At 42.3% G+C, this 72,089-nt stretch overlaps 1 protein-coding gene across 5 annotated transcripts; it reads right to left on the reverse strand.

Annotated features, from left to right (window-relative positions):
- Positions 1-16,546: 16,546 nt before the first annotated feature.
- nudt12 (nudix (nucleoside diphosphate linked moiety X)-type motif 12) lies at positions 16,547-42,236 on the reverse strand. 5 transcript variants are annotated; one of them, XM_063069147.1, is made up of 8 exons: positions 42,049-42,165; positions 40,584-40,665; positions 32,975-33,196; positions 30,774-31,366; positions 26,600-26,767; positions 24,233-24,346; positions 18,508-18,707; positions 16,547-17,843 (listed from the first exon to the last, which is right to left on the reverse strand). In XM_063069147.1, the coding sequence occupies exons 3-8, from the start codon at positions 33,178-33,180 to the stop codon at positions 17,736-17,738; spliced, it is 1,389 nt and encodes a 462-aa protein (XP_062925217.1). In that variant the 5' UTR covers positions 33,181-33,196; positions 40,584-40,665; positions 42,049-42,165; the 3' UTR covers positions 16,547-17,735. The 5 variants fall into 5 exon arrangements, with proteins under 5 accessions (XP_062925217.1, XP_062925219.1, XP_062925216.1 ...); XM_063069149.1 differs by lacking the exon at positions 40,584-40,665 and having other exon boundaries at positions 42,114-42,236; XM_063069146.1 differs by lacking the exon at positions 40,584-40,665 and having other exon boundaries at positions 42,049-42,141.
- Between the last annotated feature and the right edge of the window lie 29,853 nt (positions 42,237-72,089).

The following is a 72,089-nucleotide window of genomic DNA, read 5'->3' on the forward strand; positions in this document are numbered from 1 at the left end:
CTAAAGATGCCAAAAACCTGAAACAAAAATGAAAAGAGCAGGAAACACTCAGCAGGTCAGGCAGCATCTGCGGAAAGAGAAATGGAGTTAAAGTTCCTGGCTGCAGATCTTTTGTCAGAACCAGGAAAGGTAAAAGGGGCACAACTTTTTCAAAGTTCTGGAAGAGAAGTTGCAATAAATTTGACAACAAATGAAAATCAAAAATCAAATTGCAGATATTAAAAATCTGAAATAAAAACAGATAATGCTGGAAATACTTAGGGCAGGCTAAGTGTTTCCCATCCTCCCCTGTTTGAGGAAGGGTCTGTGCCCTGAAACACAAAGGCTTTTTACTTTGTACAGATCCTGACTGATTTGATGGGAATTTTCAATATTTCTGCTTTTGTTTCTTCTTTCAGCAGTTCTGGCCATAAGTAAATCAGTAACAATATGCACTTAAACCTATTGTTTAGCATGGTAGCATAGTGGTTACTGCAGTTGCTTAACAGAGCCAGGGATTACTAATTGGGCTACGATTCCCACTGCCGTCTGTAAGGAGTTTGTACGTTCTCTCCAGGATCATACACATTTCATCTGGGTGCTCCATTTTCCTCCCACATTCAAAAAAGAAGAAGGTTCAGTGACCTGCGGGCATGCTTTGTTGCACTTGGAGTCAGGCCTCTGCTGTTGCTATGTTGGCACTGGAAGTGTGCAGACACTTGCTGGCTGCCCCCAGCACATCACAGATACTTTTCACTATACGTTTCAAAGTATGTGTGATAAATAATCTTATAATCTATTCCCTTTTTTTCTGGTGTTGCCACTAGCAACAGCAGAAGCCTGACTGGAGGTTAGCACTCTAAAATGCTTACTGAAAAGCAAAATATTATTTCACTCAAACTGCAGGTTATGGTTCAGCATATATTCAGCCTAATACATAAAACATATCTTATAAATATCTCATGATATCAAAGGGATAAGGAATCTTCATTCATATGGTGCCTTTCACTACCTAACACGCAACATTTTCCAGACGTTGTATTTCTTTTAACTGTTCTCATTCAGGAATGAAGGAAAGCAGTATGACTGTCACATTTTTCACATTATAAGACTAACTGCACCTCATCAATGGCTGTAAATACATTGATGCTCTGTCAATGGTTCCAAAAGTGGATGATATTGCCCCCCCCCCGGGGGTGTTAGAAATTTCTGAGCAGGATTTAAAGATAAAGAGGGCAGTGGGGGCTGCACTCAGTCGCAAGGGGTGGGGGCAGCTGAGGGATTACAGGTTTAATTTAAGAAATTCATTACGTATGTTAAGCATTTGATCCTCAGTGCCTCATAATTGATTACAATGATCATGTAACCATCTCATTTCTTGCTAACCCACCATTCTCTTAGATTTTGCTTGAAACACATTATAGTTATATTAAAGCATTATGACACTTCTGTATTTGGCATATCATGAGAAATCTGGACTGACGAAATTGTGTTATTTCCAGGCCGAGCCAGCACATTATTCCTATTCTCTACTGTAGTACAGTGTTAGCTGGTATGATTCCCATACTCTAATCATGCAGTAACACAATTCCTCTGAATTAGGGTATGGCGTTCAATGGTTCATGATATGCCCTTCCAAATATTTTTGACTACATTTCTCCAGCTCATGACCCAACCAACATATCACTGCTCCACTTTATGTAACTTTAGGCAGAGTCAGGTTTTGCCTGAGCTATGATGTCATCATAACTTTTGCAGCACTTGAGGTTGGACTTAAAACAACAGATTGGCTGTGGTCGTTAATCCATAATGAAAATGGCAGAAGCAGACCAAACAGAAAAATAGTGTAGACAGAATAGTGCGGAGTATCTGAAATATGGATTTATACCAGCACGAAGCAGCAAATGTATCTGTTGTATGAAAAGTTGTTTTTCAAAACAAGCAATGAAACTGTCCTGGCTCCTTGAACATTTGAAGAGAGTACACCTGGATAAAGCAAACAACAGATTGGTTTATTTTTAGTCACTTTGCTGAAACTTTCAAAAATGCAAAACACTTCAAAACATGTTTGCCAACATTTCACAACAAAACAATGATGGTTTGCACACTTCATACATTTCATTGCTCATTGCTAATTCTAGACAGCCCCAATACAATTGGAGAAGAACTGATTCTGCCAGCAGTAAAGGAGGTTCAGAGCACAGTTTTGGATAATTCACCAGACAAAATAATTAAAGCAACTCCTCTCAGCGGCAACTCTGTTCAAACAGATGAAATGTCCGCGAATGTGGAAGACACATTGTGCAACAAACTTAGGACAACAGAATTTGCTCTGCAGTTGGATGAGTCAACTTTGCCAGGCAATGAATCTTTGCATCTTGATTACGTTCGCTTCAGAGAAGATAAAAGCATGCCTCAAGAGTTGTTATTTGCAAGGAGACGAGAAACAGCAATGAAGAAGTGTCAATATTTCAAAGGGAAGGACACTCTACTCACCAACATTCTTGTTTGTGCAACAGGTGGGGCACCATCAATGACAGGACACCACTGTGGGGTTATTATTTTCTTGAAAAAATCTGTACCTAAAATAGTTACCATTCACTGTTTAATTCACAGACAACATCTTGTTGCAAAAAAGAACCTAAGTGATTGGCTTCACAAATCACTGAATACTGTTATCATAGTGGAAAATAAAATCAATTCTCATGCTTTCAATTCTTGACTACTTTGAGAGGTTTGTATTGAGAATGATGAAGAGTTTCAATGCTTGCTGTTGCACACAGTAGTCAGATGTCATGGTCCGGATCGGGGTCTCTTTAAATTTACTTTGTTTATGTTATGATCTGGACCGTTGACTCGCTGTTTCCCTTTGGTTCCCTGTTTTCCTGTGTCCCTCGGCTTTGGTGATTAGAGGCAAATTTCTCTCGGCTGAACTGGTAGTTTATCGTCTCCGGCTTTCAGCTGTTCGGTGCGAGAGCGTTTGCAAAGTCACCAAGGTACGGCGTGCCAATGTCATCTGGCCGGAGCAAGCCTAGTCTCCGCCCGAAGTGAGTGCCGGTGATTCGCCTTTCCTCACCGGAGCAACCCTGTCAAGTTATCTCACCAAAGTGAGCCTGCAAAGTTTCCTCACCGAGGTTGATCCGTCAGTTAACCTGCCGGAGGGAATCAAGAACCGCAGTCTACTGTCCCGGGCCGAGTTGAGAGTTTGCTGCTACCCGGAGGCTCCAAGTCAAGTCCTGGCTCCGGGGGCATTCAAGTTCCGAGTCAAGTCCTGGCCCTGGCGACATCCAAGTTCCGAGTCGAGTCCTGGCCCTGCCGGCATGCAAGTTCCAAGTCGAGTCCTGGCCCTGGTGGTCTGTGATTCCTGTCCTACCCCCCTGTCTGAATCTCTTCTCTGCCCCTCTCGCCTCTAGCCCTGGTCTGCAGCCCTCGCCTGCACCTCAGTCTAGTTCTATTACTGGAGCTAGATAGGTACTGTCTGGTGTTCTTTCGTGTTGGTCTTGTCTTGTCTCGCCTCCGTGGGGTAAGTCAGACCGTCTTGCCGTTGCCCCGCAGGGGGGTCATGAGTCCCGGTCCTATATCCTGTACCCAAGGAGGGGTCCCAACTCTGTGTTCTGTGTATGTGTCCATGGTTCCATGTACCTGCTCCCCGAGACCGAGGCTCTGTTTTTCCATGTTCCTCCTTTCCCTAGCCCATGTCATGTCCACGCCTGGTTCTGGGGTCCGAGCCCGAGGCAAGACCCAGGTACTGGATCCCTGGCCAGTCCCTGGCTCGGAGTCCATACCGTAGCCTCTAGTTTTGGGATCTGTTTCCTAGTCTTAGCCCTAGCCCAGACCCTGAGTCCGAGCCTAGTCGTAGTCCTGATTCCTTGTCCAGTTCGCTATTCCTGCTCCTGCCTTGCTCTCCTGGTACCGAACAATAAACTAAATTTAATTAACCTCACAAGTTGTGTCTTGCATTTGGGTCCACCCTTGCTCCCAGTACCCCCCCACTCTGACATCAGATGGCTCTCAAAAGGAAACTGCCTGACATGTTTTTTTCACTTTTTGAAACTGTGATAAAATTATTTGAATGCTTCATTGAGTAATCAACTCAAGTATATTAGGGAAGATATTGCTTACTTGTCAGAATTATTCACAAAGTTTAACAAAATCAATCTTCAGTTGCAAGGAAATGATGTGAATCTTTTTTTTTAATTTTATTTTTATTTGGATAAGGAGTTCACAATTATCATGTACTTTTTTCACACATATAACCTTTTCCATTTTTTTATATGTATAAAACTACAATTATTTATACATTCTTAAGTACACATTGAGGTGATATAAAAGCAAAATAAACATTTAAATAGATAATTATGTACTGTGGTAAATCTAACCTATTAGGCTAAGTAATGAAATTAGTTGTTAAGAAAAATGGTAATAATAGTTTCCATACAACCCCTCTGGACCATTTCCACTGGTCCAAAATGTTGCATACAAGCCTATATACCAACCATTGTAGGTGGTTATATCCCAATTTGTTCGTGCTTGTTCCTGCCCGCAGACATAATTATCCAATCCCTATGTACTTATTTACTTAATTTTTTCATTTTTTTTTATCCCTTTACTTGTGTTAATTCTATATTTTCCAAAAAAAAACAAACATTTAGACTAGGGGTGTTTACGTTAGCAATATTACTGTGTTGATGAGAAGAGCAATATAAATCATTAGGAGAGTCATCTAAAGTCTGCTCGCATTGGGGTTATATATTCAATCCATTTATTCCAGATTCGATAAAATGTTTCTTTTTGAGTTCTCAGGGAGTAGGTCAACTTTTCCATTTTAAATATTTCCAAGATAATTTCGTACCAATCTTCTAATGTAGGTGGTATTGGATTTAGCCATTTTCTAGTGATTGATTTCTTACTTGCCGCTAAGAGGGCCTGCAGCAACTTTATATCTTCCTTCTGTTCAAGGAACAATACATGCCCCAAATAGAGCGTCTCAAAGTTCAGAGGTATCTGGGACCTAAGTACCTTAACTAATGTTCTATGAATACCTTCCCAAAATAGACTTAATTTAGGGCAATCCCAGAAAATATGAAAATGATTTGCCTCCTTAGAGCCGCACCTTCTCCAACACATCACATTTGTATCTTTATATTTTTCCTGATATGGGGTCTTGAAGTATCTTATAATGTTTTTCCAACAATGTTCTCTCCAAGTCAAAGAATTAGTCGAGGACCATTGAAAGCTGCAGATTTTCCCCCAAGCCTCCTCTGAAAGTACCAACCCCGCTTCTTTCTCCCACTTCTCTTTAATATATAGTGTGGAAATGATGTGAATCTTATCAAAATCAAATTAGTCATCTCCACATTTCTGTCCCTATTAACCCTATTCAAGTTTAAGATTGGCCATGATAACCTTTTCCAATTTCCAAGCCTCTGTAAGGTGGAAGAGAAAGAAATTTACTGTGCCCACCTGGGTGAATCACATAAAGACATGTTAGAGAGATTTCAGGATCTTCTCTTGATCCAAGTTCAAGATTGGGTGATAAATCTATCCCTGAACATTTATAATGAGAACATAACAGGAAGGATGAAAAAAAAACTGATCTCCCTGCAAGCAACACACACAAAATGCTGGTGAATGCAGCAGGCCAGGCAGCATCTATAGGAAGAAGTACAGTCGACGTTTCGGGCCGAGACCCTTTGTCAGGACTTCACCGGTCCTGACGAAGGGTCTTGGTCTGAAATGTCAACTGTACTTCTTCCTATAGATGGCCTGCTGCGTTCCACCAGCATTTTGTGTGTGTTGCTTGAACTTCCAGCATCTGCAGATTTTCTCGTGTTTGTGATCTCCCTACAAAATTACTTTGAGCTAAAGATGAGGCTCAAAAACTCATCTCAAGACTTTAGGCAGCAGAAAGAAGTCACTGAATGCTACCCTGCACTATGGAAATCGGTCAAGATGTTCTTTGTTGCCTTTACAGCATCATATATAGTGGAGCGCAGTTTCAGTGCAATCACCCAACTTCTTCCAAAGCAACAAAGCAGACTGCAAATTACTGAACGTGAGGATCTGAGACTCCTGACTGACATTCAGTCTGATGTTGAGGAACCGATATCACCACAGCAAGCCCACCCATCTCATTGAAAGGTGAGAAAGCAAGGAAGGAGTGAATAAGTTGGACTATTAATGTATGCTCTAAAATTGCTGATGAAAATTGTTTTTACTGTAATTAAAGAAATAATTTTATTTGTAGCTTTAAATAGATTGGAATAATTTTTTTTGCAAATGTACAGGGTCTTTTTTGTATGTTAAATTTAAAATGGCTTCTTTGTTATGTTAATCTTTTAAATTGCTGCGTGTGTGGATTAAAATGGCTTCCTTGTTATGCTAAGTGCTGAGAAAGTCTCTAGCTAGACATTAGCTTGGGTTTATACAGACAGCAGGGTGCTATTAGCCAATGGGTGTTCATGTATCATTTTTTTCGGATGATAATGCTGTCTCATATGACTGGGAACGGGGGTGTTTGACGGGGAGTCGGAGGAGAGACGGGGAGGACGGCAGACGTGCGGAAAGGCTCCGGTCAATCACTCTGGGTGGTCCCGAGCCGTGAGTCGACAGGATCCAGGTGGTCGTCAGGAATCGATTGAGCTCCAACGGTTGTGCACGAAGAACTTGGACTTTGATAAGTCTGACGCCTTTTTTTCCCATTACTTCCTTTCCTGTATCGAACTGATATTAATGTAGTAGACTTAGTAATATCTATAAAGTGTACTTGGTAAAACGTACTGTGTGTGCTGGCTGATGATTGATGTTTGGGATTGATTTGGGTGACAGTGGTACAGCAACCGACCCAGCGGGAAGCGTTCAGACCGGTGCCGGGCGGGATTTTCCCTAGACATATACCAGCCAATATAACTGAGCGTTACCCAAATATTTGTCACTGCCTTAAATTTGCACTTTCTATTTTCTTTCCAGTTTATAACCTTCTTAAATAATTCTGACAAAAAAGCAATGTCATACTTAATATTCTGGAATTGATTACTGAATGAAGCACTTGAATTTTCAAAGAATTTTAACAAAGTTTCTAAAAGCGTATAGTATCTCAGGTGTTTTCCTTTTATCTGACTTCTGTGGTCCACAGCAAGCATTCAAACTGCTCATCATCCTGAATACAAAGCTCTCAAAGTAGCTGAGAATTGAGAGCATGATTCTGTGCATTATAAATCAAATATCTAGTGCTTATGCGCCGGTCGTGCATGCAGCCTGGTACAGTCGTTCCGATCTATTCTTTTACTTTCTTCTTCTTACTTTTTAATTTACGTTATTTTTTGTATTTTTTTTCTCACGGCAACACGTCGAAGCTGCACCCTCTCTAACATGCTGGTAGAGAGAGTTTTATTTGGGTTTTCTTTAGTGCTGGAAATGGTTACATCCCGACATGCGGACAGAAGCAAGGTCGCATTGTGTATTCCACGGACCAGCAAATTCCGGTTGGCTTAGCTAACAGAGCGGCGGACACCCCTGCTGAAATCCAGAGGAAAACACACAGAGGGGAATCATAAAGCCGAGGAAAGAGGACCGGGTCGAGACAACAGAGACTTTTGGAGCAGAGGAGTTTGGTGGGTAATACCGTTCCGCCTGACCGGAAGTGCACTGAGTGCGGTAAGCGGCGTGAAGGAGTGGGGTGCTTACTGATCTGGCTAACAATGGATGGTGCAATCCGGGGTATATTACGATCTAGGAAAGTGTTTGCAGACTGGATATTGAACTTTTTACTGTTGGACTTCGGCCACATTCCACCGTGATACAACACTTGGCGGCACAGGAGGTCGTTCCTGCCTGTGGCCATCGAACGTACAGTTCCTCCCGTGGAGGGTCAGACACCCTGAGCCAATAGACTGGTCCTGGACTTATTTTCCACCTGGCATAGTTTTGCATTTTGTTGTTTGATTGTTGGGGTTTTTTGTATTGCTATATTTACGCTCTACTCTTGGTTGGTGCGGCTGTAATGAAACCAAATTTCCCTCGGGATTAATAAAGTATATCTATCTATCTATTTAAATTTCTTTGTAGTTTTCATGTAATGGCCGGAAAGAGAGAGGGGGGCACCGAAGATGTGGACTGGGGGGGGGGGGTCAAGAGAGTGGTAACCCAGAAAATCTTGGGGACCACTGCTCCGAAGGCTCAAAGACAGTCTCTATGTCTTACTCTTTTCTATAAGGATGCATGTTGTCATTCTAATATATATATCAGAAATAGGTATTAGTACTATTTATATAATTATATCAAAATATTATCCAGATCTTTCACTGACCAATTGACACCTATTTGTTTCCTTTCCTCTACAGTTACTTCACTATGTCAGTCTATTAAGAATGAACAAGTCAATCAGCTGAATCCATTACAGAAATTGCACATTCATCAACTGCGATTGGATCTGAGGCAAATCAGACTGAAAGCCAGTCAACAGCTGCAGGCCATTTAAGGATCCACGGAATGCACACATTATTAAGAGCTCCATTCTATCAATCTGTCTGCATGCAGGATAGAAGTTAAGTACAGCTTTTGGATGATATTCTTCTATGTTAGATGCTTAAATAATGAATCTACAGGTTGCATGTAATGACAGCATTTCAGAAATTTAGGCATGGAGTCCATGATATTCTCCCATTATTAATTCTATGTTTGGAGAACCATGCCCTGCAAATGTGTGTATCATTGCAGAGTAGTCTGAGGGTGAGCTTAGCAGTGCAAGCCTTTCCCGCTGCAAATGCAAAGTGAGATTAGCTCTGTAATTTGAATGTAATGATGCAAATACAGAAGCACACTCAAGCCTACTTTACACAGACTGCAGAGCACCTCTGTAACGGTGAAGCTCCTCAACTAGCATCTGGACAATTGAGTAGAATTTTAACCCTTCCTAATGCAATTTAGTACAAGTATATAGATTTCTAAATTGTTCCGCAGCTGAGTAAAGCTGTAAATCAGCAGAAAAACACCGGAGAAGTATCTACATATACTATTTCTTTCAGTGCTTGATAGACGTACCCCTGGTTTGCCCTGGTTTATTCACTATTCAATATACTCCCATCAGCTGATCATTGAAAAATAAATTAAGGTATATTTTGCCACTTCTTGTGTCAGTTTTTTGCAAGTTATTCTTTTTTGTCAAGCTGCTGACATTTTCAATCTGTTTTTACTTTAAAATGATAATAAATTGTTTTAGTTTGCTCCATTTTACAAGTTTGCTTTCTGCTGTTCTCATAGTTCTCACACTAAAATAATGTTTGGGACCATGCTCCAGACTCCATCATTGCAATGGTACAATTGGAAGGGAGACAGGTATAGTTACCATCTAATGCAGTCAGCATTTCAAAGTTTGGGGACCTGGTATGAGCTGTATGCAGGCAAACTACAGTATGTACACTGCTGTCAGTCACATTTCCAAATGATAGTAGATATAAAATACAGATCATTCTACTACAATGTGTGTTTCCATAACACAAATTAGTTAGAATGTGATGGCATAGATTAGAGAACACTATTGCTTTATGCAGGCCGCATTGGTTATAGCGTGACTATGATCAGGAAAACCCACTTAAATCTATGCTTTGAAGGGAATTACAGCTTTTTCTGTTATTGTTAGAGGGGATGACAAGATGGCCTCCAGGGATGAGGTTCAGCACCTGGCTGCGTGGTGTGCCGACAACAATCAGGCCCTTAACACCTAGAAGACCAAGGAGATCATTGTGGACTTCAGGCATGCCAGGAGTCACACTCACGTCCCCATCTACATCAACAGAGCAGTAGTGGAGCGTGTATCAAGCTTCAAATTCTTTGGTGTCCACGTTTCCGAGGATCTCACCTGGTCCCTGAACTCCTCCATCCTGATCAAAAAGGCACAACAGCACCTTTATTTCCTGCAGAGCATGAAGAAAACTCACCTCTGTCCCAGAATACTGACAGACTTTTACCGTTGTACCATTGAGAGCATACTCACCAACTGCATCTCAGTGTGGTATGACAATTGTCCCATATCGGATCGCAAAGCACTCCAGCGTGTGGTGAAAACTGCCCAGCGGATTATCGGCACCCAATTGCCCACCATTGAGATCATCTACCATAAATGCTGCCTGGGCAGGGCGAAAAGCATTATCAGGGATGCATCTCACCCTAACCATGAACTCTTCACTCTCCTCCCATCCGGTAGGCGCTACAGGAGCCTCCGCTCCCGCACCAGCAGGCACAGGAAGAGCTTCTTCCCTGAGGCTGTGACCCTGCTGAACCGCTCATCACAGCGCTCAGCAGTATTGCATCCGTATTGTACTGTCTCAGTACTTTTATATTTGTGTGCTGTAGCACTTTTTTTATTCGCAGTTATTTTGTAAATAATACTATTCTTTGCATTTCTGGTCAGATGCTAAATGCATTTCATTGACTTTGTATCTGTACTCGGCAAAATGACAATAAAGTTCAATCTAATCTAATCTAATCTAACCTAATAATGTGACTTACTATAACACAAAGTTTCCAAGAGTATTAGGGAAAGCAGCACAGTAACGTGTCCTACAGCCCAAAATGTCAATGCCACCAAAGAGTCTTCCTGAGTTAGTCCTACTGCCTGCATTTGGCCCATATACCTGTAAACATTTCTTATCCATATACCTGTCCAAATATCTTTCAAATGTTATAATTGTACACATCTCTACCGTTTCCGCTGGCAGCTTGTTTCATAGACCCACATGTCTCTCAGTGCAGAGTGGCTCTGACTATCATGACAATATTTAGGGTAACTGCATCAGTCTGCACATGGTCTATATCCCTCCATCTCCTGTTCATTTTCCTATCTCATTCTACTCTCTTTGTCACTACACATGGGTTTACAGGCAGGGCTGCCAGTGTATCCATCTCTCTTAAGATTGTAACTATTGATTATAGCAGAAGATTAAATATTAATTTTATTTGTCACATGTACGTTGAAGTACAGTGAAATGCATCATTTTGTGTAAAGTCAAATCATAGAAACATAGACGAAACATATAAAACCTACAGCACAATACAGGCCCTTTGGCCCACAAAGCTGTGCCGAACATGGCCTTACCTTAGAACTACCTAGGCTTACCCATAGCCCTCTATGTTTCTAAGCTCCATGTGTCCATCCAGGAGTCTCTTAGAAGACCCTATTGTTTCTGCCTCCACCACTGCCGCTGACAGCCCATTCCACGCACTCACCACTCTCTGCGTAAAAAACATACTCCTGACATCTCCTTTGTACCTACTTCCAAGCAACTTAAAACTATGCACTCGCGTGCTAGCCATTTCAGCCCTGGGAAAAAGCCTCTGACTATCCACAAGATCAATGCCTCTCAATATCTTGTACACCTCTATCAAGTCACCTCTCATCCTCCATTGCTCCAAGGAGAAAAGGCTGAGTTCACTCAACCTATTCTCATAAGGCATGCTCCCCAATCCAGGTAACATCCTTGTAAATCTCTTCTGCACCCTTTCTATGGCTTCCACATCCTTCCTGTAGTGAGGTGACCAGAACTGAGCACAGTACTCCAAGTGGGGTCTGACCAGCTGCAACATTACCTCTCGGCTGCTAAATTCAATTTCACCATTGATGAAGGCCAATGTACCGTATGCCTTCTTAACCACAGAGTCAACTTGCGCAGCAGCTTTGAGTGTCCTATGGACTTGGACCCCAAGATCCCGCTGATCCTCCACACTACCAAGAGTCTTACCATTAATACTATATTCTGCCATCATATTTGACCTACCAAAATGAACAACCTCACACTTAGCTGAGTTGAACTCCATCTGCCACTTCTCAGACCAGTTTTGCATCCTATCAATGTCCTGGTGTAACCTCTGACAACCCTCCACACTATCCATAATACCCCCAACCTTTGTGTCATCAGCAAATTTACTAGCCCATCCCTCCACTTCCTCGTCCAGGTCATTTATAAAAATCACAAGGAGTAGGGGTCCCAGAACAGATCCCTGAGGCACACCATTGGTTACCGGCCTCCATGCAGAATGTCACCCGCCTACAACCACTCTTTGCCTTCTGTGGGCAAGCCAGTTCTGGATCCACAAAGCAATGTTCCCTTGCCTCCCATTCCTCCTTACTTTCTCAATAAGCCTTGCATGGAGTACCTTATCAAATGCCTTGCTGAAATCCATATACACTACATCTACTGCTCTACTTCATCAATGTGTTCAGCCACATCCTCAAAAAATTCAGTCAGGCTCATAAGGCATGACCTGCCTTTGACAAAGCCACGCTGACTATTCCTAATCATATTATGCCTTTCCAAAAGTTCCTAAATTCTGCCTCTCAGGATCTTCTCCATCAACTTACCAACCACTGAAGTAAGCCTCACTGGTCTATAATTTCTTGGGCTACCCCTACTCCCCTTCTTGAACAAGCAAACAACCCTCCAATCCTCCGGAACCTCTCCCGTCCTCATTAATGATGCAAAGATCATTGCCAGAGGCTCAGCAATCTCCTCCCTCGCTTCCCACATTAGCCTGGGGTACATCCCGTCCAGTCCTGGTGACTTACCCAACTTGATGCTTTCCAAAAGCTCCGGCACATCCTCTTTCTTAATGCTGAAGCAAAGTTTATTGAGGGGGGAGGAGAAGATGGCGATGCAACGCAGTGTGCACAGATCTCCGGGGAAATTATATCATATTTGTAAGTAGGATGCTGTGCACAGTTCTGATTTGATGGAGACAGACGTGAGAAGCAGAGGAACACTGGAGAAACTTCTGAAATGCCCGGTTCGCTGCCGCTGCTACTGTGCGATCGAGAATCTCCAGAGGGGAAGGCCCCAAAATCCCCGGCTTTGCCTGCTGCTGGCGGCCGAGGCTGAGGTTGAAGCATTCGGCAGAGATGGTGCTCGGTACTCGGTGTCGGAGGGCTGATCAGAGCTTGAAGTTTTCGGACGACTCAGAGTCTGACTGTGGTCGGGCGTGGCAGGGAAAGTTTTCTTCCTTCTCCCGTCTGCGTGAGATGTGGGACTTTCAAGAGACTTTGAATTTTTTTACTGTGCCATGGCCTGTTCTTCATCAAGTTATGGTATTGTTGCACTGTTGGAACTATATGTTATAATTATGTGATTTTTGTTAGTTTTTCAGTCTTGGTCTGTCCTGTGTTTCTGTGATATCACACCAGAGGAATATTGTATCATTTCTTATTGCATGCATTACTAAATGGCAATAAAAGAGGACTGCATGTCCTCATAATCTAATCTAATCTAAAGTATTCATTAAGTACCTCTGCCATCTCCTCCGGTTCCATTCACACTTTTCCACTGTCACACTTTGGTCCCATTGTCTCATGTCTTATCCTCTTGCTCTTCATATACCTGTAGAATGCCTTGTTGGTTTTCCTTAATCCTGCTAACCAAGGCCTTCTCATGGATCCTGCTGGCTCTCCTACTTTCATTCTTAAACTCCTTCCTGCTAGCCTTATAATCTTGTAGGTCTCTATCACTACTTAGTTTTTTGAACCTTTTGTAAGCTCTTCTTTTCTCTTGACTAGATTTACAACAGCCTTTGTACTCCACGGTTCCTGTACTCTACCATCATTTCCCTGTCTCATTGGAACGTATCTACGCAGAACCCTACGCAAAAATCAGCAAGGATTGTGCTGGGGGCAGCCCAGGTGTACTGTCTCACTTCCAGTACTAACATGGCACACCCACAACTCATAAACCCCAAACTCACTAACTACTGGGCTGCCCTGTGCAAAACCTACAGTATGACCTTACTACAAAAAAGTCAATATTTGGAACAAAAGGACGTCCCGATGAAGGATCTTGGCCCGAAGCTTCAACTGTTTCTTCCTCTCCACAGATGTACATCTTTGAAATGTGGAGGAAACCAGGGCACTCGGATGAAAGCTACGGGGTCATGGGGAGACTGTACAAACAGCCGTGGGAATCAATTCCCAATCTTCCAGCAGGATGCCGGAGAGCATTGCACTAACTGCTACACTACTGTGCTGCCCTGTACATAGCCTGCATTACCTGACCTTAGCAAAAAAGACAACATTTGGAACGAAAGGACGTACGGATGAAGGATCTTGGACCAAAACATCAACTGTTTATTCCTCTCCGTAGATGCTGCCTGACTTGCTGAGATCTTCCAGCATTTTGTCTGTGTTACTCTGAATTTCCAGCATCTGCAGAATCTCTTGTGTTTTAAATAGGAGAACCTGCAGTACTACAAAGGATTGCTCCACCTGCAAATCTTCAGACAGATTTCACTTAATCCTTACATCACAATTCTGGAAGGAAGGAAGAACTGCAGAGAGAATTTTAAGTCTGACGGTTTAAAAATTATTTTTGTTCTTTGAAGTTACCCTTCAGAAGTTGGCGTTCTCTTTTGAGAACAAGGAATTAAAACCAGACTGCATATTCCACAAAACGCAGTTAATGTTACCGGGACTATCAATTCATACTATTTCAAACGTCAGCTGCTGCTTCAGGGACGATCTCGTTAAAAACTTTAAAAACTGGATAGTGAATCCCTAGTCTGTTAGTGAAAGGACTTTAAATGTTCAGTAAATTTACTTAGTTCTTTGTTAAAGACAAAGGTAAATTGACCGACTAAATATGGACAGAGAGGAAACAATGCCATTTTTTGTCCAGACATTTGGAAATGCTGTCACCAGAGCAACACACACAAAATGCTGGAGGAGCTCAGCAGGTCAGGTAGTATCCAAAGAAATAAATAAAGAGTCGACATTTCAGTCCGAGACCCCTCCTCAGGACTGGAAAAGAAGGGGGAAGGTTCCAGAACAAAAGGATGGTGGGTGAGGGGGAGGAGAAGAAGGACTAACTAGAAGGTAAGAGGTGAAGCCAGATGGGTGGGAAAAGTAAAGGATTGGAGAGGAGGAAATCAGATAGGAGAGGAGAGTGGACCATGGGAGAAAGGGAAGAGGGAAGGGAACCAGGAGGAGGTGGCAGACACGTGAGGAGAAGAGCTAAGAATCCGGAGTGGGGAATAGAAGAGAGAAGGTGGAGGGAAAATAATTATGAGAAGGAGAAATTTATACTCACGCCATCAGGTTGGAGGCTACCTAGGTGGAATATGAGATGTTGCTCCTCCACTCTGAGAGTGGCCTCATCATGGAAAGAGAGGAAAGAGAGGCAGCCATGGACCAACATATCCTAATGGTAATGGTTTACTGACAATATTATTATTACATAGAACCATAAGACATAGGAGCACAATTAGCAATTTGGCCCATCAAGTCTGTTCAGTCATTCTATCATGGCTGATTTATTATCCCTCTCAACCCCATTCTCTTGCCTTCTCCCTGGATACTTTTACTAATCAAGAACAGATCAACTTTCACTTTAGATATACCCAATGACTTGGCCTCCACAGCCATATGTGGCAAAGGATTCCACAGATTCATCACCCACTGGCTAAAGAAGTTCTATCTCTGTTCGAAAAGGGCTAGCGTGAGGCTATCCCCGCTGGTCTTAGACTGAGCTACTTTAGGAGACATTTTCTCCATGTCCACTCTATCAAGGCTATACATTTCAATGAGAGTCCTGATCAACCTTCCAAACTCCAGGAAGTACGGGGCCAGAGTTGTCAAACAATCCTTTTACATTAATCCTTTTATTCCTTGGATCAATCTAATGAACTTCCTCTGGACTCTTTCCAATGTTGGCACATCCTTTCTCAGATAAGGGACGACAATACTCCAGGTGTGGTCTGACCAGTGCCTTATAAAGCCTCAGCATTATATTCTTGCTTTTATATCCTCACTCCCCCTGGTGTTGAGTGGTGAAGTGTAAAATTGCTCAATTCCCAACATTTGTTAAGCAAGTGATTTGAAAAATATGTCCTAAAAATTTTCATGTAAGAAGTTAATTACAAAGGATTACGTTAGGTGCTAGTGGTCTACATTTTACTGGTAACCATACAGAACAGACAGGGTATTAGTGTCCAGATGTACAAAGATTCCACTGCTAACACAGAGGTACTGAACTTACTGGGTGAGTTCTACCAGTAACTTGCCAATTGTGCTCTACTGTGTAACTTGAGGTAGGCCATGAACTATGTGATGGAGGAGGTGGACGACCTAGAACAGGTCACACAACCAAAAAGTATTTTCCCAGCTTTTTCAGCTGTTAAGTGTCACAAACATGAAAGCTGGAGTCATCAACTTAAAGCTTAAAGTAAAATTAACCTGAAACACTTAAAATTAAATAAACTAAATAGTTGAGAGTTCCTTTTTTTTTTCTGTAGCCCAGTAATTCCCATTTAAGCAAATTGACTTGTGGATCCTGTGCCAGCTTCAAACTTGGATAGGATTCCAGAAGTTTCTCCACCATAAATGCACGGGGACTTGAATATGCTTCTGTTCTGCACCCAGCACCTTTTCACTCCGCAGGTATCTGAGCAAGGAACATTGACTTTCTGGATTCAGCTATATTTGAGCAAATGGAGAAGGCAGATGGCTAGCAGAGGGGCCAGCACATCAGTAAATTGAAACAATTTAAACATTTACAAATAATTATTAAAATATGCATTTTGTGTTCCTTATTTCAATTTTTATTATTTTTCAAATTTTGAGTATAGCATAGTTTTCTTATGGTTTTTGAATGAACAAGACATCAGAAATATTCAAAGGTTTCGACAGCCTGCTAAACCAGGTGCCTAAACGGAGTCAACTGTCAGTTCATTTAATCTGTGTTGTTGGTAGACTCTTCCTGCTCGTTTCATTTGCTGGGGTTTAAGAGGAGGAGGGCACTGACAAACATACAATCTTCCCACTGAAAATGGAGCCAGCAACTTGCAAGATTTTTTTTATAGGGGTGCTGAAAAGTGTGAATAATTCTTGTAAGCAATATTGAATGTGGATGACATGCTACTGACCACAAAGTATGGTAAGTGGTACTGTATGTCAAGAAAAGTAACAAAACAATTATTGAAATTTAACAAAGCAGAAGCTAACTTGATATTTAATATCTTATTGAAAAGTCATCTTTATTATATCCTGCACCATGATAAAATTTGTTTTATAGTAAAATAATTTCAAAAAGAACATGTAATTACAACAGAACTTTACCTTTAAAATCTACATTATGAATTTCAATATTGCTGCTCAGTGATTAAAGGGAATTGGCAAGTCCTTGATTCAGTGGCAAGAATTACCTGTTATTTGCCTGGTTACAAACTAGATTCCAGCAGATTTCAATTGCCCAGTAGGGTTTCCTCTGAAGGCTCAAATCATTTCCAGTAATGCTAAATTGATGACTTACAAAGAAGTTAATCATTTTAAACTTCTTGATTTGTTTACAAGCTGGTATTTGGTGGAAAATAATTCTAAAAATAGAAACAAGGCCTGACAGTCTCCACAGGAAAGAAAATCCGGTCTACAATTTCTGGTGATTTTTCTTTTTGTACAGCAAAGCAAATTGTCCACAAAGTATTTGAAATTAGAGAAATTATGATGTTGGAGCAGATTATTTATTTTCTGGCAATTTAAAGTTTCTGATCAATTGGTAAATATCTGAGAATATGTTATTCCTGATATGTAAATTTCATAGTTAACAATCAATGTGAGGAATTTTACAAGCAATAAGTTAGGCAGAAATTCATACAGATTTGTAATTCTCACTTCACTATACAGAAGATTTCTTTATTTACAGTGTCTGCTTTTCCAGTTGAGGGCTTCTCGAATCATCTGTCTTAATGCAGCTTATTAGGAAGATGCTACCCTAGCAACACATTCAGAGATTTGCATTCTTTTTAAGCCACTGTTTAATTAGCTGGTTTGCAATGGTTTGCTGCGGAGGTATACTCATAGGGTGATCCTGTTCGGTCATAATTTCAATTATCTGTAAATATCAAAAGACAGGATTAGTTATCCACCCTGCTATTACAAAGCTTTATTATCAGTTAATAAAGCTATTTAACAGTCAAAATGTTTAACAGTCTTTCGCTTGACTGCTGTGTTTTAATACACTTCTTAATACTTAAGATTTGTCTACACAATTTAATTTTGGGTATTTTTTTAAATCAACAAGTCTGTGATATTTATATAAAACAGTTCTACTCGATGTTCAAATGAAGAAAATTTAAAAAAAGTCATAATTGGTAAAAACCCATGTTTTTGTGCTTAACTAAATATAATGCAAAAATGAAAATTATTCTGACTCAGTCTTTAACATCAAATCTGAGCAAGACAGTTAGCGAATTTTTTTTTACATAATGAGTGAGCTGGTTCCAACACATTCAAATCTCAGTTAAATTACACTATCTGACTACTAGGTTTGTTGGCTTGCTTTGGGTTTGGTAAGAAATTTCAGAGAGCTTAATTTTTGCATAAGTTTATCCACTTACCTCAGGATATTTAATAGAGTCCTACAGGAAGTATCTGTGATAGTGTGACACGATTTGATGATCCATTCTCACTCTAGCTGATACTTTATTTCACCAAGCAGCAAAAAAAGCAGCATCAGATAAACTGTTCTGAGTCCGATTCCAAACAGTCCAACCTACCTGCTGCCGACTGAACCATCGTGCATCTACAATTTCTGCCTTGTCCACAATAATTTCAGTTGATAGAGCATTAGCTAGGCAACCAATCATGAGTGATGATGGCAGTGGCCAAGGCTGACTGGAAACATATTGAACATGTCCAACATTGACTGTGGTCTCTTCGGCTACTTCCCTTCGAACAGCATCCTCTATTGTCTCTCCTTTTAAAAAAAAAACAGCAATTAAGGAACTTTGTATAGTGATATTTCCAACTTCTCCTTGTTATTATTCAGGTGTAGAAAGTGCAAAAGATCCACCAGATGTAGACTTCAACTGAGAGTCCTGACACAAAGTCAAAGCTTTTCTTCATGATACCTGGAGATGGCTGAGTGAACTGTACAAGGTCTAGTGGTTCTTCCAGTTATGGTTATTTTCAAAAAGCAAAGCTGTTTTGATAGCTAAACTCAAACCATTTTCTCTAATGGATTCTGAAATAAATACTGATGAATACTACACTAAATGGTGACCAAAAGACATAGGAGCATAATTAGGCCATTTGGCCCTTCGAGTCTGCTTTACTATTTCATTGGGGCTGATTTATTATCCCTCTCAACCCTGTTCTCCTGCCTTCTCTTGTAACATCTGATTCTCTTGCTAATCAAGAACTCATTAACCTCTGTTTTAAATATACACAATGACTTAGCCTCTGCCGCCATCTGTGGCACTGGTTATGGTTATGATTGAAAAATTCAAAACTCCTTCCTCTAGGGCCTTGCAATTAGGGGATCATGTCTTTGATGATTAGGATTGAGGTCACGTGCTGGATGTGGAGGGTGGCACAATGGAGGGACCTTAAGGGGATGAAAAATAAGCAAGGGGTTTCCTTGCTAAGGATCTCTGCCCATTACACACAAAGACCAGATTGTCTTGTACGCCATTCAAAAGTAATGTCTGTACAGAGAAGAACAGAAGTAAAGCATCCCTGATAATTATTAAAGGCACAATCAAGTCCCATGGATAAATTTCCATAGTAAGATGAGACATTGAGAAAATGGTGGCTATTGTACTTTTCTTCAAGAGAATAAAAAAGTTTAAAAAATCAGAATGCCGAGCAAATAGCCACATGTAATTAAATTTCTCAGCAAGTATCTTGTGGTCTAATCGGTGATAACTTTAACATTGCATTTTTGCCACATTAGTAAATGAAAAATTGGTGGCTTCCCCAACACAGGTTTGTCAAGGGGGTTGGGGCAGAAGTACTGGCAACACAGCTTTATCAAACCTTCCCTTTCATCATCTCATCATAAATCTTTTAATGTTTTGGTTCTCAGTGTGCAATTGCTGCCTTTATTCATCATTCCATATGAACTTGTTTCACTGAAAGCATTCTCATCCACTATCCATCTGTTTGTCTTTGTTCTTCTAATAGTCTCCTGTTGTGATGCCATGGATTTAATTATATTTTAGCACCTTCCTCCCACCCCTTCCCCCATATGTATGCTCTGGAAAGGACCTGAGGTGTTTTTTTTCATACTTTATTGGAAATGTAGGTTTTAACGAAGTCTTTTTTCCCCCCGAAAAAAAACGCCAGGTTGGTGCTTTATTCATTATAGAAAAGAACTTGCCTTCTAAATGCTTCAACGTGTGTGATGGCTCTTTTCGTGGAAAAAGATACTCTATCACAGCTGCTTTTGTGGTGGAAAGTTAAAGGTTCTATCAGTTTTGGACCTTCACAAGATGAAGTTTTTTTTTGCTCCCTTTTTGCTATATCTTTTGAGGTAAAAACTTGAGCTGAACTGCATTCTCAGTACTAAGGAGAGACAAGCCTCTTCTTCTATATTATCACTAAACCATCCTATATCTCTCTCAAACCACATCTACATTCTTGGTGAAATTCACATGCTCTTCAGATTATCAAATTAATTTTCCTGGCAGCATGATTTTACAGCTCCATTTTGGAGATTGTAGAACACTAGGGGTGACTGTTTATAGTCTGTGTTCACATTCTGAATAAAAATCTTGATGTGGAATTGAACTCCCTAATTGTGCAGTTTGTGTTTTTTTTAAAAAAACATTGCAAATTACTGGCCTGGAATATGAAACACAGCTGGATCTTACCCTGTGAAATTTTCTCTGAGCATAATTTCACTCTTCACTCTTCTAGTGGGAAGGACACTTTGCATTTTATCAATCCATGGAGGAATCATTCCAGTTACAAATGCTTATTAATGATAATATTTAATTCAGTTCATGTAAAGAATATTTTCCACCAGTCTCTTTTCAAAACATACATACCAAATGGGTGAAGAGTACAATGACCTAAACATTTTAATCACATTTCTTAGAAAAACTACCAGAAAACATGATCAGGGAGTCATGTATACCCCTTGTTCTCTGTAATTTTCTTGCTGGCTTCTCCGAAGTGAACTGATCTACTAACACACCGAGGCAGGCAAACAAACATGGACAGTGGCAGCCTGTGCGTGCAACACTTGTCTGGCTGACGTCGAAGATTTGTATTTGTACATTCATGGTCAGCTGACGATGTACGCTACCAGAGCAAGAGGAAACACTAAGGTTGGGGGCATAGTGAACAGCAAGGAAAGCTAACAAAGCTTGCAGCAGGCTCCAGACTAGCTGGAAAATTGGGCTGAAAAGTGGGAGATGTAAATTAATGCAGACAAGTATGAAGTGAATTTGGTGAGGCCTAATTTGAAGTATCGTATGCTGTTTTGGTCACTTACCTAAAAGAAAGATATTGATAAGATTGAAAGAGTTACAGGGAAATTTTACAGGATGTTGCCAGGACTTGAGGACCTGAATTATAGGGAAAGGGTTAAATAGGTTGGGACTTTATTTCCTGGTGAATGAAGGGAGATTTGACAGAGGTATACAAAATTATGAGGGGTATAGATAAGGTAAATGCAAGCAAGCTTTTTCCATTGAGGTTGGGTGAGACTAGAACTAGAGGTTATAGGTTAAGGGTGAAAGGTGAATTATTTAAGGGGAATCTGAGGGGGAAGTTCTTCACCCAGAGGGTGGTGCATGTGTAGAATATGCAGCCAGGGTAAGTGGTGGAAGCAGATTCAATTTCAACATTTAAGAGAAATTTGGATAGATACATGGCTGGGAGAGGGAGGGAGGGATATGGAGGGTCAAGGTGCAGGTCAATGGGTCTAGACAGAATAACAGTTTGGCACAGACTAGACAAAGGGCTTGTTTGAATGACTCTGAGACCTACCTAACAACTATAATTGGAGTATACGCCAGATTTTATCATTGACACTCAAAATAAATTTCAGGTAGGTTCACCTTCATTAAAACTTACCACTTGAGGCTGTTTAAAGATTAACTTTACTTGTCATGTGTACAAAGGTTCATTTTATCGTCAAAGTATGCATTATTTTGTGTGTACCCTGACTATCTGGAGAAGACAAATACCAGAGTTGTATTGTACATGCATACTTCAACAATAAAAAAAGTACATCAAAATATTGAAAGATATAATGAAATGCATCATTTGCATCAATGACCAACACAGTCCAAGGATGTGCTGGGGGCAGCCTACAAGCGGCGTCATGCTTCCAGCGCATCCTTGGACTGTGTTGATCATTGGCACAAATGATACATTTGTGCATGTCCACAACTTACTAACCTTAACCTGATGTCTTTGGACTTTGGGAGGAAACTGGAGCACCCGGAAGAAACCCCTGCAGTCACAGGAAGAATGTACAAACGCCTTACAGAGAGCAGCAGAAATTGAACACCGATCTCACAGCTGACTCTGTAAAGTGTTGCTCTAACCACTACGCTACCATAACACATCTCATCATGACTGTTACTCTGACCCGGATGTGATTCTCCCAACTGTGTACCTTCCCAAATCCCCACAATCCAACACTACTGCTGACCTGACATTCAACATCCACCAAAGCCTCCTACCTGTCACATGGCCTCAACTTAATCTGTCTTCCATTTCACGGTCCAGAGAGAAGCTATTTAAGAATGCTAAGCATGCAAGGGTTGTTTGACAACACTTTGAGCTTCATGCAACCTCTACAAAGAGACTCACCAGTGCCTGCCATATAGCTGACAAGGCAACCAAGTTCCAAGTATTGACTACGCTTCAGACTGCTGGCTGTCAAAAGCTTTCTAACAGTTTTTAAATGTCACAGATATCTGAGGACATTTGATACATATTCAATTTGATTTAAATTACTGAAATAGTGAAGACAGAAATTTAAAAATGTGTGTAATTGAAAGCGTATCAGACATTAAGAAGTCAATAAAAAGACTGAAGTAAAAGAACAGAATTGAGTACTACACCAACACTGGAAGAGTTCAGCAGGTCAGGCAGCATCAATAGAAGGAAATAAGAAATGAGCAGGTGATGCTTTGGGTTGAGACCCTTCTTCTGATTTGTCCATTTCCCGTTTTTCTGGCTTCTTTCCCCTTCCTTTTCAGTCCTGATGTCTCGGCGTAAAACATCAACGCTTTATCCATTCCCGTAGATGCTGCCTGACCCATTGAGTTCCTCCAGCATTCTGGTGTGTTGCTCTATATTTCAGCATTTGCAGTCTTTTGTATCAACATGGATGAGGGTGGAGCAGCAACACCTTACATTCCGTCAGGGTGGCCTCCAACCTGATGGCATGAATATCGGTATCTTCTTCCGGCATCAATTATTTTCCTTTCCCTTCCTCTTCTTCTATTCCCAACACTGGTCTCTTATCTCTTTTCACCTATCACCTCCCCCGGTTCCCCGCCTCCTTCTCTTTCTCCTGTGGTCCACACTCCTCTCCTGTCAGAATCCTTCTCTCCAGTCCTTTGCCTTTCCCATCCACCTGGCTTCACATCACCTTCTAGCAAGTCCTCCCTCCCCTCCCACTACCTTTTCATCCTGGCATCTTCCCCCTTCTTTTCCAGTCCTGAAGAAGGGTCTTGGCCTGAAACCTCAACTGTTTATTCATTTCCGGGGACGCTGCCTGTCCTGCTGAGTTCCTCCAACATCTTGAGTGTTGCTCAGCTTCTGTAGAATTTCTTGTTTCTCCCCGGCAGCATCAGCAAGCCACCCATGGGTGACTGTTGGTACACCAGCCTCACTGGTCATAGTGTTGTACTGGAAGCGAAGACCCTTCCTTCAGCCTGTTACTGCTCTGCTTCTGACTGCATCTTCCCCTTCGCCATCAGATTTCCAAACAGTCCATGAACGCTACCTCACTATTCCACTTTTGCAGTACTTACTTATTTTATATTTTTATGTTTTGCTCTGTACTGCTGCCACAAAACAATACATTTCACAATATGTCAATGGTAATAAACCTGATTTTGATTCTGCATGCAGTGGTGGGGTGCCAGAAAGATTTGCCAATATCTGACCTTGAGCTTCAGAGTTTTTCCACACTTTATGAAGTACAAGATATCCTGAGATGTAAGTGGCTTAAATATGCTTTTTCCTTCAGACCTAGTGGTTACCAATTGGCCTGATTATGTTCTCCCCTTATTGACCATTTGAATTACAACTACAAGTGCAAAACTAACGGACCCACTTGCTCATACTCTTTCATCTCTCTTAATCTGGTTGCTTCTGAGAAGCCGGTCATAAAGGAGCACAGCTAAACCACTTTAAGACTCAGTGGTCAAATGCATCACTTGCTCGAGCTTGTAAGATCATATTGGTTTAATAAAGACGTCTCAAAATAAAGCAGTAAAATCAATTTTGTCATGACACGAAACCTTCTCTCACCTGGTTCAATAAATCCAGCCAGACAGGAAAACATTCCTGGGGGGTATCGTCTCTGTCTTCCCAGAAGGCAATTATTACCATCAGGATGAATGACCAGCATTATTACCACTGGATCTACAGGGCATAAAAATACTCTTCTGCTATTATAAAATGTCTGCACACCTTGAAAGAAAATAACGCTTTTTAAGAATGTCCATATTGAAGTTGTACATTAAAAGCACTAGCGAGCAGGTGTACTGGTCAGCCGTTATTTCATTACTTGAAATGAGTGAACATTTAGTCCAAGTAATTGAAATACATGCACTGGTATCTGTATACCAAACTTACACCAATATTCAAACACAGGGAAAGATGGTAGCATCTTTTGAATGTGTTTTTAAAACAGAAGTGCCACATGCCATGAATAATTCAAATGGTCTGCAAAGTTTCTCAACCATTATTTGAAACTGCTTAGAATCTTGGAGGAGCTCATTTTTTTGGTCCTTACTCAAATCGCCCTTTAGCCAGAGGTGGGGTTGTGGAGGAAGATACCAAGGTGCCCTTTTATTTTACTTTGACTTTTATTTATTTAGAGACTCACCATGGTAACAGGCCCTCCTGGCTCATCAAGCCTGTGCCACCCAATTACACCTATGTGACCAATTAATCTACCTTCCCATACATCTTTGGACTGCGGGAGAAAAGCTGAGCACCTCACTGTCACCTCAAGAATGCACAAACTTCTCACAGGCAGCTCCGGAAAATGAATCCGAGTCATGGGCGCTGTAACAGTGGTACACTAACCGTTACGCTTTCATGCCTCCCAATTGTCTGCCACATTCTTTAGTTAACGTAGATAATGTACAGAAGTTTGCTTTATCCTTTTTCTGGCCCAATATTTTTCTGTTAAAGAAAACAGTTTTTATTTTTGGTTTTGGTATCATGCTACGTGCAGACTATTTGGCAAACTTGTCTATGTGACAGACGCTTCAGTGATTACTAATAGATGTCAAATAGTGCTACAAGTCTAATCCTTTCTTGATTTTCACAGATCAAATTGGGAATCAGAGTATAGAGATATGTGTATCTACATATTCCTATTTACTGCTTTTGATATGCTAAGCACAAGCTGTATATAATGCTAAAACTCAAATTGTATTTCCAGAATTTTAAAAAAGTACAAGATTAAAAGTATTTTATTAGTCATAAATGTCTTAAGTAAATTTAAAATTGCTTCCTGCTTCCTTTTGTGTAGTATTTCCATTTTCTGCATTAGGCCTCATCAGCAGCCTATGTGACCATTCCTCATCCTTCGGTAATCTCAGCGCCTGGATAGAGATGTATCACAGAAGCATGTAGTTCCTACCTCTCTGTACCAATGTATGTTAACAATCAGATACCACGGATGCCAGTCAGAACATGCCGCAAATCATAAAGTTTTCCAGGCATTTTTTGTTAAGTGGAAAATATAACATATGGACAGATGCAAATAGACTTTTATATCAAAGGATTTAATTAAACCTTTTTGGAGAAAAAATATATACCACTATCTTTAAGTAAGCGTGGTGATGCTCTGTTGTGTTTAAAATAGAACAATGAACATAAAAATAACATTCTAATTATCTTCCATTGTGACAGTTTTGTCATGAATTTAATCGCAAATCAAATCCTCATTATCTGAGAAATATTGTGCAAGATTGGAATCACAGCACAAAAGAAAAATGAGTATTTTCACTGTGAAGGTATGACATTCTAAAACTCCAGAATATTGTTTCAATCTTCCTGTACCATGACTTCCTAAACTAAATTTTAAAAAAAACAGAAACAATTGAAGTTGCTAGAATTCTGTAAATTCATATTCACTGTGATTTCACTGTGATATGCTGTGCAACTATTCTTTCAGAAGAGGGGATATAATTTGAACACAGATTATTTGCTTTCATGGAGTATTGCTCTCAGTTTGGAAGCATCACAAAATATTATTTAAAGCCCCTCACTCTCCTCGTTCATGACTATCAGTGAAGAGGATAAACATCATTGCTCCCACCTAATTTCCGTGCATCAAAAACATATTATTTGCTCCTCGGAGAATTCCTCACAGTTCTGGATTGTGCAACTGATTGTTCATTGAATGCTGACTGCTTTGCTACCAGCCTTTCCAACAATCATGCAAGTGATGTTCTTGGCTCCTATTCACTCTCTGAAGTTTTGCCAACATTGGGTTCAATGGGTATGAGAGAGAAAAAAAATCCCCAGGCCTTAGCAAGCACAAACTTTCCAAGTGATCTCTCAAAATTAACCAATTTTTTCTGCTAGGTTTTATAACAAGCAATAACATTTAAACAAATATTCAGAACAAAGATCTTATTCTTCATATCTTCTCCTTACCTACACGTGGATAGGAGGTGTTTTGAATTCCTTGTAGACTTGGACAGTTTTCCTTTAAGCATACCCTCTTGTACCCGCCCTCTGTAACTTTTGTATCGCTTCCACAGGTAGGGCAGAACCTGTATCTATTGTGCCAGTCAAGGACAGACCTGGCCTGTGCAACCACACCTGAATGCAAAACAAAACGGCTGGTTTAAACCTAAATAAAATTTGCACACAACACTAAATGCTGCAGATGCTGGAAATCTGAAAGAAACCGAAAATGCCAAGAAAAAAAACTCAGCAGGTCAAGCAGCTTCCAGGGAGAGAAAAATCACAGATTGATGTTTTTGACATTTCTTCATTCATATCCCAATGATTTTACTGGGCTGATGAAGGGAACAGAAAATGGGAACTGGAGATATGAAAGAAGCTATGGTTGAGGGAAGGGAAAATGCTTAAGTCAATGAAATGGTAAATCATCTCCCTGCTGTCTATCATTACATTTTAGAGCCACTGAGGCTTTTTCTGCATCGTTGGATTTTCTCAGCATTCCCCTCTCTCCGCTGTACACATCTCTTGCCCTGTATTGTTGCTTCCTGCAACAACATTCTGTTGGTTTAATCACGCCCTTGAACCAATCGCTAACTTTTTTTCCCCTCTGTTTTCCTTCCTTTGTCCATTTTCTCAGTCCATGGACCTTTACCTGTTATCAGTAACATCTCCAGTTCAGATAACAGTCAACAACTATTAACCCCAGGCTTCCCTACACAAACTACCCTTCAATCACCAGGCTCCTGAACCATCACAGGTATATCTTCACTCATCTCAACATTGGCCGCGGAATCAGTTCAGTGTTGCGACCGTAGAACAAAGAAACACAATAGAAGCAATGAAAAACTACACACAAACAAAGGCGGACAAACATCCAATGTGCAAATCCAAAAAAATAATAAATAAATAAATAATGTTGAGAACATGTTCTCAACATATGTACTTCTTTGTTCTGCAGTGAATGCCTGTAAGAAAATTAATTTCAGGGTAGTATATGGTGACATATATGTACTTTGACAATAAATTTAATTTGAATTGTGAACTTTGAACATATACGTACTTAGTAATAACTTTACTTTAAACTTTGAGTAACATGACAAAGGCTAAGCTAAAGGCACTGTAAATGCAGAAATCAGAAACTGTGGCAATAGTCTTCATTGAGTATAGATCAGCATTTGACAGATTTGGAAATGGCACTTACACTAACTGCTTAAAAAGAAATAAAAATGGAGATGGAATGAGGATAATGGAGTGTAAGGACTTGTGAAAATATAGTTTATGCAGCAAATTCTGCTTGGCTTTGATAAATTTGCTTTTGAACTTTTGAAACATTATCAGTTTTTATAAGCTTTTACAGGTCCACAGGATTATAGCATAATTTTTATATGAACACTGAAGTCTCACATTTATTAAAATTTATAAAGATAAAGGAAGTCCAAATACTTATGGTGAAATTATTTTTTATTTAGAGCTACAGTGTGGAACAGGCCCTGCCAGCAGAATGAGCCATACCACCCAGCAACCCACTTATCTAACCCTAGCCTAATCACAGGACAATTTACAATGACCTATTAATCTACTTGCTAGTACATCTTTGGATTGAGAGGGGAAACTGGAGCACCATGAGAAAACCCATGCCGATACAGGGAGAATGTACAAACTCGTTATTGATAGCACTGGATTTGAACTCTGTGCTCCTATGCTCTGAGCTGGAGTAGTGTCACACTAACCCCTACGCTATCGTGGCACCCTAGTCCTCACCGGTTGTGTGAAGTAGGGTTATAACAAATTGGTTGCCCACTTCACAGTGCGTCAAATTTCTTTTGACATTATGCCTCTGTGCCCCCATTGTATCCACCATTGTACCGTAGGATGCCCAAGAAATGATATTTCAAATTCACACTATGGAGCAACAACACCATTTGTTTTTAATTTTATAAGTTACTCCATTATTGATCTTGCTGCAAACAAATCTTGGTGCACCTTTAAGTAGGCCAAGGGCCCCAAAGGCTGAGGGCCTTTGGCCTATTTAACCTATAAACCTGAAAATGAATATGTGAAAGACCAAAGGACTGAACCATGTTCAGATTCCTGTTAAAGAGACTATTGAGAATCAAAACTGGATGAGATTGAACTTGGGCCATAAAACAATCTTCAAAAGAAGGCCTTCAGAATTTATATGTTCTAGGCACGATATCATTAATACTTTACAAGGTCGACGGATCAAATGAGCCCCATAAAACCTCTATGTTAATGCATAACTTCAAACTATAAATGTAAAATGTTTCCATCCGTGTCCATCATCCCTCTTATTGAGTCAATCTTAAATCCATTACAGGCATGTGTAGTGGAGCCAAACTGGGTTTCATTAGCAAACAGAGAAAATATGGACCAGGTTTTTAAAATGTTGAAAGGGGCAATGCAGATTGAACAATCATATTATTTGGACCGTGAATGTGGAACCGGAGCACATGAGGATAAAATGTACAAGTTTTTAAAAAGGTCCAGATGAGAAGAGCCTACAAGGAGTCTGGTGGTGGAGAGAACTGACATAGTCAGCCTCTGATTCGGTTAGGTGTCTTGGATTTAAATATTTCACAGCATATGGGAGAATGTCTGGGGCTTGCATCTATGAGTCACTGATCATCAGCAGTTCCACAGAACAGCCGGCCAAAACCTCCCACAGAACTTTTAAAAAATTATTTTGGCTACTACTTTAATGTTATATTATGTTCCAAAAGTAACTTTTTCCACAGTCTTGCTTATTTCTATCTCTGAGATCACTTTCATTCCTCAAAGGTACAATGTACTATAATGCAAACTAGGTTGAACCAATTACTGGCTCTGGTCGTCATGTAATAGGAAGGTGTGACTGGACAGGAGAGGGTGCTGAAGAGATTCACCAGAATGTTTGAAGCCAAAGTGCACATGACAACAACCAAGCAAATTCAAAAACCAACTTACAGCAGCAAAGTAGACAATTTAGAGTTGGCTGATGTTTACTGGGATCATAAACACAAGAAATTCTGCAGATGTTCGAAATCCAAAGCAACACCCCACAAAATGTTGGGGGAGCTCAGCCAGTCAGGCGGCGTCTATGGAATTGACTGAACAGTCGACATTTTGTGCCGAGACCCTTGTTTGGAACAGAAGAATTTTGTGTGTGTTTGCTGGGATGGAATGTTTCAGTAATGTGGAAAAACCAGATGGGCTGGGTTTATATTCCTTGGAGGAGGCTGGGAGGGGTGTGACTGGATACAAGAATACAGATTATTGATAAAAGGAAACATTTTCTCACAACAGAAGGATAAGGGGTTGAACAATTAGAGGACGTATGGAAGATTCTTTTTCACATAACAGATGGTTGGAATCTGAAATGCACCGCCTGAGGGAACGATGGAGGCAAACACTCTTGTATTACATTTAAGAAATATCAAGATGATCATCTGTATCAGCACAGCACTGGAGGTTACAGACTAAGTGCTGGTTCAAGTTCAATTGTCGTTCAACCATACATGAATACATCCAAAGGAAACAAGTATTCCTCTGGGGCTAAGGTGCAAAATGTAGTACAAAAAGTCACACACAGCACAAATCACACATCGCACATGTAAGACAGCAGTAAACATACAAAGCAGTAAAAAATGGCTTGGTGGGGATAGGTTCTTGAAGGTCGGTTTGGACACAGTCAACCAAAAGACCCAATTCTGTGCTGCAGGGCTCTTCGATGTTCAATTTTATTTGGAGGGCAATATAGGAGGGAATGGTTAGATTGATCTCAGAGCAGGTTAAAAGATTGGCATAACATTATGGGGCAAAGGATCTGTACTGTGCTGTAATATTCTATATTCCGTTTTATTAGTAACATTGCTCACTGCTACCCAAGCCTGACGATCTAGAATTCCTTCTATGAACCTCTCAGTCTCAATATCTCTCTTTCCTCCTTTTAGACTTTGCTTAAAACCCACCTCTTTGACCAGGCTTTTAGTTTTCTACCCTACTAATTCACTTGTGGCACATTGTAAGTGCAAGTTGGTGCGCTTTGCAAATCAAATACAATGCAAATTGAAATTCAGGGGGAATATCCCACAGTGGTGATATATCCAGAGGGCAACTAAGTACCAAACGCTTTCATACTCACCGGCCTCCTCCTGATTTAAGTTCAGTAGATGTGGCAAAACTGGTTGGAGAAAGCGACAACCTGGGGATTTAATCTTAAAGTTATCGGCAGATTCATAATTTGAATTCAATGCAAACCAGGCAAGAAGCCCGTCATCATCTGCTGAATCTTTGCTCTCCAAACATTTCATTTGTGACCCTCCAGTTCTGTTCTGCTGCTCTACTCCGAGAAAAACAGAAGTGACTTCTGGTTTGGCCAAGACCTGCTCAACATCTTCATAGTTCAACCTGCAGAGTTGAATGTCAGGCTTTCTGGACTCGTTATATTTTGGTGAAATAACCAATGGATTTAAGTTGGAAAATAAGATGTAGACAGTGGCTGGGTGAATCTGTTTGGCTTTTAGCCAATCGGAATCACTTCTTTTTTCACTTAGTTTATTCAGCAGCGTTCTGCCGAAATAGTTTTCATTCTCTTCCTGCAGCCCATCAGGCCTTGTTCCAGTTCCTGCAGCATGTGTAGGATTTGCCAATAAATCAGCAATAGTTCTGTAGCCCCAGAATTTAGCAATGTCCTGTGCAGTTTGTCCTGATTTATTTGAAAGAGATTGATTACAGCTGGGGGGGAAAAAAAAGCACAAAATTAAATTCAGATAACGTCTAACAGTCAAGTCATGTAAAGTAAAATTTACTTATTTATTTAGAGATACAGTGTGGAGCAGGCCCTTGCGGCCTAACGAGCCAAATCGCCCAGCAACCAACCTATTTAACTCTAGCCTAATCACAGGACAATTCACAATAACCAATTAACCTAACCTACTAACCCATACGTCTTTGGACTGAGGCATGAAACTGGAGCACCTGGAAGAAACTCACGCAGTCACAGAGAGAACGTGCCGGATAAACTCCTTATGGAGGGCAGCAAGCTCCACTGCCCCGAGCTGCAATAGCATAGCGCTAACCACTACGCTACTGTGGCGCTCTTTTATTTAGAGATGCAGCACGGTAACAGGTCCTTCCAGCCCGGTAAGAACGCGCTGTCCAATCACACCCATGTGTCCAGTTAAACTAATAACCTGCACACCTTTGGAACATGGGAGGAAACCAGATCACCCAGAGGAAACCCACACGATCATGGACAGAATGTAGAAACTCCTTATTTTTCTTGTCAATAGATTACTTTGTGATTGACAAAAGGAGAAATATTGTTACTAAGAAAGGCTTAAATATTTTAAGCTTGGTTCCATGAAAGTCAGAAATAACAGGATAAATAAATCAATTAATCTAACAACGATAGCTATTTAATCATGAAGTGATTCTAGATTCCCCAGTGGCTAACTGAACAGCAGCTCAACACCACCAAAAATAAAAGCTCCCAGCTTTCATTCTTGAATTAATTTGCCTCTGCTATAACAGCACCAGGAGTGTTCAAACTGGCACCAATACACAAGGATTTATCAGCAGCAAATTGCCTAAAATTTCCAGAGTTCAATACCTGTCACGTAGATGGTTCAATCCATGGACTTGGCTAAAGGCAACTCAATATCACTGAAGTCTTGACTGAGTAGATGTAGAATGAATGTTTCCTCTGATCTAGAGTTAATACCGGAGTCAATTTTACAAAATAAGAGGGCCAGTTATTGGGACTGAGAAAAAATTTCTACATCAAGCTCCAGTGAATCTTTGGAATTCTTAATCCAACTGGGCTGTGGAGGATACTTTGCTGAGGATACGTTCCATCAGGGAGGAGGTACAGGAGCCCGAAGGCACACACTCAATGATTCGGGAAGAGCTTCTTTTCCCCTCTGTCATCAGATTTCTGAATGGACCTTGAGCCCATGAACACTACCTCACTATTCATTTTCACACACAACAGTAAGTAGTAGTCTGTGTGTACGCGTGCACTTTTTACTGTAATTTACAGTTTCTATTATGTATTACAATGTACTGCTGCCACATAAAACAACAAACTTTAAAGACACATGCCAGTGATATTAAATCCGATTCTGATATATATGGCACAGACTAGTAGATTTTTGGATATTTAGGGAATCAAAGGATTGGTACAGAGATCAGTGCTAAGGTAAAACATTAACCTGACTCTTATTGACGGAACAGCAGAAGTGGACGAATTGCATTCAGAGACTTCTGGGGGTGGGGGGGGTGGTGCAGTGGATGAATACTTATTGGCATTGTAACAGGATTACAATCATTTGCAAAACTTACCCCTTTTCAAGTAGCAGGCGGGCCACCTCAAAATGTCCATTCCTGCTGGCATACATCAAAGCAGTCCAGCCCTTCTCATCCACTTCATCAACAAGAGACGTAGAGTAAGTTAGCATAGTGGATAATTTTGCTGCATCTCCTTTAGCAGCAGTCTCATGGAACCGGGCAACCATTTCTTTCTTTAGAGTGTTTCCAGAATTCGCCATCCTTACGTTTTCTGAACTGGAAACAATGTGAAAATTAGATTCAATGTGGATTATGGTGCACATGAGGAATTAATGTTAGTCAGTTCCATCATGAGCACTAGACTCCATAGTATCCAGGACAGTTTCAAAGATCCATGCCTCAAAAAGGATCCCTAGTGCTCAGGTGATGCTTTGTTCTCATTGTTACCATCAGGAAGGAAGTACAGAAGCGTGAAGGGACAGACTCAATGATTCAGGAACAGCTTCTTCCACACTGTCATCTGATTTCTGAATGGGCATTGAATCCATGAACACTACCTTAGTACTTTTTTATTTCTATTTTTGCATTACTTATTTAACTATTTAATACTGTACATACTTACTGTAATTCAGTTTTTTCTCTAATTATTATACATTGCACTGCTGCCAAAGACAACAAGTTCCATGACATGCCAGCGATATTAAACCCGATTCTGATTTGATTAATATACTGTACAATTGCAGCTTTTGTTTCAGTAACTGTCCTCAATGGGTGCTCTCCATATGAGACAGTTTAAACAGTTTTTAAATTTTAAAAAATATAAGATGATTTTTACAATTTATATCTGTAACTTGTCAGTGTCTACATCAAAGGCTTTATTAAAATACTTACAGGGCTCAATATAAACATTTAAATATTTAAAGTTAGATATCTGGATGAAGTGCTTATGCTCTTAAATCCTTCCAGTAAGGCAATATTTTTCCCCTCACAATTCTTTGACTGAAAATATTGATCACAATTTAGTCTCCTCCATTTAGTAGATTCCAAAGAGTGTGATTCATTGCTGAATGTCTCCATCCTGATTGCAAGTGCACCCCTGGTAAAATGCTGCTCTGGGATATTCCACTCTCAGCTAGGGCTCTGGCATTCTACACTTTTCCAATGTAGAGGAGGCCATTGCACACACTGTATCCTCTCGTTATGCCTCATTTATCTCAGGCAGTGCGCTCCAAACACTTGTATCCTCTAAAAGAAATCTTCTATTTCAGCCCTAAATGCCAGATACCTTTCTTGAGACTTTGCTGCCCAGATCTAAGTTTGCTCACCTGGGGAAAAACCTCTAAAACAAGGGTTCCCAACCTGTTTTTAAGCCACGGACCAATACCATCAAGCAACGGGTCTGTGGACCTAGGTTAGGAACCCCTGCCCTAGAAAGCATCAACACTTTCAAGACCCTTCAGAATGTTTTCTCAATGAGCAATATTGTTCCGGCCTCTAAAGGCACAGTTCATTTTGTATGAATATCACTTCTTGTACATAAGCTGTTTTTTTTATATAATTTCCTGCCCGGATTAATTTGGATTTCAATTTGAAGCAAACAGTGGAAAGACATCCATCTCCATTCTCTCTTTATTTGCTATTGGAACAGCAATATTTTTCACAAGCAAGATCTCATTAAAAACCCTGAAGGAACTTCAATCTTGGCTAATTCTTGAGAAGATCTTTTAACTCACTGCATTGCTTTGAACAGATGCACTGCTAGTGCAGTAGAGTAAAAAGATAACTCATCTCCTAAGGCTTTGCCCACAGACTGGAGATGCATCTAAATACCATACACAGCAATGTCAGCCTCTGACTCAAGCAGCATCGATTGCCAAGGCATGGAAATGAGGTCAGAATGCAAAATGACTCTAGTTTTATGCTCTCAACTTCTGGTAACATCATTCAAAGAGAGATCTACAACACAAGCATGGGAAATCAGAACCCTATCACGGTCAACAAAACTGAAGTAGAAAACTCCATCATGAACCCTGATAAACAATGCCCTGTCCATAAGAAACCCCACTTGTTAACGAAATGCAGAAGATTCAGAAGAAAACCACTTGCGGATTGAAGACACTTCCTAAAGGCGCACTCAATATGTTTCAAGGCAAATCATGCTCTAAAATATATCTAGCCAATATCCACCAAAAGTACATTCTGAGCAAAAAATTAAAAGCATATGTGATATCGGTTGATAAGAGCAATGTGTTTTTGGCAAAATCAACATTCAGTATTTAAAGTTCTGGTTCCCCCGTACATACTAAAGACAAGTTCTGGAACACCAGAAGTTGCTGGAAGAGCCGCCAAGTGGATTTGTTGCAGAGTCAAGATGGAGGGAGATCTTCTTACCCCAGCCAATTCTCATTGAGTGTAACCATATTCCCAGTAAGTGAAGCTATCCCAACTCCTGAAGCTGCACACAGTCATTCACATTTTGAAGACATAGCAGACAAGATCCCCCTACTTGATTCTTCTGCCGAGATTCTTTTTTTTTTGCTTGGCAGATACATCATCCATGTACATAAGGTACATGAACAGCAAAGTGCACCCTATGCCCAACGACTGGACCTGGGCTGGGTCACGGTGGGTGAAGTCAGACTCGATGGTGCTCATCAGCCCACTCTCAGCACATGCAAGACTAATGTCCTGGAGAACGGGCGCCCCACTCATTTGAGACCCTGTGAGAGTAGAATCTGTATGACAGAGAATATCGGAGGTAAGCTAACCAAGCACCCTGACATATTTATCTCTGCTCAATCTGATTTAAGCAAGCATCAACTGAAGCCATTGCTGCTGCTGCGTACTTGAAGGTCACAGATACTGCTGGATATACTGAAGTTAGATTCATCCTGGGCAAGGCAACACTTGCTCCCATACCAGATCTCATGATATCAAGGCTTGTACTAGGTGCGGCTAGGTCCTTAATGTTGTAATAGCCAAGAGTGGGGGCGAGGGGGGGTGGTAGTGGGGACAAGCCACCACTGCCTATTAAATGCTCCCAGTGGTGCCCGCCTCAAATAGCCTCTGACAACCAAGACCAGCTCCTGGCCTTCACGTGTGGCTTAGCTACTAAGTCCAGAGGAACCATTTCTATTGATAGGAGAAGGGGCAAAGGCAGGATACTGGCGCCTTAAAACCAGTCAGATGGGGCAGATGGGGCTTGTCAGCCGCGGCTGGTAGCTGATCTAAAAGGAAAACTCTGGTATCAAACCTCCACAGCCTTGCTGCTATACCCACTCATGGGGAAGGCCTCGGGAGTAAACCCCAAGGGAAAAATCCAGAGCTGGAGTCCCTAAGGCAGTCCTACATTGAGTTCAACGCTGCCTGGCAACTCCTGCGATGCTGCTGGTACCAAACTGTATCGGTCTCTGCCGTTCCTTTGGGTTCATCAGATGCGTGGAGAGGGGGAGCTTGCCACATGGGCAACAGCTTGCTCTCCATATCGTACTCTCCAGGTCTGTGTATCTAGATTAGATACAATATCCATGCTCGACCCTGACTGACAGAGGGCCTCACTCACTCACCAAGTGCTGTTGCTTAAGTAGTTGAGATGGCAGAGAAGTAACCAAAGGGCTGGACATAGAACTAGATGTTATCAAGGTCTTTACCAACGAGCAAGGTTGTGCTCAGCTAAATATTTAATGAAACAAGGAGATTCGATGTTTATGTACACCATAGAATCCGACATATCAGGCAATCAACCCAGAACAGCCAATGGAACTATGTCAAACTGGTTAATCATGCCACAAGATGGCTTCAAGTTGATCAGCTCACTCTCCCCTCAAGGTTAACTGGCACACCTTTTCTTGCTGATCTCCAATAGGCACATAATCAAAAACGGTATTTTTGATGTGAGAATGGTTAAAGACTGTGCAGTAAGACTGTTTCCAGACCACCCTCTGAGACTATCCTTCCTTTACCAAAGACTTAGTGAAAAGATCTTTTGACTTTAGTTTCAATAGTGAAGCTTGACATCCTATGGATGCCAGGCAGGGAGTGTGCTGACCTCTAGAGGCACAGTTTGTTTTGTATGAACATCACTTCCTATATGTAAACTATTTTTATATCATTTCTCGTGCAGGGTAATTTGGATTTCAACTTGAAGCACATGGTGGAAAGACATCCATCTCCATCCTCTCTTTATTTGCACCTTAAACAGCAATATCTTTTCCTGAATAAGATTTCATTAAAAACCCTGAAGCTTCTGCCTCAGTTGATTTTTGAAAGGTGTTTAACTCACTGCATAGCTTTGTATATATACACTACGAGGGCAATAGACATATAATCTCCCATAGATCTAAACACCAGAGAATACAAACTCAACTTTTCCTCTCATTCCAGGAAAAAGATCTAGTGAACTATCAAGCACAAATCCAGTGACTGAAAGTCACACCGAACCTCTGTATCAACCACAGCCAGAGTATCGTGTCCACTCTTGGATATTGTATTTTCTGAAAGGTGTGAGGATGTTGTAAAGAATACAGAAAGGATTTACCAGAATTATTTTAGAGATGAGGGACTTTGGTTACATGAATGGTTGAAGATACTTAGGTTGTTCCCCATGGAGCAGATGAGACCGAATGGGGTAACACAGAGAATAATCATTTTATTTGGACATTCTATGATGTGGAGGATGATACAAGTTTTTAAAATCATGAAGGAAACTGCTTGAGATACTTTCATGCACTTTTTGAAACTGATAAAATTCTATGAAGACTCAAATGCATCATTCAGTAATCAACTCAAGAATATTAGGCATGACATTGCTTATTTGTCAGAATTATTCGCAAAGTTTAATAAAGTCAATCTTCAATTGCAAGGAAATGATGTGAATCTTAACAAAGGCAAATCATTGGTCTCCACATTTCTGTCCAAGTTAATCCTATTTAAGTGCAACATAGACTATTGCTACCTTTTTCAATTTCCAAGTCTCTGAGTTGGAAGAAGAAGTGTATCAGATGCTCTTCATGCACACTGTGGCCACCTGGGTGAGCTGCATAAGGACATATCAGAGAGATTTCAGGATCTTCTCTCGATCCAAATTCCAGATTGGGTAATAAATCTACTAATGAACATTTATAGTGAGGAATTAACAGGAAGAATGGAAGAACAACTGATCTCACTACAAACTGATATCAAGACTTTTGGTTAGCTATGGAAAAAGGTCAAGATGTTCCTTATTGCCTTCCAGTTCTCCGCCTGTTGTGATATGTAGAGGAGAGCGATTTCAGTGAAGTCGCCTAACTTTTTTCAAAGCCGCAAAACAGACTGCAAATTACTCAACGTGGGGATCTGAGACTCCTTCTGACAGACATGTGGCCTAATGTAAAGAAGCTGATATCATTGCACCAAGCCCATCCATCTCACTGAAAGGTGAAAAAGCAATGAAGGGGTGAATAGTTGGAGTATTAGTATGCTTTAAAGTTGATTAAAATTGTTTTTATTGTAATTAAATAATTTGATTTGTAGCTTTAAGCAGATTTGAACAACTTTTGCAATTATTTGTCTATTTTCTTTCTCCATGCATCGCAAATCAAAATTCTTTATAATTTTTATGTAATACCCAGAAAGGGTTGGCGATGTGTTCTGGGATCCAAGTGGCACTAACTGAAAAAGTTTGGGAGGGAACCACTGTTCTAGATGGGTCAGGGGTCCTTGTGAAAGCAAGGGTGAGGGGTGGCAGCACATGAATGGCAACAGTCTGAAAGGCTTTAAGGAATGTACAGAACACAATTTAAAGCATTGACTACGAACGCAAGAACAAAAAGCCATGCAGTTTATTCTTGTAAATATTTTTCTTATCAGGAATAAAATTCTGATACAAGAACATTGCATTTTAAAGAAAGCTAAATAAATACTTAATGGAGATGGGGGATGGGGGGAGGCAGGTCTGTACTGTCCTTTCCATTGATCTGGTAAAAACTCAATGGCCCAAACCACACTCACAAATTTCTACAGATATACCGTGGAGAGTATTCTAACTGGCAGCATCACCATCTGGTATGAGGAGGGGGTTCTACTGCACAGGATCGAACTAAGCTGTAGAGAATTGTAAATTTAGTCAGTTCCTCATGGATACTAGTCTCTGTCGTATCCAGGACATCTTCAAAGATCAATACTGCAAAAAGGTGGCATCTGTCATTAAGGATCCCCATCATCCAGGGCATGCCCTCTTCTCACTGCTACTATCAGGTAGGAGGTACAGGAGCCTGAAGGCACACACTTAGCTATTCAGGAACAGCTTTTTCCAGTGGCATGCAAAAGTTTGGGCACCCCGGTCAAAATTTCTGTTACTGTGAATAGTTAAGTGAGTAGAAGATGAACTGATCTCCAAAAGTCATAAAGTTAAAGATGAAACATTCTTTTCAACATTTTAAGCAAGATTAGTGTATTATTTTTATTTTGTACAATTTTAGAGTGGGAAAAAAAAGGAAAGGAGCACCATGCAGAAGTTTAGGCACCCCAAGAGATTTGAGCTCTCAGATAGCTTTTACCAAGGTCTTAGACCTTAAATAGCTTGTTAGAGCTAAGGATTGTTCACAATCATTGTCAGGAAAGGCCAGGTGATGCAAATTTCAAAGCTTTATAAATACCCTGACTCCTCAAACCCTGTCCCAACAATCAGCAGCCAAGGGCTCCTCTAAGCAGCTGCCTAGCACTCTGAAAATTAAAATAAATGATGCCCACAGAGCAGAAGGCTATAAGAAGAATGCAAAGTGTTTTTAAGGTAGCTGTTTCCTCAGTTCGTAATGTAATTAAGAAATGGCAGTTAACAGGAACGGTGGAGGTCAATTTGAGGTCTGGAAGACCAAGAAAACTTTCCGAGAGAACTGCTTGTACGATTGCTCAAAAGGAAAATTAAAACCCGTGTTTGACTGCAAAAGACCTTCAGGAAGATTTAGCAGATCCTGGAGTGGTGGTGCACTGTTCTACTGTGCAGCAACACCTGCACAAATATGACCTTCATGGAAGTTATCAGAAAACCCTTCCTGCATCCTCACCACAAAATTCAGCGTCAGAAGTTTGCAAAGGAACTTCTAAACAAGCCTGATGCATTTTGGAAACAAGTCCTGTGGACTGATGAAGTGAAAATAGAACTTTTTGGCTGTAATTAGCAAAGGTATGTTTGGAGAAAAAATGGTGCAGAAGTTCAAGAAAAGAACACCTCTCCAACTGTTAAGCACGGGGGTGGATCGATCATGCTTTGCACTTGTGTTGTAGCCAGTGGCACAGGGAACATTTCGCTGGTAGAGGGAAGAATAAATTCAATTAAATACCAGCAAATTCTGGAAGCAAACATCACACCGCCTGTAAAAAAAAGCTGAAGATGAAAAGAGGATGGCTTCTACAACAGGATAATGATCCTAAACACACCTCAAAATCCACAATGGACTACCTCAAGAGGCACAAGCTGAAGGTTTTGCCATGGTCCTCACAGTCCCCAGACCTAAACATCATCGAAAATCTGTGGATAGACCTCAAAAGAGCAGTGCATTGAAAGACGGCCCAAGAATCTCACAGAACTAGAAGCCTTTTGCAAGGAAGAATGGGCGAAAATCCCCCAAACAATTGAAACAATCTTAGCTGGCTATAGAAAACATTTACAAGCTGTGATACTTGCCAAAGGGGGTGTTACTAAGTACTGCCATGCAGGGTGCCCAAACTTTTGCTTCAGGCCCTTTTCCTTTTTTGTTATTTTGAAACTGTAAAAGATGGAAAAAAAAGTAATCTTGCTTAAAATATTAAAGAAATATGTCATCTTTAACTTTATGCCTTTTGGAAATCAGGTCACTTTTACTGGCTTAGCTATTCACAGTAACAGAAATTTTGGGCACCACTGTGTGTGTGTATGTGTATGTATATATATATATATATATATATATATATATATATATACACACACACACACACTTACTGTAAATTCCATTTTTCTCAATTATTATTGCAACGTGCTGCCACGAAGGCACCAAATTTTGCAACATATGCCGGTGATATTAAACCTGATTCTGATCAATGCTTTCTTTCTGCGATCTGACTCATGGCTTTAACAGCGCTAAGAATTTTTAAAACCACCCGTCTCTCCCCTACTGCCGACCCTACCTCTTTCATTGTGGTATCACACTGATGTGTTCCAAATGCTCAGTTTAGAAAAGAATCTTGACCTGGTTATACGAATTGTTAATCTGAAACACCCCGTCAGCGACCAGGGATTTTTGGCCGGAGTCCGGCGTTCCTTGCTCCGCAGATGCTGCCTGAACTGTCAACTGTTTTCAGCATTTTCCATTTATGTTTCAGACTTCCAACATCTCTACTATTTCCCTTTTTAGCAAATCACTCATTCCTTGAAGTCACCTGGGCTTCCTCCTCCAACAGTCAGGTGGAAAGACAAAGGTTGGTTTATTTTATGCAGAAACGATCAATGCTGCCTGCTGGGAGGCTGCACTGAGGTGAAACATAGCGTGCAATAAAGCAATTTAAACCAGCATATCCAATTCCTTACTTGGCTGAGTCGAATAAAAACGCCTTGAAATCTTGCCCAGATATTTATATTCAAAAGCAAACGTCTATTCATATCTGCTTTATTCAGGCAAAGCCAGGGCACTCCCGGCATGAGATTACTAACGTTAGTTACCATCTCAATAAATTGGTTAGCAACCCTGAGAACTGTAGGTTCAAGCGCATACAAAGCAAAGACGTGTCAATGCTTCTGCTGGAATGGGTGCTGGTTGGGTAAATGGAATGCAATTCCAGCCGTCTATTTACGGAAATCGGGCGTATTTTTACCGTTTGCATTACTACCACCTACGCCTTTCGGTCTGCGGCGGATTCAGGCCGATTTAAAGTGGTTATTGGACCCCCCCCCCACCCTTTTAAACTGAAGCCAGCTGACAGTCGGCCGTCCGACCGAAGTTCAGGGACTCGGCCGCCTGCATGGCTGCGGGGAGGAAGGGACCCAGTTTGCGTCTGAATACGCCGAGCAGGCGGGAGGCTCGGTGCTGGAGCGCCCGGCCGACAACCAACCTTTCAGGGCACCATTAACTACTAAAGGCGGATATAATCCTGTCATTTTAAATATATTGATTTACCACCAGCGATCCCCTACTGCTTCCTTAGTCGTTGCATTTGCAGTCCCAGCAATTGCAGTTCCTACCATTGTACTTCCTCGTTGGCTGAACTGAGAGTCACGGCACCTCCCACCGGCGTCGTAGGGCCACTCTGATCAGGATCGGGATTCCTTCTTATTTATCGCGTTTGCATCAAGGTATACATCGTTAACAACCACCACGCCCAAGAATGAGCTGGGATAACCAGCATAGGTCGCCACACATTCTGGCCCGTACAGAGTGTGCCCACAAAGCTCGGCAGAACACCAACTGCAGCAACACGAAACAAAATAGCAATAGCACAACCAGGGCCATTTCATCCTGTGTGCTTGGGACGTGGGTGCCACACAAGCAGACACCCTGTGCTATTGCCTAAAATCTCTCTCCATATCTTAACTAACTTCTCATTCATATTTATTTACAAGTTACATAGGATTTGCCTACAGACTGCAATTTCTAGGGTAACTGCAACACCACTTTCGGCATTTTTCCCCCTGTTAACTCATAATAGGAAGGGTATGGAAGCTTTAGAGAGGGTACAGAGGAGATCATGAGGTGAGGTTGAGAGAGATAGTGCTTTTTTCTTTGGAACAGAGAATGAGAAGTGTCTGAGATGATAAAGAGGTATAGATCAGATGGGGAGCCAGCACATTTTCCCACAGTGGTGACAACTAATTTCAGAGGGCAAAATTTTAACAAGATTGGAGGAAACTATAGGAGGATGTCAGAAGCTTTTTTCTACACAGAGTGGTAAATGCATGGAACACTCTACTGTGAGCGGTGGGAGAGGCAGATCCATTACAATCTCTTTGATAGACAGTTGGATGAAAGAAACATGGTTGCTCTATGAGAGGGAAGCATTAGGTTTATCTTGGAATAGGTTAAAAGGTCAGCTGAAGGGCCTGCAATGTTCTACGTTCACGGTGCACGCTCACGGGACTGGACGCAAGTGTGGAAAAAATGGCAGACTCTCTCTGTCTCTGCATGGCACGCAATCAAAAACTTTTTGTAGTATCTCGGTATATGTGACAATAATAAAACTATTACCAGTTTTTCCGGAGAAGGGACTGCCGGAGACAGAGCCCTGGTGAGGAGGAGTGTAGGAACTGGGTCCCCTGCAAGCTGACAGACAACAGGAAGGCTTCTCATAAATTTTCCAAATTATACAAGGTAGCCTGGATTATTGTGTCTAACTCACTGAGCAGCTATACAAATGAATGTCCCTTTAACACACATAAAAATTGCTGGTGAATGCAGCAGGCCAGGCAGCATCTATAGGAAGAGGAAGGGTCCCGACGAAGGGTCTCGGCCTGAAACGTCGACTGTTCCTCTTCCTAGAGATGCTGCCTGGCCTGCTGCGTTCACCAGCAATTTTTATGTGTGTTGCTTGAAATTCCAGCATCTGCAGATTTCCTCGTGTTTGCGATCCCAATAGAGGTGCCAGTCTTTGTTTAATGTCATTTCCAGTACAAAAATGTAAAGGAGAACAAAATAATTGTTACTCTAGATCAGATGCAGCACAAAAAAATCATAATAAGATAATGAACACAATAATAATAAAAACATAATAAATATAAATACACAAGATGGGTTATATACATAGATTGATTGTATGCCATAATGTGAAGATAGCACAGGAGTGTTTGTACATAAGGTGACTCTGACAAGAAATGATAAAGTAGTGGTGGTGGGGGGTGTGGAGGGGTGGATTTGTATTTGGAGGTATTGATCAGCATTACTGCTTAGGGGAGTAACTATTTTTCAGTCTGGTGGTACTGGTGTGGATGCTAAAGCCTGATTTATACTTCTGTGTCAACTCGACGCCGTAACATACGCAAGTGGCCTACGCACGTTGTGAGCATTTATACTTGTGCATTGCTGTGTCTGCGTCGCTCTGCAATTCGGACACATCACGCATGCGCACACACCTGCCCGTGCAAGGCTTCATGTTCATGGTAGTCTTTCTCGGGGTAAACAAGTTTAAAGCGAGCGTATTTTTTCGTAAAAGTGAAATGTCCCCTCCATAATTTCGGAGGTCTGTAAAGCTTTATGGAAAGCATTGCAGCCAGAGTTCCTTCCCTGCCCATCAGTCGCCCAATGGGAAGCTATTGCAGCGTAGGAGGAAATGCGATGCTACCAAGCTGACTAATCACAGCTGTTGCGGTCTGCGTTGCCGCGACGCGTGGTTACATTTTGGGAGAGGTGCGCGTCAGGCTCTCGTGTAGGGATCCGCGTCGGCTCTGCATTGGGTTTGCGGTGACGCAGTACTTACGGCGTCGAGTTGACGCAGAAGTATGTATCAGGCTTAAGTGGTCATCTCCCTAATTGGCGGGGAACAAACAGTCCCTAAGCAGGACGGGTGGGTCCTTCATGACGTTACTGGTCCTCTCCTGGCATTTTTCTGCATATACGTCCTTGATGGAGGGTAGGCTGGTGCTGGTGATGTGTTGGGCAGTTTTAACCACTCATTGTAAAGCAGCAGGGCAGTTTCCACACTATGCAGTAATGCAGCTGGTCAGGAAGCTCTCTACTGCGCATCTATAGAATGACATGAGTATGGCTGTGCATGGCCCAGCTCTCTTCAGTCTCCTCAGAAAGAAGAGGCATTGGTGAGCTTTCCCGCTTGTGTAAAATGTGTTACTAGTCCATGAGCGGTTGTGCGAGATGCCCACTCCCAGGAGTTTGAAACTGTTCGCAGTTTCCACTGCTGTGATCTAACTTGCAGCAATGGCTACAGATTTGCAGCTGCGGGTATCAGCCAGTGCTTGGGTTGGCCACAAGTGAGGACCATAATAAAACACATTCTGATTGATTGTGCTTCATGACATAAAAACAAAATATTGAAAATGCTTGAAATATAAAATAAAAACAGAAAGAAAAGCTTGCTAGAAATATTTGGTCAATTCCCACGTGTCAATTGTTTTTGGCATTTTATATTTATCCTTTAATCCATTTGAAGGCAGCAGTAGTAAAATGTCTTGGGAATCAATATGAACCTAGGCAAGCATGATAATATTATTACCACTCATACCATTTTTCCTTGGTCTCAACACTACCATAAAATTAAGTTTATACTGGTAAGATGATCGCAACATTTGAGAGCAGTAAAACCTTCGTTGTGCAAGTATATTGAATTTCCCTGTTGTTATTGCTTTCATACGGTACACTAACTTCTCAAAGGCCTGATGTTGTAAATGAGCAAAAACTTGTTTTAATTATATTGGAGCACTTGAGCATACTCCAGTATACCGAGGCTCAAGACTTACAAAGAAGGTGTACAAGATGATAAGAGGCATTCATTGAGTGCTCAACAGAAACTTCTTTCCCTAATGATTATGATTATGATATAGTTGGGATCACAGAGACATGGCTCCAGGGTGACCAGGGATGGGAGCTCAACGTTCAGGGATATTCAATATTCAGGAGGGATAGACATGAAGGAAGGGGAGGTGGGGTGGCGTTGCTGGTTAAAGAAGAGATTAACGCAATAGAAAGGAAGGACATAAGCCGGGAAGATGTGGAATCCATATGGGTAGAGCTGCGTAACACTAAGGGGCAGAAGACGCTGGTGGAAGTTGTGTACAGGCCACCTAACAGTAGTAGTGAGGTCGGAGATGGTATTAAACAGGAAATTAGAAATGTGTGCAATAAAGGAACAGCAGTTATAATGGGTGACTTCATTCTACATGTAGATTAGGTGAACCAAATTGGTAAAGGTGCTGAGGAAGAGGATTTCTTGGAATGTATGCGGGATGGTTTTTTGAACCAACATGTCGAGGAACCAACTAGAGAGCAGGCTATTCTGGACTGGGTTTTGAGCAATGAGGAAGGGTTAATTAGCGATCTTGTCATGAGAGGCCCCTTGGGTAAGAGTGACCATAATATGGTGGAATTCTTCATTAAGATGGAGAGTGACATAGTTAATTCAGAAACAAAGGTTCTGAACTTAAAGAGGGGTAACTTTGAAGGTATGAGACGTGAATTAGCTAAGATAGACTGGCAAATGACACTTAAAGGATTGACGGTGGATATGCAATGGCAAGCATTTAAAGGTTGCATGGATGAACTACAACAATTGTTCATCCCAGTTTGGCAAAAGAATAAATCGAGGAAGGTAGTGCACCCGTGGCTGACAAGAGAAATTAGGGATAGTATCAATTCCAAAGAAGAAGCATACAAATTAGCCAGAAAAAGTGGCTCACCTGAGGACTGGGAGAAATTCAGAGTTCAGCAGAGGAGGACAAAGGGCTTAATTAGGAAGGGGAAAAAAGATTATGAGAGAAAACTGGCAGGGAACATAAAAACGGACTGTAAAAGCTTTTATAGATATGTAAAAAGGAAAAGACTGGTAAAGACAAATGTAGGTCCCTTGCAGACAGAAACAGGTGAATTGATTATGGGGAGCAAGGACATGGCAGACCAATTGAATAATTATTTTGGTTCTGTCTTCACTAAGGAGGACATAAATAATCTTCCAGAAATAGTAGGGGACAGAGGGTCCAGTGAGATGGAGGAACTGAGCGAAATACATGTTAGTAGGGAAGTGGTGTTGGGTAAATTGAAGGGATTGAAGGCAGATAAATCCCCAGGGCCAGATGGTCTGCATCCTAGAGTGCTTAAGGAAGTAGCCCAAGAAATAGTGGATGCATTAGTGATAATTTTTCAAAACTCGTTAGATTCTGGACTAGTTCCTGAGGATTGGAGGGTGGCTAATGTAACTCCACTTTTTAAAAAAGGAGGGAGAGAGAAACCGGGGATTATAGACCGGTTAGCCTAACGTTGGGGGTGGGGAAACTGCTGGAGTCAGTTATCAAGGATGTGATAACAGCACATTTGGAAAGCGGTGAAATGATCGGACAAAGTCAGCATGGATTTGTGAAAGGAAAATCATGTCTGACGAATCTCATAGAATTTTTTGAGGATGTAACTAGTAGAGTGGATAGGGGAGAACCAGTGGATGTGGTATATTTGGATTTTCAAAAGGCTTTTGACAAGGTCCCACACAGGAGATTAGTGTGCAAACTTAAAGCACATGGTATTGGGGGTAAGGTATTGGTGTGGTTGGAGAATTGGTTAGCAGACAAGAAGCAAAGAGTGGGAATAAACGGGACCTTTTCAGAATGGCAGGCGGTGACTAGTGGGGTACCGCAAGGCTCAGTGCTGGGACCCCAGTTGTTTACAATATATATTAATGACTTGGATGAGGGAATTAAATGCAGCATCTCCAAGTTTGCGGATGACACGAAGCTGGGTGGCAGTGTTAGCAGTGAGGAGGATGCTAAGAGGATGCAGGGTGACTTGGATAGGTTGGGTGAGTGGGCAAATTCATGGCAGATGCAATATAATGTGGATAAATGTGAAGTTATCCACTTTGGTGGCAAAAATAGTAAAACAGATTATTATCTAAATGGTGGCCGATTAGGAAAAGGGGAGGTGCAACGAGACCTGGGTGTCATTATACACCAGTCATTGAAAGTGGGCATGCAGGTACAGCAGGCGGTGAAAAAGGCGAATAGTATGCTGGCATTTATAGCGAGAGGATTCGAGTACATGAGCAGGGAGGTACTACTGCAGTTGTACAAGGCCTTGGTGAGACCACACCTGGAATATTGTGTGCAGTTTTGGTCCCCTAATCTGAGGAAAGACATCCTTGCCATAGAGGGAGTACAAAGAAGGTTCACCAGATTGATTCCTGGGATGGCAGGACTTTCATATGAAGAAAGACTGGATGAACTGGGCTTGTATTCATTGGAATTTAGAAGATTGAGGGGGGATCTGATTGAAACGTATAAAATCCTAAAGGGATTGGACAGGCTAGATGCAGGAAGATTGTTCCCGATGTTGGGGAAGTCCAGAACGAGGGGCTACAGTTTGAGGATAGAGGGGAAGCCTTTTAGGACCGAGATTAGGAAAAACTTCTTCACACAGAGAGTGGTGAATCTGTGGAATTCTCTGCCACAGGAAACAGTTGAGGCCAGGTCATTGGCTATATTTAAGAGGGAGTTAGATATGGCCCTTGTGGCTACGGGGATCGGGGGTATGGAGGGAAGGCTGGGGTGGGGTTCTGAGTTGGATGATCAGCCATGATCATAATAAATGGTGGTGCAGGCTCGAAGGGCCGAATGGCCTACTCCTGCACCGATTTTCTATGTTTCTATGTTTCTATGTTTCTAAGGTAGAAATGGCAAAAACGAGGGGCGATGTCAAAGATAAGTGTTTTTTTTTACATAGCGGCACAAGAAACTGTGCAGATACTGGCAATCCAGAGTTCATTCAGCCAGAGACTCATTCCACCAGGATGCAGCACTGAGCGTCACAGGAAGTCATTCCTGCCTGTGACCATCAAACTTTGCAGCTCCTCACTTGGAGAGTTGGACACCCTGGGCCAATGGGCTGGTCCTGGACTTATTTCCATCTGGCATGGTTTACATATTATTATTTGATTGTTTGTGGTTTTGTATTGCTATGTTTGTACTCTGTTCTTGGTTGGTGCAACTGTAGTAAAAACTAATTTCCCTCAGAATCAATAAAGTATGTCTATCTATCTATCTACCTATCTATCTATGTAACACACACAGAGTGCTGGAGGAACTCGGCAGGTCAGGCAGCATCCATGAAGAGGAAAGGAAGTGATGCCGAATCGGGCTGAGAAATTTTACTCAGACGGGTCGGCGCGTGGAATGCGTTGCCAGGAGTGATGGAGGGAAATATACAAACCCAACGAAGAGACTTTTAGATAGGTACATGGATGAGAGCACAATAGATTGCTCTGTGGGAGGGAAGGGATAGATTGATCTTGGAGTAGGTTAAAGTGTTTCCACTGCATTGTGGGCTGAAGGACCTGTACTGTGTTGTACTGTTCTATCTTCTAAGTAAAATGTACAAAAGAAATATCATGAGCTGGTTCCAACATCTGATAAGGAATGTCCCCTCAAAGTTGCTTGTCAGCCTTTCTTTATTTTGCTCCCATGTGTACCCAAGTTGTCCGCGTCCTGCTTTCATTACTGACAGAGAACAAACCAGGAATACTGTGGCCGTGACTGTATTTCAGCTATCATACCTGTGGTAAGTTTCGCATGGCTTCCAAGTGGTTTTGTACTTCTGAAGTGATTTGTTTGGTGGAAATGAAGACCAAAGTTGGATTGAATTGCAGGGCTATTGGTAGAATGGTGATATTGGAATTATTTCATCCCTTTCACTGTTTTCACCCCGTCAAGATATGGAGCAGAATTCTTTTTTTTAAACATCTGATGTGTTAATGACTTGAGACACATAGGCAGGTAGCAGTTTGCTAAAAAAAAAATCAATTAGCTTGGAGGTTAGAGGTGACAAGGAGCAAACTTGTTTTATAGTCATCACCAACAGCAATGAACACTGCACAGGTCAATATCACGAATTCCTCATGAGAAAACACTAGACCAGAGGGCAAACTGGTCAGAGACTAGCAGACATTTGTTGTGACGAGAAGGGAGGTGAACAAGATTTGGAATGAATCATATATTGTTCAGCACTAGTTCCAACTCTGTTCCTTTCCCTTTAGTAATTGATGCCATTATTGTCAAACAGCGGTTGTAAGTGACAAACAGTAAGCGACTGATGTAGCACATTAACAACCTACTGCCTACCAACTGCTCATCGAAAGTCTGAATACAACAATTTTTTATATCATATGTTAATGATAATAAACTTGACTTCAAATTCCACTGTGGCAACCTCCCCCGACCTCTTTATTCTGGCATTTCCCCCCTTCCTTTCTAGTCCTGAAGAAGGATCTTGGTCCAACTCATCGACTGTTTATTCCTCTCCATTGATGCTGCCTGACCTGCTGAGTTCCTCCAGCATTTTGCATGCGTTGCTGTGGAATTTTAATGCAGTTAATAATCTGGGATCTAAAAAAAACTGCTAGCCTCATTAATAAGTGCACTATAAAAACAGTGAATTGTAGTAAAAATCCATTTGGTTCACTAATGTTCTTTGGGGAAGTATATCCACCAACATTACTTGGCCCAGGCCTACCTTTAAATCTAGGGTCATCCCAGCTGATTATCTCTTAAATGACGTTTGATGTGGTTTATCAAGACTATAATTGTACCATTACATTCAAACAGAGATGGAACAAAACAGAACAGATCACCTAGAATTGACCTAGCACTGAATTCAGATCCAGCAAAGTTGCTCCACTCCCAGATGACTATGCAAAGTCCTGCTCACATCTGAGAACTGGAGTCTAAAGTGGGAAAGCTACACTGATTGAGCAGTAGCTTGACCAGACTTATTCATAGAACCTGTGTCAGACTTCTGTCATAATCCCTGGTTTGTCCTGTCTCACCAGCACAACATTGGAAGCATTTAATAGGTAGTAGGATCTTGTCCCCGTTACAGCCCCTGCCTATAACAACTTTAAGCCTCTGACAGCCAAGTGCAGCTCCAGGCCTTAACATGTGGCTCAGCTACTAAGCCTGATGGAACCAATCCTACTGTCAGAAAAAAGGGCAAAGGTGGATTACTGGCGCCTTAAAACCAGTGGCTTCAGCCAGATGGGGCTCGTAGTCATGGTTGGCAGCTCATCTAGGGGAAGAAAAACTCTGATCTCAAACCGCCGCTGCCTTGTGGCTATACTAACTCATGGGGAAGGCTTCAGGAGTAAACCCTGAGGGAAAAATCTGGAACTTGAGTCCCTAAGGCAGTCCTACCTTAAGTCAACGTTGACTGGCAACTCCTGTAACACTTCTGGTACCTAACTGTATCGTCTCTGCTGTTTCTCTGGGTTCATTGATGCATGGAGAGGGGGAGCTTGCTGCACGGGCAACAACTTGCTCTCCATATCGTACTACTCAGGCTTGCGTATTAGACAGCTAGGACGCAATATGCATTGTCAACTCTGACCAGTGGAGGCCCTCACCTGTCCAACCAAAAGGGTAGAATCACATTAGCCATGGGCCAGGAAACCACCTCCTCGTTACCACTCACAGTTCTCCTTTCATCGACGAATTGGTGGTCCTCAATACTGGACAACAGGGGAAACACTAGGAATAGCTTGGACATGGAATAGACATCGTGTGGAAGATTTCAATATCCAATATCCAACACAAAGAAAGGGTTGGTAACAGCACCACAGACTTAGTCAAAGGGCACAGCTGCAAGATTTGGGTCTTTGCAGAAAGTGAGTGAATCACCTTGAGGAATAAATCTCATATTGGCTCACTCACTTATGCCAATGATTTTAGCTGCTTCACCAATAACCTCCCTTCTATCATAAAGTCAGTTGTTTGTAGATGATTATATAATTTTCCATTCCATTTGCCACTCTTTAGGAATTGAAATAGTTCATGCCTATTTGCAGCAAGATCCAGACCATATTTAGGCATTGGCTGGTGTTTAGCAAGTAACTTTCATGCCACATAAAGTGGTCGAGCAATGACCTTCTTCTGCAAGGCAGAGACTAACCTCTTACCTTTGACTCCAATGGCATTACCATCATTGAAACTGCTACCATCAAAATCCTGTGGGTCGCCAATGACATGAAATGAAACTGGACCATTCACATGAAGGTCATAGATTCAACTGCAGGTTAAAAGCCGGTGAAGATGATGGGGAACAAAGTGAGTGAACCAAACCTTTCCACTGACAGATCACATCTTAGGACGATGATGGAACATTCATCGCATCCCAAATGAGTGCAGTGGCAATAAGTTTGATTTCAATACCATTCAGGTTGAAACAGACCATTTATCTGTTGTACCATCTATCATCCTAAAGTTTCATTCCCTTCGTCATCTGCACTTGGTAGCAAGTGATTTTTGCGGACAGCATCTCCCAAATCTGAAACCCCTATGATAAAGAACAGTAGGAAAATGGGAATATCACCGTTTGCAGGTTTCCTTCCAAATCACACATCATCTTGGAATATATTGTTTATTTCCTTAATATTGCTGGGTCTAATTTCTGGATTGCCTTGACCTAAAGTGGGAGCACCTTCACCAGAAGGATTACTGTGGTTCTCAATTGTAGGTGAGAATGAGTTTAAAATTCTAGGCTTCTCTGTGATACCCTAACCCTGAAAATGCATAAATAAACACCTGTTTTCTCCACTGAATGTACTGTAAAATAACCACTTATTTACCATAAAGTTCCTTCATTGGTTTCTTACTTTCAAATGTTTATGTGCTATGCATCGAGGACAGCATCCAAAGGCACATATCCAAATTATATAGGTCTGCAGCAACTTTCTGCTTTATCTTAACAACTCTATTGATCAAAAAAATCCATACTCCAATTCCCCGAGACATTAAATTGTTGATTATGAAAGTTAATAAAAGTAAGGCCATTGCACAAATCCTGCTGTCACTACAACATCTTTAACACTGAGTTTAACATCCTTAACTATTGTTTCATTAAATATAGTCTGGAGTTAGAGGGTCAGACCCTGGAATATTAAGCTTTCATTTCCTGACCCACTGCTTGTTGTGTTTTCTGTATCTTGGGCAACATTATCAATCATCAGCTCTCCCTCTCTCCTTTTGTAGCTAAAATACCTTTGAGCTAGATCTCATTTTCAGAACCACCAACATACAATCTTTTCAACTGCAGTAGGTATCTTTGCAAGCACTGTGAAACGGCAAGATCTGCAGTTACAGATGTATTTGGAAGGATGAATCTATTAATAGTGAATCTGAATTGAATTAAGTTTACTGCTTACATCCTTCAAATACATGAGGAGAAAAATCTTTACGTTACGTCTCCATTCAAATGTGCAATGTGCAATTTATAGTAATTTATAACTTAAATATTATGTACAACAGGATGGTCAATATAACAGAAATACTGTTGTGTCAGCATGAATTAAGCAGTCTGACGGCCTGGTGGAAGAACCTGTCCCGGAGCCTTTTGGTCCTGGTTTTCGTGCTGCAGTACCATTTCCCAGATGGTAGCAGCTGGAACAGTTTGTGGTTGGGGTGACTCAGGTCTCCAATGATCCTTCAGGCCCTTTTTATACACCTGTCTCTATAAATGTACTGAATCATGGGAAGTTCACATCTACAGATGCGCTGGGCTGTCTGCACTACTCTCTGCAGAGTTCTGCGATTAAGGGAGGTACAGTTCCCGTACCAGGCAGTGATGCAGCCAGTCAGGATGCTCTCAGTTGTGCCCCTAAAGAAATCTGACATTCAGAATTCTAAAAAAATTATCAAATTGAAATGCATGATTAGAAAAATAAATTACTCTCATTTAAGCAGGACTGCATAGAAGAAGTAAATTATATAAAATATATCTTTCCCTCCTCACTTTAAACACTTTAATTTTGGATTCCACTATCCTGGGAAAAAGACCGTGTTTATCCGTCTTACCTATTCCCTCAGCCTCAGTCTTCTTTAATCCAGGGAAAAGAGACCCACATATTCCAGTTTCCACTTTAACTCAAACCTTTTGTTCCAGCAACATCCCTATGAATCTTTCCTGTACTCTTTCTTGCTTACTGACGCCCTTGCAAAGGTTTGGTGGCTGGAGCTGCGTACAATATCCCAGGAGCAGTCTCTCCATCATTCCATATGGGTGCACAAGCTCCAGTACTCAGTGCTATGTCATTGTCTGTCTGTGTCACTGCTGTCATGAAACTATGAAGCAGAATCTGAATCAGGTTCATTATCACTGTCATATGCTCTAAAGGTTGTTGTGGGTGAGGCAGCAATCCAGAAAACTTCACCGTGTTACAATAAGAAATATAGAAAAAAGTCAGTAGTGCAAATAAAGAGCAAGAGAGTGAGGTAGTGTTCGTGGGTTCACAGACCATTCAGAAAACCGATGGCAGTGGGGAAGAAGCGGTTCCTAACAACTTGAGCGTTTGTCTTCAGGCTCCTGTACTTCAACCCTGATGGTAGTAACGAGAAGAGGGCATGTCCTGGATGGTGAGGGTCCTCAATGATAGATGTTGCCTTCTTGAGGCATTGCCTTTTGAAAATGTCCTCGGTGATGGGGAGGCTAGTGTCTATGATGGAGCTGCTGAGTTCACTCTGCATAGTACCCCTAGGCCTCTCTGTTATTTTACAACACCCCCCCAGGGCATTTTAATTTCCTGTCTATGTCCTGACCAAGTTTAACTTCCCAAAAATAGGAAAGAGAAGACTCCAGAGAGAAAAAAAATAAAGATTACTAATGTTCCATGGACACCCTGGGAAGTTCACAATTTATCTCTCATTCACTATCAGGGTCAGGAAAAGTATGGACTGACAGATGGAAAGGGGAAAAGCTGAGCCATGTGAAAGGTCTGGAAAATTATCACTCATCTTCCTTAGCTAGATTGACACAGATTTTGATGTCTTCAATTATAGAAACTAAAGCTATGATTGATTCTCAAATATCACCATTACTGAGCATACAGCTAGGAGAGCAGGAAAAGAAGCTGTGTGTGCAATTGTAATTGACCATGTCATCAGTGACAATTTAATACAAACGCAATAGACCATTAACCATGTGCCCAGAGGGAAGACCAGCCAGGTTTGATTTATCTTGAAAGGATGAAAGGATATTGAATTAGGTTTGATAACTTTATAATGTGAACGGAGACAATCTGTGGCTTCATTTTAAGAGAAAAAAATTACAGATAATATTGCAATTTTGTCTTCAGTAATGTGAGTGTGTGTGTGGGAGGCAGATGATTGAGGATGCTATGTCCAATGAATGCTCAATCTTATTTAAAATAGCAGTAATTCTTAAAACATAGTCATTCTTTAATATATGTGGATTATTTTCATGTAAAACACTCTTTCTACTAATTAATGCCATTACTTGTTTATTTTGTAAGATGGGAACCAGTGTGCCAGAACAGATAGTGGAGAGGTTGTTGAGACAGATGTTGTTAAGATCTTAGACAAATTCAAGAAGCAAAAGGTTGAGCATGGTGCGACTAATGTTCTGAGTTGTGTACATTTCAATGCAAGAAGTATTGTAGCAGAGGTGGATGATTCAGGGCATGGATCAACATATGGAACAGTGACATTGTTGCCATTAGTGAGACTTGGTTGAAGAAGGGGCAGGACGGGCAGCTCAATATTCTGGGGTTCCGTTGTTTTAGATGTGATAGATTGGGAGGGATTAAAGGGGAAGGGGTGGCATTACTAGTCAGGGAAAATGTCGTGACAGTACTCTATCAGCATAGACTGGAGAACTTGTCTAGTGAGGTTTTATGGGTGGAACTGAGGAATAAGAAAGGTATGATCATGTTAATGGGGCTATATTACAGACCACCGAACTATCTGTAGGATTTAGAGGAACAAACTTGTGGAGAGATCACAGACTGTTGCAAGAAACATAAAGTTGTTATAGTAACATACATCAAAGTTGCTGGTGAACGCAGCAGGCCAAGCAGCATCTATAGGAAGAGGCGCAGTCGACGTTTCAGGCCGAGACCCTTCGTCAGGACTAACTGAAGGAAGAGTGAGTAAGGGATTTGAAAGTTGGAGGGGGAGGGGGGAGATCCAAAATGATAAAATGATAGGAGAAGACAGGAGGGGGAGGGATAGAGCCGAGAGCTGGACAGGTGATAGGCAAAAGGGGATACGAGAGGATCATGGGACAGGAGGTCCAGGAAGAAAGACAAGGGGGGGGGTGACCCAGAGGATGGGCAAGAGGTATATTCAGAGGGACAGAGGGAGAAAAAGGAGAGTGAGAGAAAGAATGTGTGCATAAAAATAAGTAACAGGTGGGGTATGAGGGGGAGGTGGGGCCTTAGCGGAAGTTAGAGAAGTCAATGTTCATGCCATCAGGTTGGAGGCTACCCAGACGGAATATAAGGTGTTGTTCCTCCAACCTGAGTGTGGCTTCATCTTTACAGTAGAGGAGGCCGTGGATAGACATGTTCAGAATGGGAATGGGATGTGGAATTAAAATGTGTGGCCACTGGGAGATCCTGCTTTCTCTGGCGGACAGAGCGTAGATGTTCAGCAAAGCGGTCTCCCAGTCTGCGTCAGGTCTCACCAATATATAAAAGGCCACATTGGGAGCACCGGACGCAGTATATCACCCCAGTCGACTCACAGGTGAAGTGATGCCTTACCTGGAAGGACTGTTTGGGGCCGTGAATGGTGGTAAGGGAGGAAGTGTAAGGGCATGTGTAGCACTTGTTCCGCTATAGTAGGTGATTTTAACTTTCCACATATTGACTGGGATTTCCATAATGTAAAATGACTAGATAAGATAGAGTTTGTCAAATGTATTCAGGAATATTTCCTTAATCAGTACATAGAAGTCCCAATGAAAAATGTGCAATGTTTCATCTGTTATTGGGGAATGAGACTGGGCAGTTACAGACATTTGTGTAGGGGAACACTTTTCATCTAGTGATCATGATGCCATTAGTTTCAAGATAATTATGGAAAAGGTAAGTTTGGTTCTCAGGTTGAGGTTCTAAATTGGAGAAAGGCCAATTTAGATGGCATCAGAGAGGATCAGGCAAGTGTGGTTTGGGACAGGCTGTTTTCTGGCAAAGGTATAATCGGTAAGTGGGAGGCCTTCAAAAGTGAAGTTTTGAGAGGACAACGCTTCTGTGTGTCTGTCAGAAAATAGGCAAGGATAATAGGTTTAGGGAACATTGGTTTTTGAGCGATATTGAAGTTTTGGTTAAGAAAAATAAAGGAGTTTCATTGCAAGTATAGGCAGGTAGGAACAAGTGAGTTACTTGAGGAGTATAAGAACACTTAAGAAAGAAATCATGGAGGGCTAAAAGAAGCCATGAGGTTGTTCAAGCAGTCAAGGTGAAGGATAATCCTAAGGGCTTCTACAAATATGTTAAGATCAAAAGGATTGCAAAGAACAAACTTGGTCCTCTGGAAGATCAGAATCTATACGTGGTGCCAAAAGAGATAGGGGAGATCTTAAGTGGAATTCTTGCACCTGTATTTACTTGGGAGATGGACATAGAGTCTATAGAAGTGAGGCAAAGCATCAGCAAGGTCATGGACCCTATTCAGATTACAGAGGAGTAGGTGTTTGATGTCCTGAGACAAATTAGTGTGGATAAATCCCCAGAGCCTGTCAAGGTGTTCCTTCAGACCCTGTGGATGGCCGGTGCAGAAATTGCAGGGGCCCTAGCAGAGATATTTAATTCACCCTTCGTGACAGGTGAGGTACCAGAGAATTGGAGGATAACTAATGTTGTTCTGCTGTTTAAAAAAGCTTCTAAGAATAAATCAGGAAATTAAGGCCAGTGGGCTTGACATCAGTAGTGGGAAAGTTACTGGAAAATATTCTAAGAGACTGGAGAAATTAATATTTGGATAGACAGGGATTGATTAGGGATGGTCAGCAGGGCTTTGTGTGTGGTAGGTCGTGACTAACCAATCTTACAGAGTTTTTGAGGATGTTATTAGGACAATTGATGAAAACAAGGCAGTGGCTGTTGTTTACGTGGACTTCAGCAAAGCACTTGACAAGGTCCCCTGTGGGAGGTTGGTCAAGAAGGTTCAGACACTTGGCATTCAAGATGAGGTAATAAATTGGATTAGGCATTGGCTTTGTCTGAGAAGCTAGAGAGCGGTAGTATTTGGTTGCCTCTTAGACTGAAGGCCTGTGACTAGTAGAGTTACGCAGGGATCAGTGCTGGGTCTGTTGTTGTTAGTCATCTATATCAATGATGTGGATGATAATGTGGTTAACTGGATCAGCAAATTTTCGGATAATACCAAGACTGAGGGTGTAGTGAACAGCGAGGAAAACTATCAAAGTTTGCAGCAGGATCTGGACCAGCTCGAGAAATGGACTGAAAATTGGGAGATAGCATTTAATGCAGATGAGTGTGAGGTCTTGCACTCTGGGAGGACCAACCTGAATAGGTCTCACATTGTGAGCAGTCAGGCACTGAGAAGTGCGTTAGAACAACGGGATCTATGAATACAGGTCCATAACTTATTGAAAGTGGCGTCACAGATCGATAGGATTGTAAAGAAAGCTTGTGGCATATTGGCCTTTATAGATCAAAGTATTGAGTACAGGAGATGGGATGTTATGTCGGAGTTGTATAAGACGTTGGTGAGGCCTAACTTAGAGTATTGTGTGCAGTTTTGGTTACCCACCTACAGGAAAGATGTAAATAAGGTTGAAAGAGGACAGAGAAAATGTAAAAGAATATTGCTGGGAATAGAGGAGCTGAATTAGAAGGAAAAATTGAATAGGTTAGAATTTTATTCCTTGAATGTGGAAGATTGAGGGGAGATTTGATAGAAGTATAGAATATTAGGAGGGGTACGGATAAGGTAAACGCAAGCAGGCTTTTTCCACTGAGGTTGGGTGAGACTACAACAAGAGATCATTGATTAAGGGTGAAAGGTGAAATGTTTAAAGGAACATAAGAACAAACTTTACTCAGGGGTGGTGAGAATGTAGACCGAACTGCCAGTGCAAGTGCTAGATGCAATTTAAATTCCAACATTTAAGAGAAATTTGGATAGGTCCATTGATGGGAGTGGTATGGAGGGCCATGGTTGATGGGAGTAGGCAGTTTAAATGGTTCAACATGGACAAGAAGGGCTGAAGGGCCTGTCTCTGTGCAAATCACAAACAAGAGAAAATCTGGAGATGCTGGAAATCCAGGCACCATGCACAAAATGTTGGAGGAACTCAGCAGGCTAGGTAGCATCTGTGGAAAAGAGTAAACAGTCAACATTTTGGGCTGAGACCTTTCATCAGGACTGGAGAAAAGAGACGAGAAGTCAGAGTAAGAAGGTGTGGGGGAGGTGGTGGAAGAAAGAAATGCAGAGTAGTTGGTGAGAAGTGAAACCGGGAGGAGAGAGGGGTGAAGAAAAGAATTGGGAAATTGTATGGTGAAAGAGATAAAGGGCTGGAGAAGGGGGAATTCCACCCATCAGCCTTTGAATCCTCCAGCACATAGTTCTCCATAACTTCTACCATGTCCAGTGGGATCCTGCCACCAAACACATCTTTCCCTCACCCCCCCAACTTCCTGCTTTCCGCAGGGATCGCTCCCTATGCGACTCCCTTGTCTATTTGACCCTCCCCACTGATCTCACTCCTGGCATTTACCCTTGCAAGTGGAATAAGTGCTACATCTGCCCCTACACCTCTGCCATCCAGGGTCCGAAACAGTCCTTTCAGGTGAGACGACACTGTACCTGTGAGTCCGTTGGGGTCATTTTCTGTGTCTGGTGCTGCCGGTGTGGCCTCCTGTATATCGGTGAGACCCAATGTCGATTGGCAGACCACTTCACCGAGCACTTACACTCCATCTGCCAGAAGAAACAGGATCTCCCAGTGGCCACCAATTTTAATTCCACTTCCCACTCCCATTCTGATATGTTCATCCATGGTCTCCTCCACTGTCGCGGTGAGGCCACACTCAGGTTGGAGAAACAACACCTTATATTCTGTCTGGCTAGCCTCCAACCTGATGGCATGAACATCGATTTCTTGAACTTCTGGTAATGGCACCCCTCTTCTCCATCACGATTCCCCATCCCCTTTTCCCTCTCTCACCTTATCTCCTTACCTGCCCAGCACTGCCCTCTGGTGCTCCTCCCCTTCCCTTTCTTCCCTTTCTGTCCTCTCCTATCAGATTCCCCCTCCTCCAGCTCCTTATTTAGAAACATTCAAATGTAGAAACATAGAAAACCTACAGCACAATACAGGCCCTTTGGCCCACAAAGTTGTGCCAAACATGTCCCTAACTTAGAAATTACTAGGCTTACCCGTAGCTCTCTATTTTTCTAAGCTCCATGTACCTATGCAAAAGTCTCTTAAAAGGCCCTATCGTATCCGCCTCCACCACCGCTGAGGGCAGCCCATTCCACACACTCACCACTCTCTGCGTAAAAAACTTACCCCTGACATCTCCTCTGTACCTACTCCCCAGCACCTTAAACCTGTGCCCTCTTGTGGCAACCATTTCAGCCCTGGGAAAAAGCCTCTGACTATCCACACGATCAATGCCTCTCATCATCTTATACACCTCTATCAGGTCACCTCTCATCCTCCGTCACTCCGAGGAGAAAAGGCCGAGTTCACTCAACCTGTTTTCATAAGGCATGCTCCCCAATCCAGGCAACATCCTTGTAAATCGCCTCTGCACCCTTTCTATGGTTTCCACATCCTTCCTGTAGTGAGGTGACCAGAATTGAGTACAGTACTCCAATTGGGGTCTGACCAGGGTCCTATATAGCTGCAACATTACCTCTCGGCTCCTAAATTCAATCCCACGATTGATGAAGGCCAATACACCATATGCCTTCTTAACCACAGAGTCAACCTGCGCAGCTGCTTTGAGCGTCCTATGGACTCGGACCCCAAGATCCCTCTGATCCTCCACACTGCCAAGAGTCTTACCATTAATACTACATTCTGCCATGATATTTGACCTACCAAAAGGAACCACTTCACACTTTTACCAATCAACTTCTCAGCTCTTTACTTCACCACTCTCCCTCTCAAGTTTCACCTATCACCACCAACCTTGTATTTCTTCCTTCCCTCCCCCCACCCTCTTACTCTGACTTCTCATTTTTTTGCTCCAGTCCTGGTGAAGGGTCTCGGCCTGAAATGTCAACTCTAAACTCTTTTCCACAGATGCTGCCTGGCCTGATGAGTTCCTGCAGCATTTTGTGTGTGTTGCTGTTTCTGTGCCCTCGTTTTATATGACTCTAATGACAAGGTTTGGAATGTACAGGGTGTCCAGAGAGGGAGGGGACTGGTGAAGGGGCTTGTCAGGTCCATTCTGGGGCAGCTCACTCACCTTTGGTCGCCACTGGACTTTCACTCTCTCCTGCGGCTCCAAGTAGATATTTGGATGAGACAGCGGCCGCACGCCAGTACACTGCTTCGATAGGCGGGCTAAACCAGGTGAGAGTAGGCAGCAAGCCTCATGCCCCAGTGAGATAGGACCATGCCTGTCCTGGCATGCAAAGTCGGCTCTATTGGACTGGGTGGATGAAATCTACTGTGAGATCCCATGGACAGGAAGGTGGTTCTGCAATGCTCTGTGGAGAACAAAGGACATTACAAGAAACAGACAAAGTCATGCTCATCAGCTACAACTAAGAAATATCCCAGTTATGATGACTATTCGTATCACTGGACCTCTGATGTCAAGAGAATGGAACTGCCCCAGTGCAACAGCTTTTCCACTTTAAACAACTCACCTGCACATTTCCTGCCATCATTGGATATGACAGACCATCTCCAGTGGCAAGCTTTAACACTCCTGAAGCTTGTCAGATTTTTTTTTACTCCAACAAATATCACTTACTGACATGTAATCACCTACTGACACGTGAGCAGAATTTACCTCAAATTTCAAACTTCAAAGTGAATTTACTATCAAAGTATGTACTGCATATGTTACCAAATACTACCCTGAGATTCATTTTCTTGCAGGTATTCACAGTAGAACAATGAAATACAATAGAATCAGTGAAACACTACACACAAACAAAGACTGACAGGCATATGTTTGCACCTATAAAATATGTTTGTAATATCTTTCTCCATGGATATTATTAATGTTCACCCTACACCTCTGGAGATTATTTAAGAACATAAGGACATAAGAAATAGGAGCAGGAGTAGGCTGTCTGGCCTGCTGAGCCTTCGCGACCATTCAATAAGATCATGACTGACCCGGCCACGGACTTATCCCCACCTACCTGCCTTTTCCTCATAACCCATAATTCCCCTACCATGCAAAAACCTATCCAACCTTGTCTTAAATATATTTACTGAGGTAGTCTCCACTGCTTCATTGGGCAGAGAATTCTTTATTTCTTGTGTCCTTCTACATTACATCCCTTTGTATTCCAAATCTGTGGCCGGCCTCGTTTATTTTCTTTTTGTTCCTTTCTCTGGTTCATCTTCTATCGTCCATGTTACAGACTTTAGGAGCTCAACGCTTGAATATTGTAATAGGTCATCCAATTTACCTAAGCAATCTTTATATCCACTTTTGAAAGATTTCCAATCAGACCACCAGGGTGATGTTTTGCCCTAGACCTTCATAGTAACTGTTGTCTCTCTCTTTCTGACCAGTCTAGGCTGTTGATAGTGGATATCCACTGCATTTTCCCCTGCTAACTGAAAAGATCCATGGAGTTGTCTTTCCTGTTCTATTGTCTTGCATTCTATATTAATGCCAACCTATTCAAATGTGTTCACTTTATGGCCAATGACTCCCTCAAACATTTATCAAAGTCTATCAGACCACACAACATTATGCTCACAATTTATGTATTTATTTAGCTCAATTGAACAATTGTTTTATCGTTATGATCTTTCTGATTTAAATTAAGCAATAAATATCTTGTTGGTTACTCTCTCTCAAAGCCACCATTATCAATTATTTCCAGCTCTCTCATAAGTTTAGCTAGCTGTTTGGAGTTCTGCCAACCTTCGCACTAAAGCTGTGCTGGAAATTGTGGACTCTACTAAAATTCCACCTAAATCTGTTAATTTTTTCTCAAGTATAACCAAGAGTATCCACGTCTGTCGTTCAATGGCTACATTCTGAATCCCTGTTCGGCCTTCTTGTTTTCAGTGGCGTAGCAGGTTATGCAATGAAGCGCAAGTGATTCCCAGTGAAATAGAAGGGACCGATCCCATCAGACCCAGTGAACTGAAGCAATGCTGGTGTTACTGGGATGGGAGCGGACAAGTGGGAAAGCAATAACTCCGATGAAATCTGAAAAACGAGCAGGGGATTGAGTAACACACATCAAAGTTGCTGGTGAACGCAGCAGGCCAGGCAGCATCTCTAGGAAGAGGTACAGCCGACGTTTCAGGCCGAGACCCTTCGTCAGGACAGTCAGGACAGGACGTTATGGGCCAGGCCAAACTGGAGCTGGGGCACAGCCCAAACATGCAGTGCTGATTGAAAATTAATTAGTAATACATACATCAAAACGTATAGTGAAAGGCATCAATGGGTTTAATAACCAACATTGTGTGCAGATGTGCTGAGTGCCATGCTTTCGGAGCCAACGTAGCCTGCTGATAACGTTCAGCAGGTGAACATGCAGCCAATATACAAGACAGACACTACCACAGCAATCCAAACCCGTTCCTAAACCCCACCCTCCACATGCTTGGGGCACCCAGAACTCTTGACCTGTCGAACTCAGGCCTCCAACCCTAAGACAGGCCACCTTTAGGCTTCCAACCTCCAGACCTCGGCCCTGGACTCGCCAACCTCAGACCTCCAACATCTGGATCCGCTGTCTGATCTTTGACCTCGGGACCTGTCAACCGACCTCCATCCTGGGATTTGCGGACATCAGGAGTCACTGGCCCCCGTCTTCTGGGCCCATTTACATTGATTCTTAACCTCGGGTACTGCAGGTCTTCGCCCTCAGTAGCTGCCAATACATCCTCCCTCCTTGTGGAATGCTAAATTCTGAGCCATGGTCAACACAAACAAAACAAATGATTCAGCACAGAATATTGGATGTAGAACATCGCATTGGTACACTGTCAAGTGAGGTTTATTGCTATGAACAACAGGGATTTAAAAAAATGAAAAAAGTCTTCATAATCTTCGATCTACAGTAAGCTTGGATTTTAGATTTAGATTTAGAGATGTACTATAGAAGCAGGTGTAATGTGTTGTAAGGTTTCACTGCTGATGTAATAGTTTCTCTGTAGCAGCAATGTTTGGGTTATGACTAGAGACAACTGGGGCATTGGAATTTGCGCCATCCAATGAGAAGCATGTTGTTCTTTCTTGTGGGTCTGGGAGAAAGTATTTCATGGTCTTCTGTCGGCGAGAGATGAAGAGCGAAGGTGCGAGTGGAGAGAGTTGGTAGACCACCGGATGGAGTGGACTTGGAGCGAGGGTCCGAAGATTAGTGACGCTCGGAGGAGGTCGTCGGGGGAACAAATGGACGGAACAGTGAGCTCCAACGTGCGCATTAGACTTTTTCTTTAAAATGGGCCCCTTTTCTTTTTATTTTCTCTGCTAACCCTATAGTCAGATTAAGATTTATAAAGTTTAATCGTTTAATTGCATATGGTGTACTGTCTGATATTTTGCGGTTCAAATTTGTAACCGGGCAACATCACGCAGCATCCACACAAACGAGATTTCTCAGTTTGGCAGGGCCAGAGGCTGTCTTCCCCTAGACAAACACGTGCTGGCCGAACCTGAGGGTTACAAAGGCTTTTCCAGCCCAGTGAGCATGCACCATCCAGTTAGACCAATGTGACCAATAAACCTATCGAACCATACATCTTTGGAACGTGGGAGGAAACCATAGCACCTGGAGAAACACATTCAGTCATGGTAAGAACATACAGACTCTCACTGGTAGTGTCACAACCATGGATGCGGCAGTGCAGTAGATATGGCAATTGTGCTTGTGAATTTGCACGTGTCAGCCAATTATTATTTAATTGTGATAGTATTTAACTCCACAGTTGTTGTCATAATGCTTGTCGAGACTTGGACAGAGAACAGCAACGCTTCGCTGCCTGTTTGCTTTCGGTCTTTTCCCTGAGAAATTGGACTTTTGAGTCAACTGACTTCCAAGGCTAGTGGTATTCATTTGGTGTTTAGAGTTTCTTTTCAGCTGCAGTGTAGGCTTTGTTTCCCATTTGAGAGTTTTAGTTAACGGCCCTATTTGGCCTAGCATTTATTGCTTATTTTCCCTTTAACACTGTTTGCAATAAAGTTTGTGAACTATCGACCTGCTTCAGTGTCTCTCACTCCGCACTCGGGCCATATCTGAACTGGGTAACGGGTAGTGCCAGCAGGGTGCTCAGTTAATAACAACTTTCGCCTCCACATTGGGACTGAGTATTGGAGACTTCTTCAAACACTCCGACATAAAGACCTATGTGATCTCGAAAACAGTTGCACTACTAAAACTGCTCCTTTGAGGTATTAAACAATTTCCTGTCTGCTCTTCTGGGTGAACAGAAAAAGTTCATGGCACTCTTTAATAAAGAACAAATAGGTCATGCCTGACGAGTAATTCTCGCAATTTGTAAAAACTGATTAAAGATTAGTTTTATTTGTCATGGAATCGCTACATAAACATTGAAGCACACTGTGAAATTGAGTCAGTGAGGAGAGTACTGCGGTTAACCTACAAGTACTGCCATGCTTCCGGCACCAGCATCACATGCCAACGACTTACTAACCCTAACCCGTACATGTGAAAGCTGGCTGCTTCTTTGCAAAATCACAACTTCATTGCTTGCAAAATGTTAAGGATATGGAACTTACTTACTTCCTGCCCATTATGCTGCTAGCTTTTAGGGCAGCAATGAAGGTTCTCCGTCACTGGTGGTGTTCAGGGATTCCTTCATCGTGTCAGTAGCTTCCTCTTGGTTTTCACTACTGTCAGTCATGCAAGTTCTGGGTGGAGACTCACAGATACCATCACCCTCAGATGTAGAAGGATTCTTCATTGCTGTTTCCATAATAATTTTGTTTTATGGTCAGGGTTGTTAGCCCCTAGCTGAACCCCCAAAACCTGGAGGTTTGGTGGACCACTCATAGTCTAGCCTCTACCCTTTGACCTGTTTGGCATGGATGACCCTACCAAGAGCCAAAGTATAAGGGCCTGACTCCAACCAGCATAGCTCTCCAGGTCACTGAAGCACGTACGCTTCCAAACCACAACATGGTTGTGGTCCTCTTGGAGGAAGGAGATGGAAGGTGTCATAAGAATGTATCCCTTTCTTTTTATCCTTACCACCATCTATTTAACAAACTCAGACTGAGCACAAGCACAGACCTTGCTCATTTGCAGTACACAATTAGCAGAAGGTATTGGCTATTCAGCAGAAAGTAGGAAACTTTGACAGCAATCAATTAACACATCCGGCAGAAAGTTGCAAACTTTTCCCAGGAAGGTCAGTTCATTGCCAGATCATTTAACAATATCTAGGAATTGAAACAACACACAGATGTAATAGCTATCACTAGCCCAGCAGTCACAAACATAGCTGCACAAAACTCACAAGAAGTTACATCATTTGATTTTCAATGTTTCAATCATTTCATTGACTTTCACCACTCATTAAAAATCAGTAACGTTTCTGATTATAATGGAATGCTTCTCAAGCAGACTAAACTCAATGATATTCATAATTCACTCAAAATTCTGCATTGGGGAAGAGTTCTAAACAGCAAGCCGTTAGAATTATCTGTCCCTTTGGAAATAATGAGCACCATTCAATCAGCATAATAACCTCATCCATTCCTCTTTCTGAACCAACTTTCTCTGGCCAAATCAATATTTGTGATTATGTTGCCAGAGTTTATCATCATAACAGTGCACAAATATTACTTCATCTGTTGTTGATACTCTCGTTCATTCCTTCTTATATTGAGGCCTACCTATAAAAATGTACTATTTACCACCTATCCCCTGAAATTATGGTCATCTAAAACTCTGTTCCCATATCCTCTCACTTGCAACCAGTCCACAGCTGCTTGCCTCAATTAGCTTCTAATATTAAAGAACACTTCAGTTTCAATGACTTCATTCTTACTTCCAACTCTCTCTATGACTTTTTTCCTCCTTATTTCTGAAGTACCCTTCAGTCATATATTCTTAGTAACTCCATTGTGCACTGAGTGGCTACTTTTATAGGTACACCTGTACACCTGCTTGATAAAGCAAATATCTAATCAGCCAAACATGTGGCAGCAACCCAACGCATGAAAGCATGCAGACATGGTCAAGGGATTCAGTTCTTGTTCAGGCCAAGCATCAGAATGGGGAAGAAATGTAATCAAAGTGACTTTGAGTGTGCCAGATGGAGTGGTTTGAGTATCTCAGAAACTGCTGATTTCCTGGGGTGTTCACGTACAACAGTCTCTAGAATTTACAGAGAATGGTGTGAAAAAATCAAAAGGAACATCCAGTGAGCAGTAGTTCTGTGGGTGAAAACACCTCGTTAACGAGAGAGCTCAGAGGAGAATGGCCAGAATGGTTCAAGCTGACAGTAACTCAACTAATCACGCTTTACCACAGCAGTGTGCAGAAGAGCATCTCTGAACGTACAACAGATCTAAACATGAAGTGGAAGACCACGAACATATAGAAATGCACTTAGCGGCCACTTAATTAAGTAGCTCCTGTACCTAATAAAGTGGCCACTGATTGCCCATTCCTAAATAAATTGGGAATTATAATTTAAACTATTATGAAAGATTCTTCATTCATAAAACCACTTAACAAAGCCACTAGGCATGCTTATAGCTGTTTTCTTCTGGAATTTTCTGTTCCCAACCTCCTATAACTCTCTGTTGCAACGTAGGAAGCAGTTAATTACACATAGCCACGAGCACTGTAAAAGCTATTACAGTCTATAGCCTGATATATATTTATTATATATATGTTCCTTACTTTTAAACCTTGAAATTTCTTCCTTAAACCTCCTGACCTCTCTTAACATGCTCATTGAAATCTATAACTTTGATATCTCTTAACAAATTTTGGTCAGCTACCTTGCTATCTGTTAATGGTGTTCAGTCAAATCTAGTATTATAAGGTAACATACATCAAAGTTGCTAGTGAACGCAGCAGGCCAAGCAGCATCTGTAGGAAGAGGTGCAGTCGACGTTTCAGGCCGAGACCCTTCGTCAGGACATTTATGTTTAGTAGTTTTTTTCTTGGTGATTTCAATGGTTTTGTATTTTCAGTAAACAGTTTTAAAATATGAGCAAAGGCTTTACTTGCTGATACACATTTTAAATTGTTTTCTATCAACTTCAATTATACTTCTCAGTTACTGGCAGTAAAATTTAGAATCAAAATCAGGTTTATTATCACCGAAATATGTCGTGAAATTAGTTGTTTTGTGGCAGCAGTACATTGCAATGCATAAAAAAATACTGTAAATTATAATAAGAAAAATATTTTAAAGGAGTAATTAAGTAGTGCTGAAAGGGAGAACGGCAATGGTGAAGTAGTGCTCATGGGTATATTGTCCATTCAGAAATCTCTGGGTGGAGGGGAAGAAGCTGTTTCTAAAACATTGAGTGCGTGTTTTTAGGCTCCTGTACCTCCACCCTGATGGCAGCAATGAGAAGAGGGCATGCCCTGGATGATGGGGGCCCTAAATACTGGCTTTGTTCACACCAATTCAGTCCAGTTCAGTTTACTCTATTACATTGAGGATTAATGAGCTCCTAACAAATCCTGTCTTTTCAGAAACACCATATTACATCACAGACAACAGGAATTCTGCAGACAACAGGAATTCTGCAGATGCTGGAAATTCAAGCAACACACATCAAAGTTGCTGGTGAACGCAGCAGGCCAGGCAGCATCTATAGGAAGAAGCGCAGTCGACGTTTCAGGCCGAGACCCTTCGTCAGGACTAACTGAAGGAAGAGTGAGTAAGGGATTTGAAAGCTGAAGGGGGAGGGGGAGATGCAAAATGATAGGAGAAGACAGGAGGGGGAAGGATAGAGCCGAGAGCTGGACAGGTGATAGGCAGAAGGGGGTACGAGAGGATCATGGGACAGGAGGTCCGGGAAGAAAGACGGGGGGGGGGGGTGACCCAGAGGATGGGCAAGAGGTATATTCAGAGGGACAGAGGGAGAAAAAGGAGAGTGAGAGAAAGAATGTGTGCATTAAAAAGAGTAACAGATGGGGTACGAGGGGGAGGTGGGGCCTAGCGGAAGTTAGAGAAGTCAATGTTCATGCCATCAGGTTGGAGGCTACCCATACGGAATATAAGGTGTTGTTCCTCCAACCTGAGTGTGGCTTCATCTTTACAGTAGAGGAGGCCGTGGATAGACATGTCAGAATGGGAATGGGATGTGGAATTAAAATGTGTGGCCACTGGGAGATCCTGCTTTCTCTGGCGGACAGAGCGTAGATGTTCAGCAAAGCGGTCTCCCAGTCTGCGTCGGGTCTCACCAATATATAAAAGGCCACATCGGGAGCACCGGACGCAGTATATCACCCCAGTCGACTCACAGGTGAAGTGATGCCTCACCTGGAAGGACTGTTTGGGGCCCTGAATGGTGGTAAGGGAGGAAGTGTAAGGGCATGTGTAGCACTTGTTCCGCTTACACGGATAAGTGCCAGGAGGGAGATCAGTGGGGAGGGTTGGGGGGGTAGAATGGACAAGGGAGTTGTGTAGGGAGCGATCCCTGCGGAATGCAGAGAGAGGGGGGGAGGGAAAGATATGCTTAGTGGTGGGATCCCGTTGGAGGTGGCGGAAGTTACGGAGAATAATATGTTGGACCATATATATTTGGATAATATATTTGGACCTTCTGAGGATCGCAGGTACTCACATTTCATTGACTCTGCCTCTCGCCGCTTCTCCCGTCAAGCTCTGAAGGCGACGCTCTCCGCCATGAGGAGGTACTTGGTGTCCCTATCCCAGACCCTTCCACACCTTCGGGACACTTTCTTCGCCGTCTGTAATGGTCCTACCCGTTATTTCATCCTCCGTCAGATCCACGCCTGCAATCGCCGTTTCTTTGACTTTGTCATGTTAGGCAAAGATCGCAAGATCTTACATCTACGGACTGCAGAGCCTGCCGGCCCCGACGCTAGCAGGCATGAACTTTCGGTTGCGGCCCCTGCCGTTGGTCTCGGCGGCTCCAACACCTCAGGACATATTCAAAACCCGGACTCCAGCAACAACCATGGAGACATTCAAAGCGATCGCGCAACCACCAACTGCGACTCCAGCCTTGAACTCCAGGCCGGGTCTTTATGTGCTGCTGTTGTGACTCCCGTCTCCCCTTCCCCCACCACCACTCCGCAGCCCCGTCTTCCTCAGATCCCACCGTCAGCTCCTGGGCCCTCAGAGGCTCCATCTTCCTCTCACCCCAACCCTCCCCTCTCCATTGACACCCCCAGCCTCCCCCCTCCCTCCTCTGATCCCAGCTCTCATCCGTGCCGGGTCTTTACCATCCCCTCCGACCTTCAACTGTCGGAGGCAGAACGTTCTGTTCTCAGTAAGGGCCTCACGTTTGTCCCCCTTCGCCCACACCTCAGCGAGTTCCGTGTTCGCCACGATGCGGAACTTTTCTTCCGCCGTCTCCGTCTCCGAGCCTACTTCTTCGGCAAGGACTCTTCCACCCCCACCGATGACCCCTTCTCCCGTCTTCAACCCTCCTCTTCTTCATGGACACCCCGCTCTGGTCTTCTGCCTGCTCTGGATCTCTTTATTGCCAACTGCCGACGGGACATCAACCATCTCGACTTCACCGCACCTTGTCCCCATTCCAACCTCACTCCTTCGGAACGCTCTGCTCTCCACTCCCTCCGCACTAATCCTAACATTATTATTAAACCCGCTGATAAGGGGGGTGCTGTTGTAGTCTGGCGTACTGACCTCTACCTTGCCGAGGCACAGCGACAACTCGCGGATACCTCCTCTTATTTACCCCTCGATCGTGACCCCACTAAGGAGCACCAGGCCATTGTCTCCCACACTATCAACGACTTTATCCGCTCAGGGGATCTCCCATCCACTGCTACCAACCTTATAGTTCCCACACCCCACACTTCCCGTTTCTACCTCCTACCCAAGATCCACAAACCTGCCTGTCCTGGCCGACCTATTGTCTCAGCTTGCTCCTGCCCCACCGAACTTGTTTCTGCATACCTCGACACTGTTTTATCACCCCTTGTTCAATCCCTTCCGACCTATGTTCGTGACACTTCTCACGCTCTTAAACTTTTCGATGATTTTAAGTTCCCTGGCCCCCACCGCTTTATTTTCACCTTGGATGTCCAGTCCCTATATACTTCCATCCCCCATCAGGAAGGTCTCAAAGCTCTACGCTTCTTTTTGGATTCCAGACCTAATCAGTTCCCCTCTACCACCACTCTGCTCCGTCTAGCAGAATTAGTCCTTACTCTTAATAATTTCTCCTTTGGCTCCTCCCATTTCCTCCAAACTAAAGGTGTAGCTATGGGCACCCGTATGGGTCCTAGCTATGCCTGCCTTTTTGTTGGGTTTGTGGAACAATCTATGTTCCGTGCCTATTCTGGTATCTGTCCCCCACTTTTCCTTCGCTACATCGACGACTGCATTGGCGCTGCTTCCTGCACGCATGCAGAACTCGTTGACTTTATTAACTTTGCCTCCAACTTTCACCCTGCCCTCAAGTTTACCTGGTCCATTTCTGACACCTCCCTCCCCTTTCTAGATCTTTCTGTCTCTGTCTCTGGAGACAGCTTATCCACTGATGTCTACTATAAGCCTACTGACTCTCACAACTATCTGGACTATTCCTCTTCTCACCCTGTCTCTTGCAAAAATGCCATCCCCTTCTCGCAATTCCTCCGTCTCCGCCGCATCTGCTCTCAGGATGAGGCTTTTCATTCTAGGACGAGGGAAATGTCTTCATTTTTTAAAGAAAGGGGCTTCCCTTCCTCCACTATCAACTCTGCTCTTAAACGCATCTCCCCCATTTCACGTACATCTGCTCTCACTCCATCCTCCCACCACCCCACTAGGAATAGGGTTCCCCTGGTCCTCACCTACCACCCCACCAGCCTCCGGGTCCAACATATTATTCTCCGTAACTTCCGCCACCTCCAACGGGATCCCACCACTAAGCATATCTTTCCCTCCCCCCCCTCTCTGCATTCCGCAGGGATCGCTCCCTACACAACTCCCTTGTCCATTCGTCCCCCCCAACCCTCCCCACAGATCTCCCTCCTGGCACTTATCCGTGTAAGCGGAACAAGTGCTACACATGCCCTTACACATCCTCCCTTACCACCATTCAGGGCCCCAAACAGTCCTTCCAGGTGAGGCATCACTTCACCTGTGAGTCGACTGGGGTGATATACTGCGTCCGGTGCTCCCGATGTGGCCTTTTATATATTGGTGAGACCCGACGCAGACTGGGAGACCGCTTTGCTGAACATCTACGCTCTGTCCGCCAGAGAAAGCAGGATCTCCCAGTGGCCACACATTTTAATTCCACATCCCATTCCCATTCTGACATGTCTATCCACGGCCTCCTCTACTGTAAAGATGAAGCCACACTCAGGTTGGAGGAACAACACCTTATATTCCGTATGGGTAGCCTCCAACCT

This window comes from Mobula hypostoma, chromosome 16 (assembly GCF_963921235.1).
Source record: "Mobula hypostoma chromosome 16, sMobHyp1.1, whole genome shotgun sequence".
In the NCBI taxonomy this organism is placed as follows: domain Eukaryota; kingdom Metazoa; phylum Chordata; class Chondrichthyes; order Myliobatiformes; family Myliobatidae; genus Mobula; species Mobula hypostoma.

Coding starts and splice junctions, on each gene's coding strand:
- nudt12 (XM_063069146.1), bottom strand. CDS start 42,116: ATGGTAGGAACTGCAATTGCTGGGACTGCAAATGCAACGACTAAGGAA. Junction 26,768..30,773: donor CTTAAATCAGGAGGAGGCCG/GTGAGTATGAAA, acceptor TTTTGCATTCAG/GTGTGGTTGCACAGGCCAGG. Junction 18,708..24,232: donor GGCTGGATTTATTGAACCAG/GTGAGAGAAGGT, acceptor TTTTTTTAAAAG/GAGAGACAATAGAGGATGCT.